Source organism: Lithobates pipiens, unplaced genomic scaffold (assembly GCF_037356315.1).
Source record: "Lithobates pipiens isolate NorthernLeopardFrog02 unplaced genomic scaffold, aLitPip1_a1.2 Scaffold_13, whole genome shotgun sequence".
NCBI classification, from domain to species: domain Eukaryota; kingdom Metazoa; phylum Chordata; class Amphibia; order Anura; family Ranidae; genus Lithobates; species Lithobates pipiens.
The window spans coordinates 435,460,203-435,532,291 of NW_027507718.1; the positions used below are offsets into that span (position 1 = coordinate 435,460,203).

A 72,089-nucleotide genomic window follows, 5' to 3' on the forward strand; every position below is an offset into this window, starting at 1 on the left:
TAAAGGGGGCCTTGAGAGGCAAGGAAGTCCTCCTCTTCCTGCCTCTGTTCTGCCTCAAGTGCCCTGTCCATTATTCCACGCAGCGTATGCTCCAACAGGTGGACAAGAGGTACAGTGTCACTGATGCATGCACTGTCACTGCTCACCATCCTTGTGGCCTCCTCAAACGGTGACAGGACAATGCATGCATCCCTGATCATGCCCCACTGGCGTGGTGAGAAAAAACCGAGCTCCCCTGACCCTGTCCTGGTGCCGTAGTCTCACAGGTACTCATTGATGGCCCTCTGCTGCGTGTGCAGCCGCTGCAGCATGGCCAATGTTGAGTTCCACCTGGTGGGCATGTCACATATAAGGCGGTTCTTGGGCAGGTTCAACTCCTTTTGGAGCTCAGCCAGCCAAGCACAAGCATTAAATGATTGGCGGAAATGCACACAGACTTTTCTGGCTTGCTTCAGGACATCCTGTAAGCCCGGGTACCTACCCAAGAACCGCTGCACCACCAGGTTAAGGACGTGAGCTACACAGGGCACATGGGTCAGTTGTCCCCGTCGGAGGGCGGAGAGGAGGTTGGTGCCATTGTCGCAAACCACCATTCCTGGCTTAAGCTGGCGTGGCGTCAACCACCTCTCGGCCTGCCCCTGCAGAGCTGACAAAACATCCGCCCCAGTGTGGCTCCTGTCCCCCAAACAAACCAGCGCAAGCACGGCATGGCATAGTTTTGCCTGCGTACTTGCGTAGCCCCTGGAACGCCTACGAAGCACCGCTGGTTCTGAGGACAGAGCACTGGAAGAGGCCATGGAGGAAGAAGAAGAGGAGGGGGTGGAGGAGAGAGGTGTGTCACAACCAATAGTAGCATTTTGGAGGCGTGGTGGCGGAACAACCTCCAATACTACTGCACCTTGTCCTGCATCCTTCCCAGCTGCCAGAAGAGTGACCCAATGGGCCGTGAAAGACAGGTAACGTCCCTGTCCATGCCTACTGGACCATGAGTCAGCGGTAATATGCACCTTACCACCGACCTCCCTGTCCAGCAAGGCAAGGACATTGCCTTCCACATGCCGGTAGAGATCCGGAATCGCCTTCCGTGAGAAAAAGTGGCGTTTGGGGACCTGCCACTGAGGAACCGCACATTGTACAAACTCACGGAAGGGGGCCGAGTTTACCAACTGAAAAGGCAGCAGTTGAAGTGCTAGCAATTTAGCCAAGCTAGCATTCAACCGCTGGGCATGTGGATGGCTGGGAGTGAACTTCTTTCGCCGGTCCAGCAGCTGGGGCAGGGACATTTGCCTGCTATAATCGGACGTGGGTGTACTGCTAGCAGAGTGCCCGGAAGCACTTGGCTGTGACACACCTAATTCTACACCTTCATTCCTCTCAGAGCAGGTTTCAGAGAGGACTGAAGGTCTAGTGGGGTTGGAGATGCCAGCTGATGAGGAGCAAGGAGAGGTCCGCTTTGTTATTTGGTGTGGGTCTTTGAGGTACGCTTGCCAACGAGCTGCATGGCAGGTCAACATATGTCTGGTCAAGCATGTGGTGCCCAAGCGGCTGATGTTTTGGCCACGCGAGATACGCTTGAGACATATGTTGCAAATAGCAGCGGTGCGATCTGATGCACTCGTCTCAAAAAAGGCCCACACCAAAGAACTTTTAGAATAACGTGCAGAGGCAGCGCCCTGTACAGGCGGAGCTCTGCGGTGTGATTCAGTCGGTGTGCTGGCCCCCGGAGGGCATCCTGCCTCGTTGGACATGTGCCTCCTCCTCCTCTCTCCTACCAGGCACCCACGTGGAGTCAGTGCCCTCATCATCCCCTCCCTCTTCATTGCTGTAGCAAACCTGGCAATATGCTGCAGCTTGTGGAACATGACTGCCAGATTGCTGTCCTTCTTGAGCATCCCCTCTCTCTGCATTCACGCTACTGCCTTCCTCTAGCTGAGTGTCATCATCAGAGGCTACAAAACACTGGGAATCCTCCTGGAGCATGTACCCAACACTGTGCTCAAAGAGTTCAGGAGACTCCTCAGGAGGACGTGGTGGGTCTAGAGAAGGAGTCACTGATGATGACATTGAGACGAGGGAAGACGATGCGTTGGCAGCTGCTTTGCTAGTACCCTGAGACTGGGTGAGAGAGGATGAGGAGGATGAAGAGGGCTTGGTCATCCACTCTACCAAGTCGTTGGCATGTTGCGGTTCAACATGTCCAGCTGCCGAAAAGAAGGACAAGCGTGTCCCATGGCCACGTGCTGATGACAATGCACCGCGTCCACGACCAGCACTGTTGTCTCTAGACACAGAGCCTGCTTGCCCTCTTTTATCGGCTCGCGCCTGTCTGCCTCTCCTTGCTGGCCTTCCAGACATGGTAATGGCCTGAAGGGAGTTGGGTAAAACAGCAGTTGGGTAGTGTATATTGTGCTGGAGGCACACAACACCCACTAACTCCTGCAGATGCCTTTATTATAGAACACCAGAGATAAAGGGGTATACTGTAATGGAGTCACACAACACCCACTAAGCCCTGCAGATGGCTCTATTAGAGAACAGCAATAACGGGTAGATACAGGTGTATATTGTGCTGGAGGCACAAAACACCCACTAACTCCTGCAGATGCCTTTATTATAGAACACCAGAGATAAAGGGGTATATACAGATGTATACTGTGCTGTGCTGGAGGCACACACAACTTCCAAAAACTCCTGCAGCTGGCAAGTGGGCTCAAATAGAGAAGAGCTATGTAGGTGGATATAGCGGTGTGTACTGGGTACAGAGCACGCAGACAGCACGCACAAGCTTCTAACACTACTGACTGCAAGCTCTATTATAAAAGATAGATCACTAGCTATATAGGTGAGGTGAATATAGCGGTGTATACTGCGGTCAGGGCACGCAGACAACAACCACTACAGAAGAGCAAGATCGAAAATCGGCCGATAACGATCGGTGTATACTGTGTTGAAGGTACACAGAACACCCACTAACTGCTTCAGACGCCAACACACTACACAAGGCCGCCGCGCTGGCGGCCTTATATAGTGTGGGGCATGTACTACACAGCCTGCGCTATGATTGGCCACAGGCATCCTGCCTGTGGCCAATCATGGCTCTCCTCGCTGCTGGCGCTGTGATTGGCCAAGCATGCGGGGTCACAGTGCATGCTTGGCCAATCATGAGCCAGCAATGCACTGCGATGATGCAGTGCATTGTGGGCCGTGAGCGCCACACAAATTTGGCGCGAACGGCCCATAACGTTCGGAATTCGCCGACCGAAGCTCATCCCTAATCATGTGGTTGTCAGCTGGGGGTGTCAGGGTCTCTCACCTCAGCTATGGGCTGAGTCGGCAGCTGCCAGCTCAGGCTTAGAGCTCAGCAGAACAGGTCTTTCTCTGTGCACCATTGCATGGCCTCCTCCTATTCTGGGGGGGTGGGTGATGCTCCTCCCTCTCGGGGTCAACTTCTGGTGCATGCACAGTGTACTGCAGCCACCAGCAGCGTGCCCAGGCCAGCCACTTGTGTGTCCACTGTCCAACTCCAAAAGATCCACCTGCGGCGCCCGGGAGTTGTAGCTAGCCTATCTGACGAGGCGTCCCTAGCCCCTACTTCCTTGAGGCAGTGGCTCCGAGGCTGACAGAAAAGTGAAGTCAGTTGGACAGCCCACCAGGACCCATGGTAGGGCAAGCCCTGTGTGAATTCTGTAAATACACTCATCCCAGTTTATTATGTCCTTATAGGTTACTCTATCAGCTCGCTTAGATCGTGCTAGTTTCAACCACCTATCTCACACAGTATTTCTCTTACATGTTTGTGTAATGAGTATTATTTTGGTATGAGAGATATTGTATGGGGTCTTTGTCCTTTTTTTTCTTTTGTGAATCTTGGACCTTTTTTGTAATATTAGATTGAGTTTTTTTTTTTGTTTTTTTTTGTTTTTTTTTTTTTGAATACATTTTTATTGAAAAAGTGTTAGAACAGTACATAAAATCATCATCAGCAGATACAAGTGTTTTCTTGTTTATATAAGTACAGTGTACAAAGTAGACTATAACACAAGACGAGATTTTCATCATCTTGAAGGCGTGTAAAAGAAAAGAAAGGAAAAACAAAAGACTTAAAAACTTGAACGAGAGCGGACGCTAATCCACTCCCTCATAGGATTAGACAGACATGAGGAGGCTGTAACTGGATGGATCTAACTAGCCCGGAGGCTCTAAAATTAACCTCATGGAACTAACCAAATATGGCAAAAACAGGAGAGGGGATGGGAGAAGGGGGGGGGGGGGGGAAGAGGGGGGAAGGGGGGAAAGTGGGCTTAGGTCCAATACTCCATTGAAGGAAGACATCCAATAGTGGAAGAGTTCACGTTTGATGAGGATCTTTGTACACAAATGAGTGTTTATCAAGGAGCGTACGGTCGTGTGGAGAGAGGTGCATCGAAATAAAAAGGTCCCATCTGTCATGAAAGCGTTTGGAGGCTTTCTGGTGGTCCAGGTTGGCATTAATTTTGTCCCGAAAAAGGAGTTGTAGGAGATCCCTTTCGACCTGTGAAATGGAGGGCGTGGATGCGGAGGTCCAGTTGGCCAGTATGGCCCTTCTGGCTAATAGGAGGCAGATCAAGGACCAGTCCTTTCCCGGTGGGCTGGGGGCGGTTGACCAGGGAAGTAGAGTGTAGTCCCAATGCCCAAAGATGAGGAGGAGCGGATTCTTGGGGAGTTTCAACAGCGTAATCCTGAAGATATAGGCCAAAACTTGATCCCAGAAAGTAGCAATAAAGTTACAAGTCCAGAACCTGGTGTACGAGAGAAGGTTTGGGTTGTTGGCACATTGGGCACAGTGACGGGGAGGAAGAGGCCGAAGAATGGTTGGGAGTGGGAAGAAAAGGAATATGGGCGCGGTGGGCGATTTTCAGCTGGGTTTCCCTCCATAATTCATTAGGGATCAGATTGTACACAGAATTGAGGCCTTGCAGGATTTTGTCTACTATGTCCTCCTCTGGAAAGTCCTTCGCCCAATTCAGCACTGATGACGAGGCTAAGGATGGAGTAATTTTCAAAAGTAGTGGTTTGTATATGTCAGAAATTTTGCAGGTGTCATTCCGGATGAGAGTTTCCATGAACGATGTAGTGAATCTGACGGATTCGGTCCTGCAGGTTTTTTGAAGAAAGCTGACACATTGGCGATAATGGAAGTTTGAGGCATCCGGAAGAGAAAATTTTGCTGCTAGGGAGCTAAATGGCAGCACCCTGCCAGAATCTGGATCACACATGGAGAAAAATGTAGCAAGACCCTTTTGGCGCCATTCATCGTAAGGTTGTCGTTCCAAACCCGGAGTAAAATTTGGGTTCCCTTGAATTGGAAGAAATTTAGAGATGAAAGGAGAGAGACGGAGACTTTTCCTTACCTCCCTCCAGGCAATGGCAGTGTCCCTCAGCAGGAGGTTGTGTTGATGCGGAGTTGCTAGAGATTTCCACTTGCAGTGAAGAAGGGCAGTAAGGGAATAGGGATGGACCATTGCCGTTTCCAAGTGAAAATTTGAACATTGGGACTTTTGGGTAATCCAGTCTAAACTCACCCTCAAGAGACATGCTAAATTATACAGTCTAACGTTCGGAAGACTAATACCGCCTTCGGTCCTGGGAAGATGAAGTTTCGAGAAGGCAATGCGCGGTCTTTTGTTTCGCCAAAGAAATTTTGATATTGCAGAGTTTAAAATTTGAATATCCTTGTGTCTGGTGAGTAAATGTATCGTTTGAAGAGGGTATAGCAGGCGTGCGAAACTGACCATTTTTATCAGGTGACATCTTCCCAGGAGCGAGAGGGGCAGATCCATCCAGTTTTCAAGTTCCAGAGTGAGCTTGTTAAAAAGGGGAGGATAATTCAGATGGTAAAGTGAGGAGGGAAGCTTCCCTATTTTAATACCCAGATAAGTGATGTGTGATTTAGCTATCGAGAAGATGGAATTGTGAGACCAGGCCGGAGGTGGGAGGGAACCGAGGGGCAGTATCTCGCTCTTGGAATAGTTTATGCGTAAACCGGAGCATTTTCGGAATAGATCAAATGTGTTCTTTATCGTGGGCATATCTGCGGAAGGATTTGCGGAGAATATGAGGACGTCATCTGCAAAGAGAGACGTCTTCAGTTGTAGCTCGCCTATCGGAATGCCATGGATTGGGGCTACTGTGGACAAAAACCTAGATAGTGGTTCCAGGGCCAAATTAAAGAGGAGAGGGGATAAGGGGCAGCCTTGTCTCGTACCCTTATGGAGGCGAAATTCATTTGAGAGCAGGCCAGCTGCAACCAATCTGGCGGCCGGAGAGGTATACATAGATTTTACTAGATGTAAGAAAGGGCCGGTGAAACCCATTTTGTTCAGAACCAGAGACAGCCATTCAAAACTAACATTGTCGAAAGCTTTTTCGGCATCAAGAGTAATGATGGCAAAGTCCCCGTTCGGGTTGCATCTAGCGTGCTCTAGTGCCATCATCACCTTTCTGATGTTGATCGTCGCCGTTCTGCCTTTCACAAAGCCTGACTGGGCAGGATGGATCAGAAAAGGGATGATGTTAGCTAGCCTTGTGGCTATGATTTTGGATAAAATCTTGACATCGAGATTTAGGAGCGATATGGGCCTATAAGAGCCTGGTTCTGTAGGTTCCTTCCCCTTTTTTTCTAGAAGTTTTATTATCGCCTGGTTGCCTGTGGGTAGATAGGGGCCCCCTGTCCACATGTGTTGGTACACCCTTTCAAGTGTGGGTGCTAGGAGTGAATTGAGGGATTTATAAAATTCGCCCGTTAGTCCATCTGGGCCAGGGGCTTTGGAAGAGGCTAGAGTCCGAATCGTGTTGGTTATTTCCGCGAGAGATATGGGGGCATTCAGGGAGTCTAGTTGTGAGGGGGATATTTGAGTCAGAGTCACTTTGCCTATAAATTCGTGTGCCGTTTGCTCGTCGATAGGGTCGGCCGCATACAAGGCCGTATAGTAGCGCAGCATGGCAGAGTTTATGCCCTGTTGCGTCGTTGTTATAGAGCCGTCGGGCTCCCGGATAGCAGGTATGATAGTTGGGCGGTAGGTTCCTTTACATAGTCTGGCTAGCAGTTTACCGGCTTTGTTCCCGAATTTGTGGAGAGTGGCATCAAAGTGAGCTCTCTTAATCGATTCTAGTGTGTCGGCCCAAGTTTCAAAGGATTGTTTGGCTATTCGCCAAGCTTCCCGGTTTTCAGGTGTGTCATGGGTATAGAGTGTACGTTGAGCCTGATGGAGTCTGGAACTGGCCGTAGTGTAGTTAAGATGTGCATTCTTTTTGAAGGAGGATGCATAAGAGATAATGCGTCCTCGGAGGAAAGCTTTCCCTGCGTCCCATAACAGGTTAGGGTTGTCCGCATGGTCCGCATTAGTTTGTACGTATAAACGCCATTCTTTGGTGATGTAGGTGTGGAAGTCCGCGTTGTGCTGGAGGAAGGCGGGGAATCGCCAAATTTTGGGATTCGGATGGATATCAGGAGTCTCTAGAGATATAGATATAGGGGCATGGTCAGAGATAGCAATATCATGTATCTCCGCGTCCGGGATGAAGGGGAGTAGGTCATGTGAGCTAAATATGTAGTCAATTCTAGTGAATAAGTTGTGTGGATGGGAGTAGAAGGAGAATTCCCTATCAGTCGGGTGGTGTATGCGCCATAGGTCAAGGAGACGAAGGGATTCCATTGTGTCCGCTAACAATGTAGTGTTGGTCGGTGTCAAGGACGAGTCAAGTCGTCGATGCGAAGATTTATCAGCTAGTGGGTGTATTACGGAATTAAGGTCTCCCCCCACGACTTGAGGTAAGGAGGGGTAGCGCAGGAGCCAGGTTGTCAGTGTGGTGAAGAATTGCTTCGTAGGACTGTTTGGGGCGTATATGTTGGATATCACTATTTCTTTTGTCCCAATGCGGATATGAATAGAGAGCAATCTGCCCTGAGTATCCGTATCCGTTGACAGTATGGTACAAGGGAGATTTTTATGAATAAGGATAAGGACTCCCGCTTTACGGCCGAGAGCTTCTGAGCCCGCCACCGCCCCCACCCAGAATTTCTTCATCCGAACAAAATCGGTTGAAGAAAGATGTGTCTCCTGAAGCAAAGCTATATCTGCTTTGAGCCGTTTGAGATGGCGAAGAACCTTCATTCTCTTAGCAGGGGAACGAAGGCCCTTCACATTCCACGAAATTATTCGCAGCATGATGGGATTAGGATGGGGATATGGTGTGCTAGTAGTGAAATCATTCGGATGTGTGTGGTTAAGTGTAGTGAGCAGTAGTTATCTATACTGGAGCATGAGATCAAAGCCCTAAGAAGGGGGATGATGAGTATGCGTGCACTAATAGAAAACCTATCGGGTAGAGGAAAAGGAGAGGAGGGGGAAGGATAAAACTGTCGCAGTAGCCAAAGATAAGATAAGCAGAAATAAACATAATCGCTAACCAACTTCTCTTTTTTCCGCATGGGGATCACTGCGAAGACCAGTTCCCATAACCAGCCCTGCATCATGTCAGAGGCTTCCGCCCCTTAGAGATGGAGTATAAGGCAGCGGCAGGGCATGCGGGAGAGCAGCACATGGACGCAGGTCTGCACAGAGAACCCAGGGGGAAGAGGGTACGAATGTGTACAAAAATGAAGATATAGATACCACAAATTAGAGTACATAAGTTGCCATGTTAAGCAAAATACCTCTATAGTCATGAACCACTGAGGAAGGGTGAAAATACAACTAAAGTGGAACATAACAAAAAAGTTCGTCAGCAAAGAGTCAGTTCAAGATGTATGCAGACAGAACAACAAGTCCGAACAAGTAGTAACAGATATTACCTGTGAGGTGTGGACTGTCCAGGAGGGAGAGTCCAAAGTTCAGAACACCTTGACCAGGTACGGAGGAAGGCCAAACAGAGCCATAAAGAAAGAAACACTTGCGTGTGGAAACAGCGGGGCCAGTGCGTGCCCCTCAGCGTGTAGTGAGGCCATGATGAGTTGGGCCCGAGGCCCTGAAGCGCTTAGGAGAGTCCTTGCGCGGGCTCCTCTGATCCAGGGCCCGGTTGAGTGGTGGGGCCTTAGGTGTGGGGCTGAGGAGGGATCCTGAGCGCGACGATTTCAAGTAGGCAGATGCTTCCTCCGGGTCTTGAAAGGATAGTTGTTCACCGGAGGGTGTTTTGATCCGTAGGGTAGCCGGGAATGCCAATGTGAATTTGAATTGCCGTTGGTGAAGTTCTGCACAAACATGCTGGAAAGCTTTGCGTCGTTTAGAAACATCTACCGAATAGTCGGCGAAGATCAGGATGCGGACTCCTTCTATCTGTAGGGATCTTGCTTGCCGGTATTGTTGCAGTATGGCGGCTTTGTCCGAGTAGTTGAGATATTTGGCTATGATCGGGCGCGGTAACTTGCGTTCCGAATTGAAAGCCCCCATGCGGTGAGCGCGCTCCACGATACACGGGCCTCCCAGACCCAGAGCTTCAGGGATGCGACGAGCGCATACTTCCATTAGGGCAGATTGATGGAGCGATTCAGGAAAACCTACGAAACGCAGGTTGTTTCTCCTGGACCTGTTCTCGAGGTCATCGAGTTTTTCCAGAATAAATTTGTTCGTTCTGTCCTGTGCATGTTCCAGGGATGGCGTCTGGTAAAGCTCGTCCTCAATGGTGGATATGCGATGCTCTGCTTCATTTAATCTGGATGCATGTTCCCCCAGCTGGGCTTGGACTTTCTGCATACCTGAGCTGACAGCTTTCTCCACTGATGCAGCTATCATAGGAGAGAGGAGAGCAGCCACAGCCTGTGCCAGGAGTTCTGTGTGATGGTCTCGTGGCAGTGGAGGTAAGTGTGGCTGCTGGATGAAGGAAGATGTTTCAGGGCTAGATGGAGGAGGGGGGGCCTGGATCTGTGGTAGTAAAGAGTCACTCATACTGGATGGATGAGCAGGCCGTTCCCCTACCTCCATAGCAGGCGACGTCTCCTCAGGCTGGGCCGCACAGGCCGGATCCGTGTAGGCCGAAGCCGGGGCCTCGATTTGCGGCTGGGCCGGCCGCGCGGCGGCGGCCGCGTACGATCGCGGCCCGGTTTTTTCGACGAACCGGTCCATCCGGTGGCCAGGGACGTGGAGAAGGCTGGTGGGGCTTTTTGGGGCGGAAAACGCCGATTTTCAGGCCGATGTGGAGGGCGGTTTGCGGGAGCTGTGAGAGGCACAGCTACTCCATGCGGCGCCGGAACCGGAAGTTCAGATTGAGTTTTACTATTGACATTATTGAGATTTATCACACAGGTTTATTTTTGTGGTACAATCTTCATCCTCACAATCACAAGTTTTTCGCCTGTCTTTGAAGACATGTTTTTTTCAAGTGAACACCAATAACTAAATAAAATGAACTACTACTAATAATAATTTTAACTAGGGGATTAGGCTTTTGTAGGATCGCTTGTTGCAGTTTCGTTTGTCATGATTCTTCCTTTTCTGTATTTCATACACAAAACTTTTATTTTTATTCTCATTTTTTCACGTATTGTCTTTAGTCTTTTTTTTTTGCACCTGTATATGCCTCTATATTATCTATCAGTTCTCATTATTGCTATATAACACGTGAAGTTACTGACTGTGGTTGCTTGTTAGGGGCTTGGACTCCTATGCTACATGGTGCACTTTTTTACTCACCCGTCTCTTTACATTTTTTGAGTGGTCTACCTACATCAATATTTAGGTGTCTGATGATGGTATTTATTCCCTGCCACCAGCAGACCCTCATCTTCATGAGTAGGTCCTGGGGGCAAGGAGAAACATGTTGGCGTTGTGGTCTAGATGAATCGAGCTGAGGCTGCTTTTACCTGCTAACCACTCGGGCCGGGTGAGGTGTGTGGCAACCGTGCTATCTCTTCCTATTTCTACAAAATAACGTTTGTCTCATATAAATAAAGATAGTTGAACACATTCTTCTCAGGTAGTCCCTTCACTGGGCAGTGAAGCAACCTTTACTAGACCTAAACTACATATACAGTACATGTATATTATCCAAATACTCCCAGGCCTTGCAGATCAAAACAACAGCATTTTTATTGTTTCAATGAAGTTCGGTCCATCTTTGTCAAGACACAAATGTTAATACGTAATATCTAATGTAAAGATAAGGCAATAACCATTTTCAGCACAAACATAAATTTATTGTTATTAGCAATCTACCTTTGGCGTATTCAATAATAATATTTTAAAACTTCTAGTACTAGAATGGCCAGGTTGCACAGAGATTGGATCATTGATTTATGTATCATATTTATTGATTTCCATTTCCTAATAGCACATTTAACTTTCTCTATAGAGGATAGAGAGCCTAAAATGTTTCCGTGATCATAAACAATGAGTTATTAAATAGGTTTCCTCTATTTTGGAGTAAAGAAATATTGACATGATAGGAATCCTGAATATGAAATGCCAAATGTTCTTTTCTAAAGCATTCCTGGAATTTAATCTGCACCAATGTCCTCAAGGCAGTGCCATGCTGCTGGCAGTGAAAGTTAAATTTGTATTTAATATATTTTAGTGGTAGCAATAACACTCCACACTTAAGGCTGTATAGGAACCCTTAAGGACGTAGTTTCTTAGCGGTCTTTCCAGTAGTATAGCTCTGGACTGGGTGACATTTTATTAGAGGTGTTACTTACTTGCCATTGTTTAGGCTGCCCCTGCCGCCACCCACAGAGGTTCCTGAACTCTTCGGTTCCTCCAAGGAGCCCCGGACTGCAATAAGTGGTCAAGGCGGCTTCCCACAGAGGAGATGAAGGAACATCCATTCCCGGAACTCCTCTGTGATGACTGAAGCTGAAAGTGATGATGATTTTGTCACAATCTGTACTTGGTTAGTTGCTTTGGAGAGCAGAGAGTAAAGGGTACCTGTCACCTCTCCAATGCTGTCAAAAAGAGGGCTTTTTAGCCCCCTTGTAATGGAAAAAATATTGAAGTGGTTGAAGGTTTTTCTTTTTTTTTTTAACTTAATGCATTCTCTGCAAACAACTTCTGTTCATAGGATCCCCATAACCCCCCATAAATACTTAACTGAGCCCAATCTCAATGCAGCACTGTGCCTTAGAGCACCCTGTCTCCTCACTGGACATAGAGTCAGCAGGGGGAGCCAAGTAGGGTTGTCAATCACATCCTGTGAGGAGAAAGCAGGAGGCAGGGTGAGCCACACTGTGTGTGTCTAGGAACATACACAGTGCAGCTCGGGATCAAGCTTGCACTAGTGACCCATAGCAAATGAATTGCTATGGGGCACTTGACAGGTGGAAGGGGCCAGAAGCAATGGCAGGGGACCCCAGATAAGGAGAATCAGGGCTGCTCTGTGTAATACACTGCACAGAGCTGGTAAGTAAAACAAACTAAAAAAGGATTTACAATCACTTTAAGGAGGAAAAGTGTAAAAATATAATTGAAATAAAACAAAAATAATGAAGAAAAAAAGGCACCCCCCGCGCCAATGCAGTAATATAAAATATGACTGTTCTGAAATCGAACTAGATTTACACATATGTACAGTATGTGGAACCCATCTGGTGCCAAAGGGGTGTGACTACATGAATACCAAAAAATCAACCTTATCCACACTGCTACATACATTAAATATTTCTAGCAAACTTTGCACAAAGACAGGGATTTTTGGTTCACATGCATTTGTAATGCATGTTTAACCACTTTCAGACCGGACCATTTTGCTGGCTTAAGACCAGACCACTTTTTGTGATTTGGCACTGTGTTGCTTTAACTGACAATTGCGCGATCATGCGACATGGCTCCCAAACAAAATTGACGTCCTTTTTTTCCCACAAATAGAGCTTTCTTTTGGTGGTATTTGATCACCTCTGCGGTTTTTATTTTTTGCGCTATAATCAAAAATAGAGTGACAATTTTGAAAAAAAAACGCATTATTTTTTACTTTTTGTTATAATAAATATCCCCCAAAAATGTATATAAAAAATGTTTTCCCACAGTTTAGGCCGATACGTATTCTTCTACATATTTTTGGTAAAAAAATTGCAATAAGCGATTATTGATTGGTTTGCGCAAAAGTTATAGCGTTTACAAAATAGGGGATAGTTTTATGGCATTTTTATTAATAATTTTTATTGTGACTGCGACATTATGGCTGACACATCGGACATTTTTGACACATTTTTGGGACCATTGTCATTTATACAGCAATCAATGCTATACAAATGCATTGATTCCTGTGTAAATGACACTGGCAGTGAAGGGGTTAACCAGGGGGTGGCAGTGTAGGGGTTAAGTGTTCCTAGAGGCGTGTTACTAACTGTGGAGGGCTGGGCTTTGTGTTAGTGAACACTGATTTCTGCTCCAATTACATGGAGCAGAGATCAGTGTCACTTGTTGCTAGGCAGAACGGGGAGATGCTGTTACAACGGCATCTCTCCGTTCATCCGCCCCGTGAGACGATCGCGAGTATCCCCGCGGCGATGAAGTCCGCGGGACCTGCAACCGGACTCACGGGGGTCCCGACTGACATGCGAGTGTGCCGCCGGCGGCTCTCACGCGATGGCAGGGCAGCATATTAAAATGGACGTACCTGTACGCCAATATGCCTGCCCGTGCCATTCTGGCGACATACATCTGTGTGCGTCTGTCGGGAAGTGGTTAAGCTGACCAACTGCCAAAGTACACTACACTACACTACTCGACAACACTAAACTAATTTATCCTACTCTACACTACACCACAAAATAACACTTGATGCCACCCTACACTCTACACTATGCTGTACTTACCTGCACTACATTCTACACTACATTACACTACACAACACTAAACTAATCTATCCTACTCTACACCACACTACACACTTACACTTGATTCTACACTACACTCTACACTACGCTGTACTTACCTGCACTAGACTATACTGTAGTACTCTGCACTAATCTACTCTTCTCTACACTACACTACTCTACACAACACTACTCTCACTCACTACATTACACTCCTTTACATTACTCTTTGGGGGTTGTTTACTAAAGGCAAATAGACTGTGCACTCTGCAAACACCAGTTGCTCCAGAGCTTAGTAAATGAGGTAAAGCTTCCCTTTACAATGAACACTCAATCGCGTGTATGGAAAATGTAAAAGAAATGCATTCATGCTTAAACATGGCTGGATGATGAAAGTCAGCAGAGCTTCAACTCATTTACTAAGCTCTGGAACAGCTGCATTTGCAAAGTGCACAGTCTATTTGCTTTTAATGAAAATATCATGTGGCATATAAAATTCCAACAGCCACCATGGTATTCTCCAGGGCTTCTGCTTTCATAAAATATGTAATGTTTTGGGGGGCGGGAGGTGGGAGGGGGGCTCTAACTAATTGTCTAGCTAAAAATGCTAATTTATACACGTGTGGGACAAATGTAAAAAATATTGACCCGGACAGCAAGTGGTTAAAAAATAAAAATCTGAAATAATGCTCCTCTTTGCAACTCCATCATCAGTCAAATCATCCAGTGATGTAAATCGATGTCCAGCAATGCAGGGAAGATCGGGGAACCTCTAGGTCTTGTTGCCCAATCTATTCTGGCAATAACAGGGAATAAATGAATAGAAACAGAGAAATACAGTATACAGAATTGTATATATGTTTTTTTTTATTAACTTTTGAAAAGGTGTCAGAAATGCCAGGGATTTAGAAGATCAGGTAAGCTCTAGATGTTTTTTCGGCCAATCTATTCCTGCAATAAAAATAATAAATTATTAGAATCATAGAAAAGAGAGAATCAGTGAAAAGAGTAATATTATCTGAACGGGTAATGCTAAAAACACATCATATGACATGTTTTTTAAAGTGCAAGAAAACCCTGATAGGTTTACTTCATCTTTGTCTCCCTGCAAAGGTAAAGCATAATGGGCTGCTATTCATCGCATAGTAGCCTATTATGTGTCACTTACCTGACACAGGAGCCAGCGATGTCACTGCTGTCCCCTGTAGTATGGAGCGTCCATCTTCTTCCAGCTTTTGCTGCTCCGGCCACTCACAACGCCGGAGCAGCGATGACGTCACTCCAGCGCATGCGCACGGGAGCCGCCACTAACGGCATATCGCCGTTAGCAGTGGCATGCTGCTAACGGCGATAGTGCGCCTGCGCCATAGACACCGGTGCCTGTCTTTTTCTAAATATCTCCTAAACCGTGTAGGTTTAGGAGATATTTCTTGAACCTACAGGTAAGCCTTAATCTAGGCTTACCTGTAGGTCAAAGTGGTTTGTAAGGGTTTACAACCACTTTAAGCATAAGCTTTCACATAATTTTTAAAAGGTCCTGGGACATAGCCCTCGACAGCACAGAATGTCCAACAGTTAAGCTACTTTTACACTGAGGCTGGCGGACGCCGGCGGTAAAGCGTCACTTTAGCGCCACTTTACCATTTTGACGCTATTCAGCCACTAGCAAGGCGGTTTTAACCCCTGCTAGTGGCCGAAAAGGGGTTAAAACCGCCAGGTTTGCGGCGCTGCCCCATTGTTTTCAATGGGAAGGGACGCTTTAGGAGTGGTGAATACACTGCTCCTATAGCGCTGCAAAGATGCGGCTTGCAGGACTTTTTTGACCGTCCTGCAAGCGCACCGCTCCAGTGTGAAAGCCCTCGGGGTTTCACATTGGAGTGAATTGAGCAGCTCTTTCAGGGAGCACTTTGCAGGCACTATTTTTATTTTTAGCGCTATAGCGCCTGCAAAGCACCTCAGTGTAAAAGTAGCCTTATGTTCTCTGTATTATAAAATACATTTTGCTCCTCATAATGGCTCCTCTGTAATTGGTGTCATAGGTATGCAGTCCAGGGAACTCCATTGTAGAGGTCCCCCTCACATCCATAGCTACAGTGCCTTGAAAATGTATTCATACCCCTTGAAATTTTCCACATTTCCTGGGGCAATGTGTGAGAGGTCGTTCTGAGAGGCCATAATATGACGTTCACCCAGAACGACAGCCAAACTGCCCAGATGTCATTTGACGGTAAGCAGGGGGCAAGTGGTTAAATAGAGTTTTTGGTTTGTGGTGCTCAGATGCAGTGTAGTTCAGCTTTAACAAGGGACAATATATAATACAGAGGTTCAAGAGTTGGTACATTGGTGCGAATATCCTCAGATAGTATTAATCAGATACAGTATAGGTAAAAAATTCACATAAATAGCGATGGTATTATCCTGAGGATGTATAGAGAAATAGCCAGCATATTTTCCAATGCTGGAGTGCAATTATAGGGATAGTATAATTGTGACTAAATTGAAGGAATGGTAGAACATGAAAGGTAAGATATAGAATAGAACGTGGTCTAATGGAACAGGTTGTGACCCCTTTGCCAGGTTGTTTCACATATCCCAAGTTAGTGCAATGGGGCATTTAAAATTGGAGCAATGTTATAAGGTGCCAGTGGTGGCATATTTTGTTTAATTTAGGAACAGTGTGGTTAAGCCACTCTGTCAAACATTCAATGTTATAGACATCATTAATATGTTGGTAAAGATGTGCTGATGAAGGTGGTAGACGTTGTTTCCATCTTAAAGCTATCGTTCATCTAGCCACAGTCAAAACATGGTTTATGAGCTTAGTTTAGCTGTATTCGGCATGGGCAACCCAAGAAGGTAGTATACTGGATCCAAAGGGATTGGAGGACTGAATAATGATTCTAAAGCCTAGTACACATTAGTAGTTTTTTTTCATTCAACCCAGCAGGGCTGAACGAAAAAAAACTGACAACTCAGGAGGAGCTGCTGTACAAACAATCCAATGTTAATACAGCAATCTCCCCTGTCTGGTCATCGCTCTCAGGCACTGGATGAGAGCGCTGCTCAAAAGTCTATTGGCAGACCTTAGACTGACTACAGTACACACGGCCGAATGTTGTCCGGTTTCTATTGAATCGGCTGATGCCACCCTACATTCAGCCCTTGTGTACTATGCCTGAAGAGATTTAGTGTGTTCCCAAAAAGGGTTATCTGGTGGCCCTTTTCTCAAAGGGAGATAATTTAGCAAACATATATTGATCAGTAAGTGACTGTGCATTGTGTTCAGTTTGTAGCAGGTGCTTCTAAAAGCATAGTGATGGGTCAAATAAGTTATAACAAAATTGGTCCTAATGGGTGTGTCTGTGGTGCTGTATCATTGAAGGCCATTATTCGCTGCATATTATCTTTCTCGGGTGCTGGCAAAGACATCTGGCATAGATAAAGTAGTATTTTATTTTTTAAGTCATGATGAAGGTTTTCCCAATAATAATCAAATATCTCTACTTCTCAATTGCATTGTAAAGTTTGTGCACTAGTTCATTAACATGATCTAAGCCACTAGCAGCCCAGTAACTTGTACTAAACTTTAACTCCTGCTGTATAGCTTGTTCAGGGCTGTCCAGTGGTTGACTTGTATTCCGCAGCAGTTAGGAGCATTGACGCTTCCTACCCCTGTTCTAAAATAATCCATGTATCACAGTGCCATATGGTTTATTTCAACCAAAACAATACTATGCCATGGGAATTATGCAAATGTCTCATTAAATATTCTACAACCTGCTTCCTTCTGATTGACTACAACATTTAACGTGGTGCCTGCTTGATTCTGATCCGCTCATCATTTGAACAAAAATCATGCATCTGGTAAGTCCTCAGAGATGATTTCAGGGAAAAACGGTTTCTTAAAAAAATACATTTAGCTTTTAATTGAGAACCTTAGGCGCTGGTCCGTTAGGACATATTGTTTTTATTTGATCTGAGGCTCCCCAAATAGTAATTACTATCTCCCAGTCATACACTTGGAACAGATTGCTTCTCTTTGTTTTAATAAGTATTTCACGTCATATTGGTTAAAACATGTAGAAAAAAGACTCTGAACACATGCTCCATTTTTACTTGTTTTGAATCAAGAAAGGTAGATTTGTGAAGTGATTGAATTCAGGTTGTGATAAAAATTATGTAATTTGCTTTCACATATGTAAGTCGGATGGTCCCAAAAAGGAGCAATATGTGAGCTTAATCATCTGCCTCAGTGGTTAGCATGAAGGTCCATGGTATGACTGTTATCATGACCCTATCTGAATGAAGTTGGAATATTCTTGTTCTGCTTCTGTAATCTAAGCACTGAAAGTGTGATCTCTTTAACTGATCTAGTTGTTGTGAGATAGCTTAACTTACAGTCTCAGTAGCTTGGCAGACAATTACTAGATCCAAATGACATCTTGCACAAAATAGAAATCTTTAATCCAAATAATGTGTGCAGATCTTTACAGCTGAACATTAAATACAGTCATGGCTGAAATTGTTGGCATTCCAGAAATTTTTGCAGAAAATCAAGTATTTCTCACAGAAAAGTATTGCAGTAACACATGTTTTGCTATACACATGTTTATTAAAAAAACATTCAAAACAGTGATGAGAGCTCTGATTTCCTTGTCAGACTCAGGTTCAATCAATTAAAAAGTAGAACCAGTGTGATTTGTGGTGGGGTCAACATTCAAGGAGTCAGATAGGGATGACCATGAAATGTCCAGAAATGCAGCGGCTGGTACTATGTGGGTGTCACAATAATCTGAGTTGATGTCTGTAGGCACCTAACTGTTTTGTTTGGTTGTGTATATATCCCAACATTATCTTGATGTCTGTGTAAAAGTGAAAGAGTCTCTTTCAAAGTCTAACACGGCTTCACAAAGTTAAAGCTTTGGAATGGTATGTGCTGGTTTTGGGGTCAGCTTGGACTTACCGAGGACAAAACCCACACTTACTTGGTCTCTTGGATCTTTAACTTTGAGGTAGACTACTGCAGCTATTGTTTCAATGAAAGTATGGGTCTCTATTGTGGTGACATATTTGTTAAGAATGTAGTCATGTAAGAGTACAGTATCAGTACAGTTGTCATCTTTGTTGTTTCTCTCTGGGTAATAGTGTAGCCCATTCTGAGTTTTAAAAGTAAGCTGTCTTAGCCCCTGTACACACGGTCGGAGATTTCCACAACCAAATCCGTCGGATTTTGCCCGTCGGATTTTGTCCGTCGGATCTTGTCCGAAACTGTTGCATGCACACGGTCGGACAAAGTTAGCGAAAAATTCGATCTTTCAGAACGTGATGATGTAATTTCGTTACGATGGGACTACATTCAGGCTAGTAGCCAATAGCTTTGATGTAGGAATTTGATCTGAGCATGCATGGCACTTGGTCCGATCAAAATTCTCTACACATGATCGGAGTATGTCCGATCGGCCCAGTTGGTTGGGAAATATTTCCAACATGTTGGAAAATTGGGTCCGACGGATATTCCGACAGAATCAGTCCGATGCATACCACACACAGTCGGATTATCCAACGACACGGTCCGATAGGACACATTCCGACGGATTCTCCGACCGTGTGTACAAGGGTTTAGAAGTACCTTACCTGGAACAGTAAAGGGTGCTATGAAACCCAAAGGATCATAGATGCTGTTCACAGAAGACAAACCTCCTTGTTTTGGGAAGGACTTGTACCAGGTTGATACAGGAAATGTGAACATGTTGTTTGATGTCCCAAAGCAATTTGAGGGTAGGTTGCAAAATAGGAAGATCCATTCCTAGCTTGAATTCCGTTACACTAATAGTATAGTTATCAGAAGGATAAGCCTTCATTACCTTGTCATTCATAGAAATAATATTGTGAAACCTGAGGTTGGCAGTGGTAAACATATCTTTTGAGAAGATCATTTGCTTCTTCTTCTGTAGGCAGAAATTTGAGCCCATCGTCTACTTACAAATCATTTTCCACAAATATACATGCATCAGATCTGAATTATTTTTAAAGCGGGAGTTCCGCCGTTTTTTTTTTTAAAAGCCAGCAGCTACAAATACCACAGCTGCTGACTTTTAAAATAAGGACACTTACCCGCCCAGTCCGCCCGCGATGTCGGCACCCGAAGCCGATCTCTCAATCGTCTCTCGGGTGCTGCCGCCGCCATCTTGGGTATGGGAATCAAGAAGTGGAGCCTTGCGGCTTAATTTCCCGGTTCCCTACTGCGCATGCGTGAGTCGCGCTGTGCAATAAGGATGGTCCCCACTGTCTCTGGGATCCGTGTGTTTCCCAGCAGACAGTGGGGGACCTGCAGAAAGGGACGTAAATATCCGCAGATTCTGCGGATATCAATGCCGGAAGTGGGTGCAGATACCTGTACTGTACAGGTACCTGCACCCCCCTCCCCCCTGAAAGGTGCCAATTGTGGCGCCGGAGGGGGGGGGGAGGGTTCCAATGAGCAGAAGCTCCACTTTAAGGTGGAACCCCGCTTTAAGCTGTCCTTCACAGCCCATCATTTTCTACAGCAGGAGAATTGATGTTACAGAATACAAGCATCTTCATTCGGTAGTCCATAACTTATTTGCTGACATTGTTGTTGTGCTACCATTGAAAACCTGAAGAAGTCTAGGTAACTGAGGCCAGGTAGGTGGATATCAGCTTTGGCGAGTTGAAGGTCCTAGAGAAGAACACTGAGCTCTTGAAACTTTAGAATGGCTCATATTTTTGGGTAGTTTTGTAACCTTTTAATTAAAGCATGCTAAATGGCTTCTGGGCTGCCAAAGCTACGCTCAAGTATGTTCTAAGCAGCGTTAAAACCTGCGTCAGGGCTGTCAAGTTCAACAGCTTTGAGACGTTTGGTACATTCAGCAGATTGAGGATCTAGCCATCCGATAAGCAGATCTAGTTCTTTTGTAGTTGTGGCATCTAGTTCACTAATGGTGGCCTTGGAGTTTGATTTCCAACATCCGTCATTTTCAGGTTTGCCAAAATGAGTGAGGACTGTTTTGGTGAGCAGGTATTTTTATAGACTATGACATGTGTGTGTTTTCAAACTCTGGATACACAGTTGAATGCGGAAAAAAGTTAATTACATTGACTGGTGTGCTGAGATTGAGCAACTTTGGGAGGTATGGTTGTGCAAAGGCATTTATACCTGACACTGACTCAGAGCTGATTGCCATGTTGAGTTGCAGCTGTAAATCAGTATACTTGATAAGAGGTAATTCACCAGCCCTGGTAAGGTGTATTATCTATTATCTGCATACTGGTACAGTTTGTTATGGTGCAAAAGCCTGGTGTACTGGCGAATAGATAGACAGATTGTCTGGAGAGGTGGTATATACAGTGTGCTGACCTTGGTTCAGTGGTACAGCTGTTGTGGCTGGGAGCTGAAGTTTTGGGAGAAAGTGTGAGAAATATTATGCATACGATGCAACTGCAGCTTGTTATAAAATTGGTAACCTTGCCATGTCTGTGGTGTGATCAAATTGTTTCTCCACAGCTTCCACCTCTGCTCTCTTGCATGCATCTTTTGCTTTCACCTCTGCCTCTATCTGTGCTTTCTGGTATCTGCGCTTCCTTGCGTGCAGGTTCTGCTTCCATCTCTGCTGTCAACTGTGCTTGCTTCCGTGCAAGTTCTGTAATTTCTGCCTCAATCTCTGCTTTTTTTGGGGCAAAGGCTGCCTGAATTTTAGAAGCATCGGCATCAGCATAATAAGTTGTTGGCTGAGAGTGGAATATCTTCCATTTCGATCATACTACCTGTGATTCTCCTGTGATTTTTCAGTGTTGTACCACTTTAAAAGTCTAGTATATTTAAAGCACAGTCTTTAATAACTATCATAGGTAGCAATGAATCGTTTGAAAGTGGTCCAGTACATCATGAGAAGGCTGAGAAAGGTATGCCAGGCAAACAACTGTTTTGTACCATAAGTGATCAACATTACCCAGAAGTTCTTCTTTGTCAGAAACATACTGTAATTCTGTTGAAGCATCCAAGTTGGTTTCAGCTCCCACAGAAAATGTAATGTTTCGCTGTGGCATTGTGCTGACAATGAAAGAGCTAACTGGCAGTCTCTGAGAAATGTATTAGTTATAGTAATGTAAACAGCCTATACTGTATACATGTATAATACACAAGTTACTTGCATAACAGCCCCAAAACACTGGATTATTGTTCTCTTGTATGCTGTAGGTTGCTGTGATTAGTTTGCAGACATGTACATGCTTGTATGACAATGGCTGCACTGTCCTAACCTGCTGTATGTCCAAAATCCACATCACATCTCACAGTATAGTTCAAAGATAGTATTCATTTTTTTGAATGGATCTCAATGATTTGACTGGAGCTAAATATTTTTTTGGATTGTTCTGCTTCAGCAGTCTAGGTACTAAAAGTGTTATCTCTGAAACTGATCCAGTAGTGGTGAGATAGCTTAAAGTGATATTAAAGTTTTTTTTTTATTCAAAATAACAAACATTGTATACTTACCTGCTCTGTTGCAGTTGGTTTTGCACAGAGAAGCCCAGATTCTCCTCTTCTTGGGTTCCTCCAGTGCTCCTGGCCCCTCCCTCCTGTTGAGTGCCCCCACAGTAAGCATCTTGCTAAGGGGGCACTCGAGCCAACCATGTGTCCACTCAGATATGGAGCCACGGCCCAGCCCGCTCCCTCTCTCTCCTCATTGGCTCACTGACTATGATTGACAGCAGTGGGAGCCAATGAGGAGAGTGAGTCCCTGACAGTTGAGTTTCTCGTGCAACATTTTTGGATTGAGAGGGGTTTCAGGTAAGTATTAAGGGGGCTGAGTGGAGCTGCTGTACACAGAAGGTTTTTTATCTTAATGCATAGAATGCATTAAGATAAAAAAAAAACTTCTGTCTTTACAACGACTTTAACTTAAGTCTCATTAGCTTGGCAGACATTGACTAGATCCAAATGACTGTCAGGAACCATAAAACAGACAGAGACAGAAGTACAATCAAATCACACTTGTTTATTAATAAAAATAAAAAGGTAAATAGAAAAAAGCGTAGCCAAGCATAGCCAGAGTCCTGTAGCCAGATCTGGTAGTCAGCCAGTCCAAAGTTCATTAACCAGATCGGGTAATCAGCCAGGCCGGAAGTCAGGGATCCAAGGAGAGCAATCGCAAGCAGGATAAGAAGCCAGGTGGGATGTCAGCAAGCTAGTCTTGAAGCAAACAGCAGGAGATGGTTCCCTGTGATGTGACCAAAGCGAAGGCAAATTAAAAAGTGAGCAGGAAGGCTTTAAATAGGCAGGTCAGACGAGCATCATCGGGAACAGCTGGTAACTGTGGAAAGAGAAGAGAGCTGGCAATTAGCCGACAGCTGAGCGGCCAGCACAGAGGAGGAAGGGCTAAGTCAGCCTTGACAGTACCCCACCCCTCAATGACCCCTCTCCCTCGGAGGGACACCAGGCTTGAGGGGAAACCATCTATGGAACTTGCGGGGGAGAACAGGGGCATGTACGTCAGAGGATGAAACCCAGGAGCGTTCCTCCGGACGGTACCCCTTCCAATGCACCAGGTACTGTATGCGCCCACGGAACCTACAGGAGTCAACAGTGGATTTACCTCATACTCCTCATGGTTCTCAACCAGAATAGGGTGAGAACGTGGCACGAGGTGGTAAATCGGTTACAGACCAACGGTTTAAATAGGGAGAGGAGACATGAAACACATTAGAGATGCGCATACTAGGGGGAAGGTCCAACGCGTAAGATACTGGGTTAATCCTGCAAAGGATACGGAAAGGCCCAATAAACCGAAGTGCAAACTTCAGCAAGGGAACACGAAGCCGGAGGTTGCGAGATGACAGCAAGACCCTGTCCCCAACCTGGTAGGAAGGTGCAGGCAGGTGTCTGTGGTCAGCATGGAGTCTGTACCTATCATTAGCATGACACAAAGCCTCCTGGACTTGTACCCAAGTGAAACGAAGACCACAGAGATGCTCCTCTAATGCAGGAATACTCTGCAGAACAAACGAGTCAGGCAACATGGAAGGTTGGAAACCATAATTCGCCATAAATGGAGACAATCGGGAGGCAGAATTCAAGGCACTGTTGTGAGAAAACTCTGCCCAAGGTAATAGGTCAGACCAGTTGTTATGATGGTCAGAAATATAGCAACATAGGAATTGCTCCAAGGACTGATTGACTCGTTCTGCGGCCCCATTAGACTGCGATACGCAGAAGAGAATGCAAGCTGGATTCCCAACTGTGCACAAAAGGCTTGCCAGAACCGGGAGACAAACTGACTGCCCCTATCCGAGACAATCACCTTGGGTAGCCCATGTAAGCGAAAGATCTCCCGAGCAAAAATGGAAGCCAGTTCCTTAGAGGTGGGCAACTTCTTAAGTGGAATACAATGACACATCTTTGAGAACCGGTCAACCACCATAAGGATAACAGTGTTGCCTTGGGAGTTGGGCAATTCCACAATGAAATCCATAGACAGGTGAGTCCAGGGCCTCTCTCCATTGGGTATGGGTTGTAGGATGCCCACTGGATGGTGTCGTGGAGTCTTACTCTGAGGACACATGGGACAGGCAGCTACGAAGGCAGTAACATCAGCCCGTAGACTAGGCCACCAGAATTGTTGGGAGATGGCCCAAATGAGTTGATTCTTCCCAGGATGGCCAGCTGGGAGAATAGTAAGTATGGAGCACTGCAGTATGTAGACTCTCTGGGACAAAGCAGCGGTCACAAGGTTTATCAGGAGGAGCATGGACCTGAGCAGCAAGAATTTTGCCACCAAAAGGAGAAGTAAGACTGGTGCGAACCATAGCCAAGATACGATCAGGAGGAATCACAGGAACCGGAACCGACTCCAACTTGGAAGTGGAGGAAAATTGTCTTGACAAGGCATCAGCCCTTACATTCTTAGTACCGGGTAAGAATGAGACAATGTAATTAAAGCTCGACAAGAAAAGAGCCCATTGCGCCCTTCTGGGAGAGAGTCGCTTAGCCTCAGACAAGAATGTAAGATTCTTATGGTCAGTAAGAATAAGAACGGGCACAGTGGTACCTTCAAGGAGATGTCTCCATTCTTTCAGGGCTAAAGTGATCGCCAACAGCTCTCTGTCACCAATCTCATAATTCAGCAGGTGACAATTTCTTGGAAAAGAAGCCACACGGATGCATAGCGCTCTCAGAGTTAGGATGCTGAGACAGAAGGGTGCCAACTCCCGTCTCAGAAGCATCAACTTCTAGGATAAAAGGCAACGTAGGATCAGGATGTGTCAACACAGGAGCAGAAACAAAGGCAGCCTTAAGAGTCTCAAAGGCCTTAATGGACTCCGGAGACCAACTCTGTGGGTTGCCGTCCTTTCTGGTCATATCAGTCAGAGGCTTGACCAGAGACGAGAAGTTACAAATAAACTTCCGATAGTAGTTGGCAAAGCCCAGGAAATGCTGCAGAGGGCGTAAACCCACGGGTCGAGGCCACTGTAGGATTGCCGACAGTTTCTCTGGGTCCATCGAAAAACCAGCAGTGGAAATTACATAACCCAGGAATGTAACCTGTTCACTATGGAACTTGCACTTCTCCAGTTTACAATAGAGATTGTTCTCTCTTAGTTTCTGAAGTGCATGACAGACATCTGTGTGGTGGCTCTCCAGGGACTTGGAAAATATGAGGATATCATCGAGATAAACCACCACACACAATTGCAACAAATCTCGGAGGACATCGTTAATAAATTCCTGGAAAACTGCCGGAGTCTTACAAAGGCCAAAAGGCATTACCAGGTATTCACAATGGCCTGTTCTGGTATTAAACGCAGTTTTCCATTCGTCGCCATCCTTAATGCGCACAAGATTGTATGCCCCTCTCAGGTCAAGCTTTGTGAAAACCGTTGCTCCCTTGAGGTGGTCAAATAACTTCGTGATCAATGGAATCGGGTAGGCATTCTTAAACGTGATATGATTGAGACCCCTATAATCTATACAAGGTGTCAGTTCACCGCTCTTCTTTTTCACAAAGAAGAAACCAGCACCAGCAGGAGACGAGGACTTGCGAATGAAACCTCGAGAAAGTGCGTCAGCAACATACTCCTCCATGGCCTTATCTTCCAAGACCGACAAAGGGTAAACCCGGCCACGAGGAGGTATGGCACCAGGTTGAAGGTCAATTGCGCAATAATAAGTGAGGAGGCATACTACCAGCTTGACCTTTATCAAAGACTTCGCCAAAATCACGGTACTACTCCGGCAAGGAGGGGAGTGAAGCGGTGCACAGGACCTTGGATACCTTCAGGAAGCATGTCTCACTGCATTGTGGTGACCAGGGGAGAACCTCAGCACTAGGCCAATCAAAAGAGGGGTTGTGCCTCTGTAACCAAGGATAACCAATAACCAGCGGAAATCTGGGTGAGGAAATAACTTGGAATTGGATTATCTCATGGTGAAGAGCACCTACGGCCATGGACAATAGAACCGTCTCATGAGTCACATGGGCAGGCTGTAAAGGTCTCCCATCAAGAGCCTCAATGGCAAGTGGAATGTCATGCAGCTGCAGTGGAATCGAGTGCTGCGAAACAAATGCAGCCTCAATGAACAGGCCTGCAGCCCCAGAGTCGATTAGAGCCTGTGACTCAGCCCAAGAAAGGGTGACCAAAACCAGGGGCTTATCCTTCTGGATAACTGGGGATGAAACAACGCCACCTAAGGTCTGTCCATGACAGGACCTCAAGGTTCGGGCGTTCCCTGGACGGGTAGGACAAGACTTCAAAAAGTGACCTGCCTGGCCACAATAAAGGCACAATCTCTCACTCCTCCTAAAGGCTCTCTCATCCACAGAGAGACGCGTGAAGCCCAGGTGCATGGGTTCATCTTCACTGACCAACTCGGTATCAGGAGGCATGGGAGGTGAGGGAGGCATGGGTGGGACTACAAAGCTCGGAGGCAAACGTACAGGAGTCTTACGCAAGCGTTCCTTAAGAGAAAGTCTTTCTCTGAGTCTGGAGTCAATGAGGATGGCAAACGAAATCAAGCTCTCCAGCTCAGTGGGTATATCTCGGGCTGCTATCTCATCCTTGATGGAATCCAAGAGACCATGAGAAAAAGCAGCCACGAGGGCCTCATTGTCCCAAGCAACCTCTGCTGCCAGAGTACGGAATTCAATGGCGTAGTTGGCAACAGTTCTCGTACTCTCTCAGTACTCAAGTACCTGACAGTACAAACCAGCCATGTCAGAATCCGACAGAGCTGGCTCACCTCTTGAGGCTCTCTGCCAGCAGGTTGCAGCCCTCACTCAGGCAGTGCAGCGACTCCAGGATGGCTACTTTCAGATTGAAGGCCGTCTACAGCACCTGGCGATCTCTCCCAATCCATCGGATCCTTCACCTTCTACAGCCAGCAGCTCTTCCACTTCGCAGACTCAAGGCGGTGCTACACCTGCAGTAGTCATGACCCTTCCAGAACCAAGGGTCCCTACTCCTGAGCGTTTTTCGGGCAACCGAAAGAAGTTTAGGGCGTTCAAAAACGCATGCCTCCTGTACCTGGCCCTGTAGCCCCGAACTTTCCACTCTGAATCAGTGAAGGTGGGGTTCATCATCTCCCTGCTTTCCGATGAACCACAGTCCTGGGCCCATAACCTCCTGGAGCAGAAGAGCTCCCTTCTCGATTCCGTAGAGACCTTTTTTGTAGCCATGTCACAACTGTATGATGACCCTCAACGCACCGCTACGGCCGAAGCCATCCTGCACTCCCTAACCCAGGGAAAAAGACCAGTAGAGGACTATATTGTAGAGTTTCGCAAATGGTCTGGCGAAACTGGCTGGAACGAGGCTGCCCTTAAATATCAATTTCGCCTGGGCCTCTCTGAGACCCTAAAAGATGAACTGGCCCGGGTAGATACCCCTGCATATTTAGAAGACCTGGTCCAGTTGGCTACCAAGCTTGACCGACGTCTACAGGTGCGTCGCTCTGAGCGCTTTCAGTCATCTAAACCCACGTGGATGCTACCCCGGGTACCCCCCTTGCCTATACCTGCTCCAGTCCCTTCCTCCTCTTCTGACAGTGAACCCATGCAGCTGGGCCTAGTCCGGGCTCCGCTCACCCCTGATGAGAGACTCCATCGGCGTCAAGCCAATCTTTGTCTGTACTGTGGTGAATCAGGTCATTTCCTGCGCAGCTGCCCTGTAAGGCCCAGTAAGTGCCGACCTCATGCTGTGGTGAATTCTCAAATTTCGGGTTTCACCCAATCTCACCTTGTCCTCCCGATTTCATTACAGGTGGCAGAAGAGGAGGTTCGGCTGGGAGCCATCATTGACTCAGGAGCCTGCAGTTGTTTCATGGACTTAACTTTAGCTCGGAAACTGCACATCCCTCTCTGCACTAAGAAACAACATCTTCAAATCCACCTGGCTGACGGCTCCCTACCCTGCTCTGGTCCCGTGACCCAAGAAACTGAACTAATCTTGACATCCACTGATTCTGGCCATCGCGAATTTCTTCGCTTCGACATTATCCATTCTCCGATGTTTCCGATCATCCTCGGGTTTCCTTGGTTACAAGGCCACGACCCACTGATTAAATGGAACAAGAAGGAAGTATGCTTTTCTTCTCCCTACTGTTCACAGCACTGTCTCCTGCCAACCTCCCACAAGTCCACCTCTTGCTTGACAATACAGACTAGTCCTGACAATCTCCCGCATGTCCCTTCAGCTTATCATGACTTTTTGGACATTTTTGACAAGAAGAAAGCTGATACTCTGCCGCCCCATCGGCCCTATGACTGCCCGATTGATCTGCTACCCGGTTCCGAAATACCATTCGGGCGGATCTTCCCATTATCGGAAACCGAATTGGAAGTTCTGCGCTCTTACATTGATGAAAACCTAGAAAAAGGATTTATCTGACCATCCTCTTCTCCAGCTGGCGCAGGCATCTTTTTCGTTGAGAAAAAGGATGGTTCACTCAGGCCCTGTGTGGACTACAGGGAACTTAATAAAATTACTATTAAGAACCGGTATCCGCTTCCCCTCATCCCTGAACTCTTCCAACGCCTAAGAACTGCTAAGGTAATCACTAAACTAGACCTGCGGGGAGCATATAATTTAGTCCGAATCCGCGATGGAGATGAGTGGAAAACGGCTTTCAGGTCTAGATTCGGACACTTTGAATACCTAGTGATGCCCTTCGGGCTCTGCAATGCCCCGGCCACATTCCAAAACCTTGTCAACGATATATTCCGTGAGTATCTAGACAACTTTGTAATTGTGTATCTTGACGATATTTTTATTTTCTCCAACTCACTAGAAACACACCGAACACGTCAGGAAGGTCCTCCTCATCCTCAGAGAGCACGGGCTCTACCTAAAAGGAGAGAAATGTGAGTTTGAAAGAGACACTATCAAATTCCTCGGGTTCATCATCACCACAGGGGGAATCTCAATGGACCCACAATAGGTCAAAGCTATCCAAGAATGGCCAGCACCCACAGACAAGAGATCTGTTCAGCGATTTGTTGGCTTTGCCAACTTTTATCGCAGGTTTATTCAGGGATTCTCCACGATCATTTCCCCTATTACTCAACTAACCCGTCAGCAAGTTAAATTCCAGTGGTCTCAGCAAGCCCAGAAAGCTTTTGATGAACTAAAGAGACTTTTCACATCAGCACCTATCCTCCGGCATCCCGACCCAAGTCTTTCTTATGTATTGGAGGTAGACGCCTCCGAATCCGCAGCAGGGACAATTCTTTCCCAAAGGAGTGGCCCGAAGGCTCTCCTTCATCCAGTCACCTTCGCCTCCTGGAAACTCAGTCCTCCAGAGAGGAATTACGATGTCGGGGACGAGAACTTCTCGCTATAAAATTCGCCCTGGAAGAGTGGAGGTATCTATTGGAGGGTGCGTATCAAGCACGCTGGGCCCTCTTTTTCTCCAGGTTTAATTTCCACATCACCTACCGCCCCGGTTCCAAAAATGGAAAAGCGGACACACTCTCCCGAATGTTTCCAAAAGCAGAAGAACCATCTGAACCTGCAACTATTCTGTCTCCACACAACTTCCTCCAAATCATCCAGCCAGACCTAGAAACAGCCATTAAACAAGCCACTGATCAAATTTCCGAAACTACAGCATCCTCCCTAGAAAAGAAACATGGTTTACTATGGGCACACAGCAAGATATTCATTCCTCCCTCTGTAAGGCTCCGGGTTTTGCAGACCTTTCACGATCATAAGATGGCAGGACATTTTGGGGTCCAGAAGACTGCTGATTTGATCTATCGTTCCTTCTGGTGGCCGGGTTGGAGGAAGGATTGCAGGAACTATGTCCAGTCTTGTATTATCTGCCAACAAAATAAGGGAGCTAACACCAAAGCATGGGGACTTTTGAGATCCTTACTTGTTCCCGAACGCCCCTGGGGAGAGATCTCTATGGATTTTATTGTGGATCTGCCATCTTCAGACAAGTTTACCACGATCCTAGTAGTAGTAGATCACCTCTCGAAGATGGCACACTTCCTACCCATGTGTGACACTCCCTCTGCTGGGGCTACAGCAAGTATTTTCATCAAGGAAGTCGTGAGGCTACATGGTGTCCCCTCCAATATCGTGTCTGATAGGGGAATTTAGTTCACCTCCAAATTTTGGAAGAATCTCTGCAAGGCACTGGAGATCAAGACCTCTCTATCTTCCGCATACCATCCGCAAAGCAACGGGCAAACAGAAAGGACAAATCAAACGTTAGAGCAATACCTCCGTTGCTTTTGCTCCTGCCCCCAAGACAATTGGTCTTCTCTCCTGCCCTGCGCAGAATTTGCCTATAATAACTCTGTACATTCCGCTACCAACCAAACTCCATTCTGGGCGATCTATGGCTACCACCCTTCTTTCTTGACAGATTCCGTCCCTGAAGTCTCCGCTCCTGCAGGCCAAGAACGGGTAAAGTCAATTCAGGACAATTTCCTACAGATTCAGGAGGCCATGAAGAAGGCTCAAAGAGACTATGAGGTGTACTACAATAGAGGAAGAAGGAGTTGCCCAAGTTTCAAGATCGGGGATAAGGTTTGGTTATCTTCTGCCAACCTGAGATTGCCATATCCGTCACGGAAGCTCGATCCCAAGTTCATTGGCCCCTTCGAGATCAAAAGGGTGGTAAACCCAGTAGCTTTTGAACTGGTGCTACCTAGTTCGTACAAAATTCACCCGGTGTTCCATGCTTCCCTATTAAAACCAGTAATTCCAAGTTCTTTCACCGGAAGACAAGTGACACCACCTCCACCCGTCAAAGTCGAAGGTGAGGAAGAATTTGAGGTGGAAGCCATAACGGACTGTCGAAGAAGGGGAAGACAGACCCAATACCTGGTAAAATGGAAAGGGTAACCCCCCTCCTCACCTGATACAGGATTTTTACCGGAGACACCCCAAGCTACCAGCCAGATTGGGCATCCGGAGGCTGCCCCTTGGGGGGGCACTGTCAGAGAATCACCAGACTTCAACGTCGGCACTTCCCTGTGCACCTGCGGGGAAGAGCTGCACAACGACGCACGCATATGCGTGATACGATACAATGTCGTACGCGCATGTGCACACCTATGCACACGGCTATGGGCCTTACCTGATTGGCCTGACAGGCCTATAAAAGGCATCAATGTGATCTGTATCTTTGCTGGTTTGTCTCCTCAGCTCACCTGTGTTCCTGTTTCCTGTTCCTGTTGACCACTTCCTGTTGTGACCCGGATTGCTTGAAGACTACTCTGATTCTCTCCTGATCTGACCCCTGGCTTGTTAAACGGACTTCCTGCTCGTAGCCTTGCTGACTCCCAGACTGATACCTGTGTTTGACCCTCGGCCTGCCTCTGGAATATCCCCTGTTTTCTGCACTTAGCCTTGCTGGCTCACGGACTGTTACCTGTGTTTGACCCTCGGCCTGCCTCTGGAATATCCTTTGTCTCACGGACTGATAGCTGTGTTTGACCATCGGCCTGCCTCTGAAATATCCTCTGTCTCACGGACTGATACCTGTGTTTGACCCTTGGCCTTCACTCCAGGTGTTAGAACCCCTGGCAGGCATTTACTTCTACCAGTTCCAAGATCATCTGCACGGGCATCTCTTCCTTCAGAAGACCTTCTGCATACTAGTCACCTGCTGGCAACCTGTGCCTCTCTGTGCCCTGTACCCACTGTTCCACCCTCAGGGGTACTGTGCACCCAGCTGCAAGGGAAGCCGCTCTCAGCACTTCGGCTTTGGTGAGTACCTGACATGTACTGTCAGGAACCATGAAACAGACAGAGACAGAAGTACAATCAAATCACACTTGTTTATTAATAAAAATAAAAAGGTAAATAGAAAAAAGCGTAGTCAAGCATAGCCAGAGTCCTGTAGCCAGATCGGGTAGTCAGCCAGTCCAAAGTTCATTAACCAGATCGGGTAATCAGCCAGGCCGGAAGTCAGGTATCCAAGGAGAGCAACCGCAAGCAGGATAAGAAGCCAGGTGGGATGTCAGCAAGCCAGTCTTGAAGCAAACAGCAGGAGATGGTTCCCTGTGATGTGACCAAAGCGAAGGCAAATGAAAAAGTGAGCAGGAAGGCTTTAAATAGGCAGGTCAGACGAGCATCATCGGGAACAGCTGGTAACTGTGGAAAGAGAAGAGAGCTGGCAATTAGCCGACAGCTGAGCGGCCAGCCCAGAGGAGGAAGGGCTAAGCCAGCCCTGACAATGACATCTTGCAAATTGTAGAAAGCTTTAGTATAAAAATGTGTGCCAATCATAACAAATGAACATCAGATAGGTAAAAAAAAACATAGTGTGGCTAGCTCCAGCAGAATACAGTAAATGTTGTGAATGGAGGCTAAAGCATGAAGGAGAAGGGTAGGACTAACTACATGGAGAATCCCCTAGCCATGATGCGAAGTGAGGACAAAATTATTAAAGGCAATCAAACAGACAAGGCATGTGTAATACAATAGTTTTACCACATTTAAAGTAAAACTGTGACCAGGCTATGGACATTCAGATAATAACGTATTTATAACAAGCAGTTAAATAAACCTTAGTACAAGCCCTTAGTGATCCATGTATTTGCAGGCATTATAAAGCAGTTCATCCTAAAAGCTCACAAGAGAAGCAGTTAAGTAGTTAAAGCAATGCCCTCTCTCCTCTTCCTGTGCACATGTTTAGCGTTTACATTAGATATTAGAAGGTTGTCAGACTGGCAACATGTTGCTGATAGTGGAGAACACATCATGGAGAGCCAATGAATTACAAAGAAAAAAATGAATTAAAAGTTTTTTGTTGTAGTCCTTGAGGATAAATCATTTCACAGTACCTGCAGCTACAGAGATCCATGACAGCTTTATTTAATTATATACAACTTGTGAGGAATACTTAAATATTGAAATGTTCATAGTCTGTCAACAGTTTTACTTTAAAAAGGTCTACTGGGGGGGCGCATGCGCGCAGCTCGACGTGATGGACGTCTTCCATTAGAGCTCCGCACTCCCCGCAGCGGTTCCGGGACTTTACAGAGCCACCGACAGCGTAGCTAACAGGTATCCCGCCGGTACGGTTCGCCGATACCGCCGTGCACCCCCCGGGACGGTCCTAACGGGACACCGGGGTAAAACGAAGCCGAAGCCGATTAAGGAAGCGCTCGCGCGGGCCTCCTCCAAGATGGCCGCGAAAGCACAAGCTCAGGCTGCCTCACAGCGCCCCAGCTCTCCCGCTGATACAGCTGATCATCACAGCGACGACACGGATGAGGAAGGTGGACCCAGCTTGGAGGACTTCCCTGCACTCCCAACCCCAGGTATGCCACAAGTTGACCTCCTTGCCCACTTTGAAAAAATGCTTCATAAGGCCCTGAAAGCGACCTCAGAGCAAATAACAACTAAACTGACACGTGAGATACGCGAATTAGGACAGCGCACTGCTGACCTTGAAACTAGGGCGGACGACATGGAACTGACCCTTAGAGAGCACGCTCAGGAGCATCTAGCCCTTCGTGAGGAAAACGCAGTGCTTCTTTCTCGGCTTGAAGACGCCGAGAATCGATCCAGAAGGTTGAATTTGCGCCTCCGCGGCATTCCGGAAACGGTGCAAGATCTACAATCTTTTACCACGGCCCTATTCCAAGAGCTTTCCCCATCGATCCCGATCGAGCGCCTGGAATTTGATAGGATCCATAGAGCTCTGACACGCCGTCAACCTGACGGTCCCCCACGAGACATTATTGTGAAACTTCACTTTTTCAGATCTAAGGAGCAACTTCTCGCAGCTGCCCGCAGCAAAGAGGATACCCTCACATTTCAAGGCCACACTTATCAGTTATTTACTGACCTAGCCCCTCTTACAATTGCGAAGCGAAGAGCCATGAAACCGCAGTTACAGGTGCTTATCCATCATCAAATTAAATACATGTGGCGATTCCCCTTTGCTCTCAACTTTACCCTATAATGGTCAACAATACACCTGTGCCTCCCCAGAAGCTCTGCAACGCCTCCTTGAGTCTCTACATCTAACAACTCCAGAGCAACAATCTGAGACTACACTTCCACGCACTCCTGCCCGCCTAACTCCTTATCCTCATACAGCTACCCCCAAACGAGATCCCAGAGACATGCGATCTCCAAGATCCACCCGGAAGGGTACACCAGCAAAAACCTCTGCCTCGAACCTCTATAGTCCTAGAGTGTTTGTGAACTGCTTCTACCACCTCATCGGTGTCTTTCCTGTTTTACCCCATTTTGCGGGTGCTCTGAGCCCTGGCCCATTGGCTCGAATAGCCTGTTACGATTATCAGTCACCTGTGTGTTAGGAGGACCTTTGACTTTGTTTTTGGTTTTTGATCTTTGATCTTTGATTTTTGATTTTAGATTTTTTGCTATTTGATTTTGCTTTTGCTTTCTACAACATGTCTTCTCTCCTTTTCCTCTACCACATCCATGGACCCTCCTGATTGTCATGGTGATCACTTACTCCTCATTAAGGTCCATGGAACATAAACTACCACCAGCCCAGGAGAGTTGACATGTTGTATTTAATGACTTTCTCCTGTGTCACCTTCATCGGTGACTTACCATTTCCTTTCCCCCTCCTTGCCCCTACCCCCCCTTCTTCCTCCTTCACGCAGGATTTGACAATAATGTTGTTAATCATATTACAACCTTTGTTTTTTTGTTACTCTATGTTCTATGAAGTTTATCGTTAGTGTATTCTTTATACACTCAATAGAGTGATTTTAAGCTGTCTTGGCATGTCTTATGTTTACACCAACAATGCTATTTCTTTTCCCGGTATGTTGCGGGGGACAGCCACTGCTTCCCCCCTACCTGGTGCGTTCTCCCTATGGCGGAACAGTCTGCCGTCGGGACCACGCACATTAGAGTCGGGCGATCCGGATTTTCCCGTTTCGTACCAACTTCCTCATGCTTCGCCTTACATACTTACCCTGATGTTTCTCTATCCTTCTCCCTCTATACTTTTTCTCCCCCCTACCCACCCTCTTTTCGTGCCCTTATTCCTACTTATGGTCGGTTGGCCCGGGGGGTCCCGGGTTTCAGTATAGTTTCCACCCATGCTTTGACCTATGGCCCCCTTGAACATATTGTCACTAAATGCAAAAGGTCTTAATTCCCCCAATAAACGGGTCAAGGCATTTCGCACTTTTGTGTCCTTAAGAGCGGGTATAGTAGCACTCCAAGAGACACACTTCTCTACACGTAGTACCCCTAAATTCTTCAACAGCAATTACCCTTTGGTATATACAGCCTCTGCGACTACAAAACAACGAGGGGTCCTCCTGGCTCTCCATCGCTCCCTCCCATTTACCTTCGCCTCAGTTATCCAAGACCCTGAGGGACGGTATATTATCCTGACGGGCTCCCTCCAAGAATCTGATGTTACTCTAGATTCCTATTATGCACCCAACTCCAATCCCATTCCCTTCTTTTCTCACCTTTTTCAGGTAATTAAAACCCATCTTAGGGGCACCTTGATTATGTGTGGGGACTCAAATCTAGTCATACACCCATCTATTGATAAATCTCCCTATGCACCAGACCACCTATCACTATCGGTTCATTTCCGATCTCTACTCCAACAATACTTCTTATTGGATACTTGGAGGGAATGTAATCCTGCAAAGAAAAATTATTCTTTTTACTCCAACCCCCACAATTCATTCTCTAGAATAGACCACATATTTATCCCCATAGCATCTTCCCCAATACTGCTTAAATCCTCTATTCATCCAATCACCTGGTCTGACCATTGTGCAGTGATTACCACTATCTCTTCACTTATACCGCAATCTAAAGAAAGGTTGTGGCGTATGAACGATAAATATCTCAAGAACGAATCTTTTCGGCTTGATATAGAAGTAGCACTACGTGATTATCTCGTGCACAATGCCACCCCAGGCACCCCTCCTGTTCTTTTATGGGAAGCACATAAACCAGTTATACGGGGTAAATGTATTTCTACCGCCTCTTTCCTCAAAAAAGATAGACTTAAACGTATACAGCACCTAGAATCCGAATATCAACACCAGTTCCTGTTGTTTCAGACCACACCTTCGGAAGCGAACAAGTCTAAATTAGACAGTACCCGACTGGAATTGGACTTGCTCTTTTCAGAAGCAGCTGACAAAACCCTGCGCAGGGCCTATCATACTATTTACACAAAATCTAACAAGCCTGACACATTTTTAGCTCTCCGCCTTAGACAACCTGAGCGTACCCACAAACCAATTAGACTTAAACTTCACAATGGGACCCACACTAGTAACCCGGCCAGAATAGTTAACGAATTCTCTAAACGCCTTGCCAAACTGTACGAATCCCCTGCCCCCTTCCCCCATGATAAAGCTGAGGCCTTATTCTGTGATTTACCGATTCCTTCCCTCTCTACCCCGATTCGCAACGCCTTTGAAGAGGAGGTTTCGCCTTCTGAGGTAATTCAGGCTATCAAATTGCTTAAACCTAATAAACAACCTGGCCCTGACGGGTTTACAGGGCTGTACTATAAAAAATTAGTTGATGTCCTGGCCCCTCTCTTGGCGAACTCCTTTAATGCCCTGCTGAAAGGGGTTGCCCTCGGTAGCGAGACGCTTACAGCCTCTGTTTCTATGATACCTAAACCCGACGCTGACCACTCTGTATGGTCCAACTACAGGCCCATATCGCTTTTGAATCTAGATGTAAAACTTTTAGCAAAGATTTTGTCTTCACGTCTGAATCCACATATTGGAGGGCTGATCTATAGAGATCAAGTAGGATTCATTCCCAAACGCCAAGCCAGTGATAACGTGCGCCGGGTCATTCTATTGCAACATTTAGCTAGAGCTTGAGGTATCCCTATGCATCTTCTATCTCTTGACATTCGAAAAGCGTTCGACACCGTCTCTTGGCCCTACCTTACGTATATTTTACATAAATGGGGTTTTGGCCCTCATTTCCTTCGTTGGATTGAGGCCTTATATGCCAATCCCCAAGCATTTGTTCGATACTCCGGCTTTAGTTCTAACAGATTCCCGATCCAACGAGGCACTCGGCAGGGGTGCCCTTTGTCGCCCCTGCTCTTTGCCCTCGCCATTGAGCCCTTAGCAGCTTTGATCAGATCCAACCCCAATATCAGAGGATTAGAGATAGCTTCCACAACTCATAAACTATGTCTCTTTGCAGATGACGCCCTATTATTTATAACTTCACCCCATACTACTTTACCTAACCTGTTTAAACTCCTTGACTCATTTGCACAAATCTCAGGCCTCGAGGTGAATCAGGCTAAGTCTAAAGCCCTTGCAGTGTCCCTCCCTACAGAGACACTTCAAGGTTTACGTATGAATTATTTGTTTCAGTGGTCCACATCCTACATTCCCTATTTAGGTGTTAAATTGACCAGTGACCCAGCCCACCTGTACCAAATTAATTATTTACCCATGCTTCGTAAATTATCATCCCTCCTTAATTCCTGGCAACCTCTATGTGTCTCTTGGCTTGGACGCATTGCGGCTGTTAAAATGTCTCTGTTACCCAAGTTATTATATTTATATAGGGTGCTCCCGGTCATGGTTCCATCATACTTTCATAAAGCTATCCAAAGTCGAACCTTCAAATATATTTGGGGTAATATCAGACCCAGGGTTTCTAAGGCTGTTCTTTTTCGACATAAACTTCATGGGGGCCTGGGAATTCCGCATTTTAAGAACTACTATTATGCAGCTCAGCTATCACAATTGACCCTATACCACGCTGTGTCTGAAATCCCACTGTGGGTCAGTCTGGAAGCAGTGGAGGCTCACCCTGTCTCTGTTTCCAATTTACTTTGGCTCCCCCCACAGGCATGTAGGTCACTTACTAACCCTGTTACGAGTCACTCCCTTAAAATTTGGCACAAGGTACGTACTCCCTTTAAACTACTGTCCCCACATCTCCCCTTGCTCTCGTTTATGGGTCACCCGAATTTCTATCCGGCCTGCGCGGAGCCGGGCACTTTTTCGGCCTGGTCCCGAGCAGGCCTTACCAGAGTTTGTGACTTTTCCTCGAGAGGATCCATTGCAACATTTTCCGACCTACAGACACAGGCCCACCTGCCCCCCGGAGAATGTTTTCACTACCTGCAGATAGTACACTTTTTCCGAGCACATATTAACTTTAACTCTAATCTTAATTCCATGTCCCAATTTGAATCCATATGCTCCTCTGATCCACATGCCCCGGGCATTATCTCATGTCTATATTCTTGCCTCTCCAATATCTCTGAGGATCTCCCGCCTTATGCTACCGCATGGACCACAGATTTATCACTTAACCTTAATGCAGAGTCATGGACCGATATATGGACCAATACCAAAAATTCATCACAAAATGTTGTGGCGTCTGAAGCGAATTATAAGGTCCTGATGCGGTGGTATCTGGTCCCCTCTAGAATCTCCAAATTTGTACCTAACTATCCACCCGATTGTTTCAGAGGTTGTAAAGATCGGGGCACCCATCTACACATTTGGTGGACTTGTCCCATCGTGACAAATTTCTGGTCCTCGGTCTTCCATTTGCTGACTAAACTGTTGCAATATCCCATAACTCCTGACCCAGCAATAGCCTTGCTGAACTGTTTACCCCAAGATCTTAATAAAGCCCAAAATCGACTTTTCCTTCAAGTAACAACTGCAGATAAACAAACGATTGCGAGAGCCTGGAGGACACCACCCCTGAATATAATTGAAACTAAACATAGAATCACACAGGCAATGATACATGCTAAGATAGAAGCAGTTGTGCTAGATAGAATCCCGTTATTTAATAGAACATGGCAACCTTGGGTGGACCATTTTCTACCGAAGGACTTTGATACTCGTCTTATGGCCCCCTAGCCTATACTGAGCGTCAGTTTGGGGTCTGGGGTTCCTCCGGGCCTTCCGACCATACCCCCCCCCCTTTTTTCTTTGCTTCCTTTCCCATTTTGTGTCTCTACTCTTATTTTCCTTCTTCCCTCTCTCCTTGTTTCTTTCTTTCTTCCCCTTTCTTTCTCTCTTCTATATGTGTAAAATTTATCCAGTGGAACTCTATTCTATGCCATTACCCGTGGTAATAGTTGCCACTACAGCAATGTTTGTTAAATGTTTTTCCTCCTCTGGAAATCGTTAGTTTCCTTTTATTTGACCCCCTTCTTGGATGTTTTATGACCGCCAGTCTACTTATGCGAAGGGTCCGTGAGCATGCTTTAGCTTTGTCTGGAATATCTGCTTTTGCAAAATTAAAGTGGAGGGCCACCCTGAAAACACTTTTCACCTTATCCTCTCCCTTTTAATGTCCTAAAAATCATTCTGTAAAAAAAAAAATTTTCACTTACCTGGAACACCCTGTTGCTATGCAGAAGACCTAATCTGCCTTGTTCCTCCTCCGCGGTGGTGTTTTTCTCTTCCTTAGCTGCAGTGCTTCATGGGAAATGAGTGTCATCGTTTCCCATGAGTCTGTGGGCTGGACTGTGCTGAAAACACACGAGATTTGCAGGCAGGAAATGACCCGATTTGAGGCAGACAGCAGCGCCATTTTTAAGAAGGGAACAAAGCCTTTATTGCCAGAACACACGTGGATGTCCTGGGGAGAGCATCTGACCAGATAGGAGAGAAGATCAGTCGGGATTCAAGCAGCTAATTCACCTAGAAGATTTACCCAGAACAGGTAAGTGTTTGTAATAATGAAATGTAGGTCTAAATGTGCTCACTGTGTGTATAGGTTTCATTTGGATTGTTCCTTCTTTATTTGTAATGTCATTTTTTTTTTGTCTTCCATTTCTTTCTGCTGTGTGTTAGCATGTATTTTCTCTTTTCTTTGATTAATAGATGTCCTGTTTTGAATTTTTTTTTCTGCTTGTATATGTAGTATGTCTTTGCAATGCAATTGACTGTTCTAAAAATATATGCAATTATAATGTGTTTATTATTTTTTCTTAATTTTTTTTTTTGTAGTGATATATTTTGTTCTGACCGTCCTGAATATTTTTTCTATAATTGTTATAATTCCATCTTTACTCTCTATACCCTGGTATGTCTACAAAAACTATTGGGGGGAGGTTGTGGTGGTGTGTTTTTTATTTTTTCATCCTCTCCTCTCCACCATTTTGTCCTGTAGTTTCTCCTGTCCTCACTCCTCCGTCCTGCTCTGTCTTCCTCCCTGCTCCTGTTTTACTAAGCCAACAACTACTTACTACTACACCTCCCTCCTCACTCCTCACTCCTCAGTCCTTGTCCTCAGTCCTTATCCTCACTCCTCAGTCCTCACTCCTCAGTTCTTGTCATTCCTCATTCGTCAGTCCTCTGTCCTTGTCGTCACTCCTCTGTCCTTGTCGTCACTCCTCTGTCCTTGTCGTCACTCCTCTGTCCTTGTCGTCATTCCTCTGTCTCTGTCCTTGTCATTCCTCACTCCTCTGTCCTTGTCGTCATTCCTCTGTCCTTGTCAGTCCTCACTCCTTGTCCTCATTCCTCACTCCTCACTCCTTGTCCTCATTCCTTCCTCCTCACTCCTTGTCCTCATTCCTTCCTCCTCAGTCCTTGTCCTCATTCCTCCTAATTCCTCAGTCCTTGTCCTCATTCCTCCTAATTCCTCAGTCCTTGTCCTCATTCCTCACTCCTAATTCCTCAGTCCTTGTCCTCATTCCTCACTCCTAATTCCTCAGTCCTTGTCCTCCCTCCTCCTCCTCATTCCTCAGTCCTTGTCCTCCCTCCCTCCTATTCGTCCTTACTTTATCCACCAACCTCATCTATACTTCTATTCATAACACTTAGACCCCTTTCACACCAGGGCGTTTTGCAGGCGCTATAGCGTTAGAAATAGCGCCTGCAATCCGCCCTAAAGAAGCTGCACCATTGTGTGTAGTGTGAAAGCCCCGAGGGCTTTCACACTACAGCGGTGCGCTGGCAGGACGTCAGAAAAAAGTCCTGCCAGCAGCTTCTTTGGAGCAGTGAAGGAGCGGTGTGTTTACTGCTTCTCCACCGCTGCTCCCCATTCAAATCAATGGGGCAGCGCTGTAATGCCGCCGGCAAAACGCCGCTATTGCCGGCGGTTTTAACCCTTTCGCGGCCGCTAGCGGGGGGGGTAAAAGCGCCCCGCTAGCGGCTGAAATGCGCCGCAAATCTGGCGTTAAAACGCCGCTAAAAATAGCGGCGTTTTACCGCCGACGCTATCAGCGGTGTGGTGTGAAAGGGGTCTTAAGCAACCTCCACTCCTTTCCAAATATATAACGATAACTTTTTTTTTTTTTATTGTTTTTCGTAGATCCAAATTCCATCTGTCCAAAGCGATTGATTGACTTTCATCGACATCTTTTATTGCAGGTATGTTAAACTTTCAGTGCAATTAAATAAACTGTGACATTATCTTAAAATCTGATTAATGCAATTTACAAAAAAGATATGTGTGTGTGTATTAATTTTTTTTTTTGGTTAAATTTATTTATCTAATGTTTTTATTATATTTATTAATGCATTATTTATTTATTTTTATTCCATAGATTTGAAGAGACAAGTGGATTTGATTTATTTCAAAACCATGCCTGAAAAATTCAAGTTTAATACATTGGTTTGATTTATTAATTCTGTATCCTAATTTTTTATTTTTATTTTGGGGGGGGGGGGGGGGGGGGGCGGAGTTGTGTGTCTCTTTTTCTCTCTCGCTCTTCTCTTCTCCTCGCTCGCTCTTCTCGCTCGCTCACTTTTCTCTGTTTCTCGCTCACTCTTCATTCGCTCACTCTTCTCTGTTTCTCGCTGACTCTATGTTCGCTCTTCACTCGCACGCTCTTCTGTCGCTCGCTCTTCTCTGTTACTCGCTGACTCTTCACTCGCTCTTCTCTGTTACTCGCTGACTCTTCACTCGCTGACTCTTCACTCTTCTCTGTTTCTCACTGACTCTTCTCTCGCTCGCTCTTTGCTCGTTCTTCTGTTTCTCACTCGCTCTTCACTGGCTCTCTCTTCTCTGTTTCTCGCTCACTCTTCACTCGCTCACTCTTCTGTTGCTCTCGCGCTCTTTGCTCTTGCGCTCTTTGCTCTCGCGCTCTTTGCTCTCGCGCTCTTTGCTCGCTCTTGCTCTTTGCGCTCTCTCTCGCTCTTTTCTCTCTTTCGCTCTCGCTCTTTACGCTCTCTTTCGCTCTCGCTCTTTTCGCTCTCTCTCGCTCTTTTCTCTCGCTCTCTCTCGCTCTCTCTCTGCTCTCGCTCTTTGCTCTTTTTCTCGCTCTTTGCTCTTTTTCTCGCTCTTTGCTCTTTTTCTCGCTCTCGCTCTTTTTCGCTCTTTTTCTCGCTCTTTTCTCTTTTTCGCTCTTGCTCTCGCTCTTTTTTCTCTTTTTCGCTCTTGCTCTCGCTCTTTTTTTCTCTTTTTCGCTCTTGCTCTCGCTCTTTTTTCTTTTTCGCTCCTTGCTCTCGCTCTTTTTTCTCTTTTTCGCTCTTGCTCTCGCTCTTTTTTCTCTTTTTCGCTCTTGCTCTCGCTCTTTTTTCTCTTTTTCGCTCTTGCTCTCGCTCTTTTCTCTCGCGCTCGCTCGTTTCGCTCTCTCTCTCGCGCTCTCTCTCTCTCTCTCGTTCCTCTCGCTCGCTCTTTTCTCTTCACTATTTCTCTCTTTCTCTCAAATTAGGGTCTAAATAGAATTTTTTTTTTTCTTTTTAGTTTTGAATAGTAGTGTGTGTGTGTGTGTGTGTGTGTGTGTGTGTGTGTGTGTGTGTGTGTATTTATTTTATTTTTTTATTTTTTTTGTAGATTTGTCTTTGAATAAAATGTTTAATAAAATTATTTAAAATTAAATAAAATTCTTCTATTTTAATACTGTTGCTGTCTTTTGTTTTTCTTTGAGTGTGTGTGGGAAAAAAAAAATATAATATAATCAAATTTTTCTCTCTTTGTAGTTAAAAAAAATGTATGCCAATATAAATACCAAGTAAATAAATAAAAAAAAAAAAAAAATATATATATATATATACACACACACACACACACACACACACACACACACACACACACACACACACACACACACACACACACACACACACACACACACACACACACACACACACGGTCAAAACCAGCCAGAGCGGAGAATCATAGAGGAGAGAGCGGCGCTGGAGTTAGAGGAAAGGTAAGTATTAAAGATCTTTTACCTTACAGCAAAAAATATTATAAAGATTAATTAAACTTAAATTATTATTATTTTTAATTTATATATTTTAAGTTTAATTTATCTTTATAATATTTTTTGCTGTAAGGTAAAAGTTCTTTTAATATTTACCTTTCCTCTAACTCCAGCGCCGCTCTCTCCTCTGATTCTCCGCTCTAGCTGATTTTGACCTTGTTTATCTTTGTTGCCATCACAACGGGGCGGGACTTCCTACGACGACGCCCGTTGTGATGAGAACCTGTGGGGTTGATGGCGGCGTTACTGCGCATGCGTGAGATTGGCGCTCGAACGGGGGCGGTGCATGCTGGTCCATCAGCAGCACCGTATCCCGGAAGAGGATGCCTGTGGGCTTCACATGCCCACAGGCAAGATGACAACGGGCAGCATGACTTTTTATAAGTTACATCATGTGTAAAAAACGGACAGACAAAGTATTTTGAAACAGAACAAGTGAGTGATATAATTGACCATGTTAATCGTGATTTTGCAAAAAAAAAAAAAAATGTTGGAGACAGTGGAACCCCACTTTAAGCCCATTTACTGTGACAAAGTACCCCATGATTAGTGGGTCCTACACTATCCATAAGCTGGGAAATCCTGCTTCTCTAAACCATGGGAGCAATACACTCCTCTATATGGGAGAACTAGAGGTCACCCAAAAGGATTTGGTCAGAATCCATACAATAGACAAACAATATATTTGGGGGCACACCCTAAAAGATGCAGTGATCACAACCCGACAGGGGTTCTAATCCCCCTCCATTCCGCTCTTCTCCAGTTGTATCGGTTCCTCTCCTGGACTGAAATGGCTTCCTCTGATCTCACCGCACACTGTGAGCTTCTCACCATGTGCATTAGAAGTTGCAGCAAATCAGAGAGAGTCCGGCTCATTTCCTGGCCGGGGTGGGGGGGGCAGTCAGCGTTATCTTGCCCTTTCCTCCCCAGCCTGACTGTCACTGACCCCGCCCCTTTCATTTATTGAATTCCAGCCAGGGCTGTCTTTAATATTGATTGGATCCTGGGTATATATTTTCTTGGGCCCTTCCGAATCCACCTATTAAAATGGAGCTCCACCCTCTTTTTTTAAGTCCTCTGCATACCCTGCTTCTCTGCCCCCTTAAACACATTTGGTATATATATATATATATATATATAAAAAAAAAATTATTTTTTTTAAACTCACGGTTTTATTGTCAATTGTTTTGTGTGCTTCCTGTTTCCAGCTGCGTTATTGCCCATCCGCTATGCCTCCTGGGACATGATTTTTAGCAATCCCAGAAGGCAATAGGGGCCGCTGGGCTGTAGTATCGCGTTATTTCCAAACCGGAAATGACGCAATACAAGGCGGCGCTGGCTGGCACCATTTTAAGTAAGGGCGATGTGGCTTTTGTTGCCAGTAAACTCGGAAAGCGGCATCATCGGCAGTACAAGCGCCTTTCTAGTGGAAGATCTACAGCAAGCAGCTACTTCTCGGAGGTAAGTACTTTTGTCATCCATGGAGTGTTATGGGTGCAGTGTCGAGTGGGGCAGATGGAGCTGTGCTGGGGCAGATGATGATGATGATGATGATGGTGCCGTGCTGGGGCAGATGATGATGATGGTGCCGTGCTGGGACAAATGATGAAGATGGTGCTGTCTTGGGTCAGATGATGATGATGATGGTGCTGTGCTGGGGCAGATGATAATGATGATGGTGCTGTGCTGGGGCAGATGATGATGGTGCTGTGCTGGGGCAGATGATGATGTGCTGGGGCAGATGATGATGATGATGTGCTGGGGCAGATGATGATGATGATGTGCTGGGGCAGATGATGATGATGATGTGCTGGGGCAGATGATGATGATGATGTGCTGGGGCAGATGATGATGATGATGATGATGTGCTGGGGCAGATGATGATGATGATGATGTGCTGGGGCAGATGATGATGATGTGCTGGGGCAGATGATGATGATGATGTGCTGGGCCAGATGATGATGATGATGATGATGTGCTGGGCCAGATGATGATGATGATGATGTGCTGGGGCAGATGATGATGATGATGTGCTGGGCCAGATGATGATGATGATGATGTGCTGGGCCAGATGATGATGATGATGATGTGCTGGGGCAGATGATGATGATGATGATGTGCTGGGGCAGATGATGATGATGTGCTGGGGCAGATGATGATGATGTGCTGGGGCAGTTGATGATGATGTGCTGGGGCAGATGATGATGATGTGCTGGGGCAGATGATGATGATGATGATGATGATGTGCTGGGGCAGATGATGATGATGATGTGCTGGGGCAGATGATGATGATGATGATGTGCTGGGGCAGATGGTGATGGTGATGTGCTGGGGCAGATGGTGATGGTGATGTGCTGGGGCAGATGGTGATGGTGATGTGCTGGGGCAGATGGTGAAGGGGGTGATGTGCTGGGCTGGGGGTGATGATGATGGTGCTGTGCTCGGGGTGCTGTGGGAGATGGTGATGGTGCTGCAGGAGATGGTGGTGATGTGCTGGGATCCCCCCTCTCTCTCTCCTCCCCCCCCCCTCTCTCTCTCTCTCTCTCCCTCTCTCTCTCTCACCCCTCTCTCCCTTTATTGTAATTATAAAAAGTCTTTTACAAATATTGTTAAATTTATAAAAATATATTTTTGTGTGTCTTTTTTTATTATTTTAAGATATGGTTATAGGTCATTTTGTATCTCTCACGTAACACTAAAGAATATATACATTTATTTCTCTATCACAGGAGATGGCAAACAAAAATCTCTCTCTCTCTCCTATATTTTTTGGTGGAAATTCATTAGTCCTTGTTGTGCACCTGGGCACACTTTTTGACCCTACCATCTGATTGTTAGAACAGAAAATGAGACTCATCAGACCAGTCAACATTTTTTCAATCTTCTATTTACAAAATTTGGTGATCCTGTGACAATTGTAGCCTCAATATCATCATGTACTTAGATGACTGGAGTGGCACCAGTGTGGTCTTCTGCTGCTGTAGCCCATCTGCTTGAAGGTTCAAATTTGTTGAGCATAAAGAGATGGTATTCTGCATACCTTGGTTGTAAATAGTGGTTATTTGAGTAACTGTTGCCTTTCTAAAATCTGTACCATTAAAAACTCCGAACTCACATATGAAGTAGGGATTTTAACACACAAATAACAAATGGTCCATAACGGAGACACACTTACCACACCCCCTATCCATGCCCCTATAGGGAGCACCGTGCTCAAAGCCCACCCACTTGTGTGACATTAGCAAATTTAAAATCATTATTGTGACACTGATTTCCTCCCAGTCAATCATGGGAAAAGGGTCCTGAGACACAACTGGATGGGAGTCCTACCTAAGACCCGATTGGCTGTGATGAGAAGCAAACGCCATGACTCGGTGGAGATGCAGGGGTAAGCCACCATAGCCGTGACATGGATGGGGTAAGTGCGGGACTGGCAGGCAGCCAATGGGCGAGCAAAGTGGCGATCAAAGGATGTTGTGTGGGTGGAGTGAGTTTGCTAGGTGGACCACCCCACCCCCCAACAAAAAAAAATTAAGCAAAAGCAACCAATGCACATAGATGATGCCCTGTGCATATTTACTCATTTTTAACATAATTATATATCTATATAACATAGAGAAAGTTGTTTGTGCAAATAGTTGTCAATTAGCACCATCCCATCTAACACCATAACACATGCCCCATTTCTACATTAATATGCTCAGTTTGAATACATTTAGATGCATAAATGAATTTTGTTGCTGAGATTATTATTTTTTTTTTTTTTTTTTTTTTTTTTTTTATGAAAAGGTGTACAGAAAAAAGTAGCCACTGGGTGAAAAAAAAAAAAAAAAAAATTATATATATATATATTCACACACACACACAACAAGATACATATATAATAAGGGATATATCTACATAGATATATACATACATACACACATAACAAGATACATATATAACAAGATATATATCTCTTGTTATGTAGATATATCTGCACAGAAACAAATGATTTAGTTTACAATTAGTATATATTTAAAACTCCTTCGTTATAAATGCACTATATTTCCTGGTTCCTGGAGGGAGGAGGGGTTTGCATAGCTAAGGAGCAGCAACTTCCTCTGGCACTGCCGTTGCTATGGAAACCTGACCTGAAACTTATTTCACTGCTTGTGCAGCACTGAGCATGTGCGAGATTTGCAAGGCTGAGATCCAGGAAGAAATACAGTCTGGCTTCAGATGCCCACACCTAAGATGGCCACAGTCTGCTGCAAGTTTATAAAGTTACAAAATACTGTAATAACCTAACAAAACGGACCTTTGTTTACAGACTAACTTTACTAGAATGCATTAAGCTTGTGTATGATAAGTTATTTTTATTTAAAAAATCAAATTTGGCCGGACCACCACTTTAAGTAGCAGCTCATTTGTTTATTATCTGTTACTGTTACCAATGTAAACTGTTCTGCTTATCCCTATGTGACTTACTTGACTTTTCAATAAAAATATTTGAAACAAAAAGGTCTACTGGATTCTACTAAACCTTTCTTGAAAGTATGTGTTAGAAATCTTGCTACATAAACATTACACTGTATATTTTTTGGTGACAGAGACTAAGGCCCCATTCATACCTGAGCATTTTGTAGCTTGAAGCCTGAAGCTACAAAATGCTGGAGGGGGAAAAAAATCTATTATTCTCAATAGAGATGGTTCACATCCCCACTCCAAGTCGCCTGAAGCCAAAAGCCTGAAGCTCAAACAAGTTCTGGATCCTTTTTTGTGGCTCGAATGAGGCAGATTTGGGCATTTTTCTTCTTTTTACATTGGTGACCTTTTACCCTGCACAAAATCACGGCAAAACATGGTAAAAAACGCTGCAAAATTTCAGTAAACCATGCCGCAAAAACGCCACAAAATCGTGGTAAAATCACGCAATTTTCTGCCTGAAAATGATATGCTATGGTGTGTATGGGGCCTAATAGTTCAGAGTACTTTGTAAAGTACTGCAGGTTGTGTCTAGGGTTGCCATGTTTTCTTCAAGTCAAACCCGAACACTTTAGCGGCGCACAGCAATTTTTTTTTTTTACAGTATATACTTGTGATGGGAGGACCCATGGAACCAAGAATCCCATGCACCCCATGGATGACTGAGAAAATATATCTTGGATTTCTTAAAATAGGACAGTAATATTTATCCACAATATCTCCCAGGATATATGTAAAGACTATTCTTGATTTGCTTGATTCTGAGCTCAACATGTTAGTTGAGAGAGCTGATCACATTGGCCTCTGTACAATGTAGGAGACAGGCCGACTCCTGCTGGAGCTCCTGCTATTGTAAGAAGGTGTCCTGTGTTTATACTTATGATAATGTATAATCTACTGTGTGAAACTCGGTGACAACAAGTCTGACCTGTAGTGAAATCCTGATTAATCACAACAGCATTTTTTTTTTTTAAGTATATACTATATAGTACATAAAATCGGCCAGCTGACCCCTTTGGGTATTCAGCATCTGGTAGTCTGACCTAGCCGTTGGTTAGTATTGGGCCTTGTGCCTCAAACCCCCTTGACCATTTGTCACGATACCATCATTGTGCAGATACCGATTTGGTTTTTCATACTTTTTTACAGATGTAATACACACGCATCTACCCCTGATGAAGTGAGCATGGTCTTGCGAAACGTGCAGGGTCACTTTCTATGCCTGTGTATATTGCTATGTACATCTATATTGCTATATGTGTAATGATGCCATTTTACACTGTATGTATCAGCTGACCAGCTTGACAATTTTTTTTGTTAATGTATGTATGACAATTTTTAATACATTTTGATACTGTAGTGTATTTATGTGTCATGTGACTAGCTAATCACATTCACCTCATCTAATGGGTGACATTTTGTGTTTTGTTGTATATATTGGGATGGAGGTGTTTTTCAGGTGACATCAGACCATTTTTACCTTTTCTCTTCTCAACATAGAGACTATGAAGGTTACAGCACTACCCCTGTCCATACGCTAGCTTAAGGTGTAATTATCGGTAGATTAATATTCTAATATATATCCTCCTGCTGTTAAAAAATCAATAAAAACTATAATTGAATTGTATATGTGTGTAGCTGTGAACCTCTAATTTTGTTTGTGGGTTTGCTACTGTTACTAAGTTATACACATCAAATATTTGAAAAAAAATACAGACATATCCCACTTTTAAGTACCGTATTTGCCGGTGTATAAGGCGACCCGGCATATAAAACGACCCCCTAATCTTACAGGACAAAAATGCTTTTAAATCTGTACTTACCGTATAAGACGACCCGGCTTTCGAGGCTTCCGAGGCTTCATATTTCTTCCTTCTTCCTGCATTTGCTGGAGCCAATCACGGCGAGCGATGTATTCTATTAATGAATACAAAGCCTGCTTGGAATGGCCGAGGCTGTAACATCATCAGCCCGCGCCTCTCTGACTCTCCAAGCCAATCAGAGCAGGCTACAGAGTAGCCTGCTCGGATTGGCAGAGGTCGTTACTCCAATACGAGCAGGCTTTGTATTCATTTGAATACATCGCTCACCAGGATTGGCTCAGCGGTATATACTGTATGTAGCCAAAGCTACATACAGTATTACCGAACACCCAGCCGGCATCCGAGGAGCTGACCCGGCGTATAAGACGACCCCTGCTTTTTGGCCAATTTTTTTACGTGTAAAAGGTCGTCTTATACGCCGGAAAATATGGTACTCAATGGGGTTTATTTACTAAAGGCAAATCCACTTTGCACTGCAAGTGCACTTGGGCATGCATCTGGAAGTAAAGTCGCTGTAGATCCGAGGGGGACATGCAAGGAAAATGAAAAAAAACAGCATTTTTGCTTGTACATGATTGGATGATAAAATCAGCAGAGCTTTCCCTGATTTCAGATCTTCCCCTCAGATTTACAGCAACTGCACTTCCAAGTGCACTTGCAAGCGCACTTGCAGTACACTTGTAGTGCAAAGTGGATTTGCCTTCGATAAATCAACCCCTGTATCTTTTACTTTTTGCTATAATAAATATCCCAAAAAAAAAAAAAAAATCCTCAGTTTAGGCCTATATGTATTCTTCTACATATAATGGTGGTGATCAGCGATTTTTATCGGAGCTGCGATATTTGCACACTTATATTTGGACACTTTGGCACATTTTTGCGACAAGTGACAATTATACAGCGATCAGTACTATAAAAATGCACTGATTACTGTATAGATGTCACTGGCAGGGAAAGGGTTAACATTAGGGGCAATCAAGGGGTTAATTGTGTTCCCTAGTGTGTGTTCCAACTGTAGGGGGATGGGACTGACTAGGAGGAGACAGAGATCGGTGTTCATACATAGTATGAACACACAATCTGTCGCCTCTCCCCTGAGAGAACTGGGATCTGTATGTTTACACACACAGATCCCAGTTCTCGCTCTGTCTTGAGTGATCACCGATGTCCGGCGGGCACGTCCCCTGTTGACCAAAATGTGAAGGGACGTAAGTTAACAGCGGTTTTGCCCAGGGGAGCTAACCTGCCACAACTGTGGCGGCTGGTCAGGAAGGGGTTCATATCACTTTAAGTTTAGCTGTGTGTAGTAAAGGATATGCAATAGAACAGTTTTATTTTATTAAAATTGAACTGTCTGCTACATACTCACTTGTGGCACAGTCATTAAAGCATATGGCCCTTTAAGCTCCTCCCACTGTTGATGCAATCTGACTACACCTACAGTGTTGGCATGGTGCCGCTATATTGCCACATACCATTTTTCTTGGGGGTTGCAGCCCCATGTGACAGATGTACTAGCTACACCACTGCCCCCCCCCCACATCTGCCTGACTGACCCCCCCCCCCCCCCCCACACCACCACCGCAGCTCCCTCTGACTGAATCCCCCACATCTCCCTCTGACTGAACCCCCCACCACCACCACATCTGCCTCTGAATGAACCCCCCACCACCACATCAGCCTCTGACTGACCCCCCCACCACCACCACATCTGCCTCTGACTGAACCCCCCACCACCACATCTGCCTCTGACTGAACCCTCATTTGCCTCTAACTGAACCCCCCCACATCTGCCTCTGTCTGAGCTCCCCCATCACCACCACATCTGACTCTGACTGAACCCCCACTACCACCCCATCTGACTGAACCCCCCACCTGCCTCTGACTGAACCCCCCACTAACACATCTGCCTCTAACTGAACCCCCCACATCTGCCTCTGACTGAACCCCCATCTGCCTCTGACTGAGCCCCCCACTAACACATCTGCCTCTAACTGAACCCCCTACATCCGCCTCTGACTGAACCCCCCATCTGCCTCTGACTGAACCCCCATCTGCCTCTGACTGAGCCCCCCACTAAAACATCTGCCTCTAACTGAACCCCCTACATCCGCCTCTGACTGAACCCCCTATCTGCCTCTGACTGAACCCCTCCACATCTGCCTCTGACTGACCCCCCCACCACCATAATATCTGCCTCTGACAGAACCCCCCATCTGCCTCTGACTGAAACCACCACATCTGTATCTGACTGAATCCCCCCATCTGGCTCTGACTGAACCCCCCCCCACCACCACATCTGCCTCTGACTGAATCCCCCCATCTGTTTCTGACTGAACTCCCCACTATCACATTTGCCTCTGACTGAACTCCCCCCACCACCACCACATCTGCCTCTGACTGAACCCCCCTCCTTCCATCTGCCTCTGACTGGACCCCCCAAATCTGCCTCTGAATGACTCACCCGACATCTGCCTGACTGAACCCCACTCATCTCCACCACATATGCCTCTGACTGAAGCCCCCCCACATCTTCCTCTGACTAAAACCCCCCATCTGCCTCTGAATGAACCCCCCCACCACAACATCTGCCTCTGACTAAATACCCCACATCGGCCTCTGACTGAACCCCCCCACCACCACTATATATATGCCTTTGACTGAACCCCTCCCCCACATCTGCCTCTGACTGAACTCCCCACTACCACATCTGCCTCTGACTGAACCCCCCTCACCTTTACCCCATCTTCCTCTGACTGACCCCTCCACCACCACCATATCTGCCTCTGTCTGAACCCACCAACACTTCTGCCTCTGACTGAACCCCCTTTCCACCAACACATCTGCCTTTGACTGACCCCCCCACCACCACATCTGCCTCTGACTGAGCCCCCCAAATTTGCCTCTGACTGAGCCCCCCACCACCTCTAACTGAACTCCCTCATCATCAACCCATTTGCCTCTGACTGACACCCCCACATCTGCTTCTGACTGACCCCCCACCACCACATCTGCCTCTGACTGAATTCCCCCATCTGCCTCTGGTTGAACCCCCCATCTTCCGCCGACTGAACCCCCCACCACCACCACATCTGCCTCTGATTGAACCCCCCACATATGCCTCTGACTGAACCCCCTCCCACCAGCACATCTTCCTCTGTCTAACCCCCCACCTCTGCCTCTGACTGAATCCCCCCCCACCACCACATCTGCCTCTGACTGACCCCCCACATCTGCCTTTGACTGATCCCTCCTCCACCACACCTGCCCCTGACTAAACCCCCACATCTGCCTCTGACTGAGCTCCCCCCACCACGCCACATCTGCCTCTGACTGAATCCCCCCCATCTGCCTCTGACTGAACCCCTCCCCCACATATGCCTCTGACTGAACCCCCATCTGCTGCTGACTGAACTCCCCACTGCCACATCTGCCTCTGAATGAACCCCCCTCACCTTCACCTCATCTTCCTCTGACTGACCCCCCACCACCACCACCACATCTGCCTCTGTCTGAACCCACCAACACATCTGCCTCTGACTGAACCCCCTTTTCCACCAACACATCTGCCTTTGACTGCCCCCCCACCACCACATCTGCCTCTGACTGGGCCCCCCAAATTTGCCTCTGACTGAGCCGCACCACCACCCCCTCTAACTAAACTCCCCCATCATCACCCCATTTGCCTCTGACTGACACCCCCCCCACATCTGCTTCTGACTGACCCCCCACCACCACATCTGCCTCTGACTGAATTCCCCCATCTGCCTCTGGTTGAACCCCCCATCTTCCGCTGACTGAACCCCCACCACATCTGCCTCTGACTGAACCCCCCCCCCCCCCCACCAGCACATCTTCCTCTGTCTAACCCCCCACCTCTGCCTCTGACTGAATCCCCCCACCACCACCACATCTGCCTCTGACTGACCCCCCACATCTGCCTTTGACTGATCCCTCCTTCACCACATCTGCCCCTGACTGAACCCCCACATCTGCTTCTGACTGAACTCCCCCCACCACCACCACATCTGCCTCTGACTGAACCCCCCACATCTGCCTCTGACTGAACCCCCCCCACCAGCACATATTCCTCTGTATAACCCCCCACCTCTGCCTCTGACTGAATCCCCCCACCACCACCACATCTGCCTCTGACTGACCCCCCACATCTGCCTTTGACTGATCCCTCCTCCACCACATCTGCCCCTGACTGAACCCCCACATCTGCCTCTGACTGAACTCCCCCCACCACACCACATCTGCCTCTGACTGAATCCCCCCACATCTGCCTCTGACTGAACCCCCCATCTGTCGCTGACTGAATCCGCCCCCATATCTGCTTGACTGAACCCTCCACCACCACCACCACATCTGCCTCTGACTGAACCCCCCATCTGCCTCTGAATGAACCCTCCCCCACCACCACATCTGCCTCTGACTGAACCCCCCCACCATCACCACTGCCTCTGACTGAATAACCCCCCACACCACTGCTGCCTCGGACTATACCCCCCCTCCCCACCACGACCACCACCACTGCCTTGGTGGAACCCCCTCACCACCACCATTGTTGCATTTAAATCTGACTTCCTGATAAATGTAATTTCAGTTTTCATTGTCTTGAATTTTTATATATATACCTGTGTATATATATATATTATTTATATATATATTATAAAATAATGGATGTGGGTACCTTTTGGCAGTGTCATTTTTTTTACGAAGGGGTGGTGGTAGGCAGCATTTCATTCATGGACCCAGGCAGCACAATGCCCTGCAGCCATGGCTCAAAATCTGGTAAATTCAGCAGCAATCATCAGAAATTACGGACAGCTTAAAATTGTCTTTTAACTGGCCTCTTAGTAGGAAAGCAGAGATTTACAAAAGCTGCTGACATACCAATGTGCCTTTTCACATCCCTAGCACAATGGGGAAAACAGTAACATGTTCCAGCAGTGACACACTACTAATTTACAAGGCGTAATTGTTAACCATTTATATTGCTATGATTATATATTGTTACATTGTGTGTTTACTGAGACACTGAGGGGTCTATAATCAATAGTCATTTTGGAATCTCCCAGTTTTGGGGAAGTGGAATGTTGCTAATCAAAGTTCATATTTTAGATTTATACTGAATTGTGTTTTTAAGATGTTATCAAGCATGATTTTTAACAAAAATAAAATAAAAAATAGGGTAAGAAAACCTTTTTTTTTATTTTAACCACTTGACCACTGGGCACTTAAACACCCTTAATAACCAGACCAATTTTCAGCTTTTGGTGCTCTCACATTTTGAATGACAATTACTCAGTCATGCAACACTGTACCCATATGAAATTTTTGTCCTTTTTTTCACACCAATAGAGCTTTCTTTTGGTGGTATTTAATCACCTCTCAGTTTTTTATTTTTTGTGCTATAAAAGAAAAAACACTGAAAATTCTGTGAAAAAAAGAATTTTTCTTCGTTTCTGTTATAATATTTAGCAGATTAGTAATTTTTTCTTCATAAATTTTGGCCAAAATTTATACTACTACATATCTTTGGTAAAAATAAGTACAAATTGGTGGATATTATTTGGTCTTTGTGAAAGTTATAGAGCCCACAAGCTATGGTGCCAATATCTGAAAATTGATCACACCTGAAGTACTGATGGCCTATTTCAATTCTTGAGACCCTAACATGCCAGAAAAGTACAAATACCCCCCAAATGACCCCTTTTTGGAAATAAGACATTCCAATGTATTTAGTAAGAGGCATGATGAGTTTTTTGAAGTTGTCATTTTTTTCCCACAATTCTTTGCAAAATCAAGATTTTTTTTCCTTTTTTTTTTCCACAAAATTGTCATATTATCAGGTTATTTCTCACACACAGCATATGCATACCACAAATTACACCCCAAAACACATTCTGCTATTACTCCCGAGTACGGCGATATCACATGTGTGAGTCTTTTACACAGCGTGGCCACATACAGAGGCCCAACATGCAGGGGGCGCCATCAGGCGTTCTGGAGCACCCAGGACAATTCTGACTTTTCTCTCCTACATGTAAAAATCATCATTTATTTGCTAGAAAATTACATAGAACCCCAAAACATTATATATATTTTTTTTTTAGCAAAGACCCTGGAGAATACAATGGTGGTCGTTGCAAATTTTTATCTTACACGGTATTTGCGCAGCAATTTTTCGAACGCGTTTTTTTGGGGGAAAAACAGTTTTGTGCTTAAAAAAAAACAGTAAAGTTAGCCCAATTTTTGCATAAAGTGAAAGATGAAGTTATGCTGAGTAAATAGATATCGAACATGTCACTCTTCAAAATTGCACATGCCCGTGGAATGGCGCCAAACGTCGCTACTTAAAAATCCCCATAGGCGCCGCTTTAAATTTTTTTTTACTGGTTACATGTTTTGAGTTACAGAGGAGGTCTAGGGCTAGAATTATTGCTCTCGCTCTAACGTTCACGGCGATACCTCACATGTGTGGTTTGAACACCGTTTTCATATGTGGGTGGGGCTTACGTATGCGTTCACTTCTGCATGCGAGCACATGGGGACAGGGGCGCTTTAAAAAAAAAAAAAAAAATTATTGTTCATTTTACTTTATTTATTTTAGTTTGACATTTTTTTCCCCAAAAATAAATTTTTGATCACTTTTATTCCTATTACAAGGAATGTAAACATCCCTTGTAATAGGAATATGGGATGACAGGTCCTCTTTACATTGAAACCTGGTGGTCAATATGACCCCACATCTCACCTCTAGGCTGGGAAGCCTGAAATAAAAAATAAAAAAAGATTCTGGCTTTGATCGTATTGGCGAGTTGGTAGAAGCACCGGAGGGCGGTGAGGGGTGGGGGGGCGTCTATGGCTGGGTATTGCAGGGTATCACCGAGTATGGCTGGATATCTCTGAGTATGGCTGGGTATTGCAGGGTATCTCCAAGTATGGCTGGGTATGGCAATTTATGTCAGGGTATTGCAGAGTATTGGCGGGGTATTGGCAGGTATCGGTGGGTATTGGGGGGTATTGCGGGGTATTGGGGGGTATTGTGGGGTACTGGGGGGGTATTGCAGAGTATTGGTGGGTACTGCAGAGTAATGGCAGGGTACTGCAGAGTATTGGGGGGTACTGCAGAGTAATGGCAGGGTACTGCAGATTAATGGCAGGGTATTGCAGAGTAATGGCAGGGTATTGCAGAGTAATGGCAGGGTACTGCAGAGTAATGGCAGGGTACTGCAGAGTAATGGGGGGTACTGCAGAGTAATGGCAGGGTACTGCAGAGTAATGACAGGGTACTGAAGAGTAATGGCAGGGTATTGCAGAGTAATGGGGGGTACTGCAGAGTAATGGCAGGGTACTGCAGAGTATTGCAGGGTATTGCAGAGTATTGGCAGGGAATTGAGGGGTTAAATTCGGTGAGCAGCGATGTGGGCACTGCAGATGCAGCCCACAGCGCTGCTAACACTGATCTCTTTCCCCTCCTCTGTACCGATTGGTACAGAGAGGGGGAGGGAGGAACCGGCGTCATAACATGAACATGAACAATAAAAAATAAAAATAAATTTAAAGCGCCCCTGTCCCCATGTGCTCGCATGCAGAAGCGAACGCATACCTAAGCCCCGTCCACATATGAAAACGGTTCAAACCACACATGTGAGGTATCGCCGTGAACGTTAGAGCGAGAGCAATAATTCTAGCCCTAGACCTCCTCTGTAACTCAAAACATGTAACAAGTAAAAAAAAAATTAAAGCGTCGCCTATGGGGATTTTTAAGTAGCGACGTTTGGCGCCATTCCACGGGCATGTGCAATTTTGAAGAGTGACATGTTAGGTATCTATTTACTCAGCATAACTTCATCCTTCACTTTATGCAAAAATTGGGCTAACTTTACTGTTTTTTTTTTTTAAGCCCATAACTGTTTTTTCCCCCAAAAAAACGCGTTAGAAAATTGCTGCGCAAATACCGTGTGAGATAAAAATTTGCAACGACCACCATTGTATTCTCTAGGGTCTTTGCTAAAAAAATATATATAATGTTTTGGGGTTCTATGTAATTTTCTAGCAAATAAATGATGATTTTTAGAAGAGAAATGTCAGAATTGTCCTGGGTGCTCCAGAACGCCTGATGGCGCTCCCTGCATTTTGGGCCTCTGTATGTGGCCACACTGTGTAAAAATCTCACACATGTGGTATCGCCGTACTTGGGAGTAATAGCAGAATGTGTTTTGGGGTGTAATTTGTGGTATGCATATGCTGTGTGTGAGAAATAAACTGAAAAAAAAAGGAAAAAAAATCTTGCTTTTGCAAAGAATTGTGGGAAAAAATTACAACTTCAAAAAACTCATCATGCCTCTTACTAAATACCTTGGAATGTCTTCTTTCCAAAAAGGGGTCATTTGGGGGATATTTGTACTTTTCTGGCATGTTAGGGTCTCAAGAATTGAAGTACTTCAGAAACGTCAGTACTTCAGGTGTGATCAATTTTCAGATATTGGCACCATAGCTTGTGGACTCTATAACTTTCACAAAGACCAAATAATATCCACCAATTTGTACTTATTTTTTACCAAAGATATGTAGTGGTATACATTTTGGCCAAAATTTATGAAGAAAAAATTACTAATCTGCTAAATTTTATAACAGAAACGAAGAAAATTCACTTTTTTACAGAATTTTCGGTCTTTTTTCTTTTATAACACAAAAAAAAAAACCGAGAGGTGATTACCATCAAAAGAAAGCTCTATTTGTGTGGAAAAAAAGGACAAAAATGTCATATGGGTACAGTGTTGCATGACTGAGTAATTGTCATTCAAAATGTGAGAGCACCAAAAGCTGAAAATTGGTCTGGTTATTAAAGGTGTTTAAGTGCCCAGTGGTCAAGTGGTTAAAGGAACCTATTTAGAAAATATAAAAACAAAGCTTTACAACCCCTTTAACACCTGTAATAAAAATGCTCACAATGCTGCAACACACTTAACAAAGTTAATGGACCTTTTTAACCAAAATAAGGTCTGACAGCACATGGTTTATGTATCACATTTCAGTAGGGGGATTCCTCCACAATACCACTGCTCTCCACAGCAACACTGCATGCTGGTCTAGGCCGACAAAGCCCAGTCCTAGGGCATCACTTTGCAAGGGGGCAGCGCAGAAAGAGTTCCCGCCACCTTGCACTACAATGTTAGTGTAGCACCAGTCCTATGGGGTGGATTGGGATGAGAGGCAAATTAGTCTAGCATCCCCATAAAGCGGCCGCACTGCTTCCAGGATGTGGGTGGCTGGCATTCTGCAACTGTTGGGGAGGGATGCCACTTCTAATTTTGACTGTCCATTCATCCTGGACCACAAACCTTCCTCACTGTGCTATATCCTTTCTTCTGCACCATTGGCATGGTTATATCTTCTTAAGCCCCATACACACTATCAGATTGTCTGCTGAGTTTTTCCTTCAGATTTACCAAAACCATGTAGTAGAAGGGCCTGCCTGATTGCATACACATTGAAACTCCTAAGGTTTGACCTCATATTATATGGTTTTGGTAAATCTGAAGGAAAAACTCAGCAGACAATCTGATAGTGTGTACGGGGCTTTAGTCCTTTCCATAAAATTATCAGAAATTTGTGCTTAAAGTAGAACTATAGGCAACACTTTTTTTACATTTTGGATAGAATAAGGGAGGGTTATAACCCCTGTCAGATTATTTTTTTTTTACCATCCCTGTCCCATTGCAGAGATTTCCCTTCACTTCCTGCCCCATAGCCAACAGGAAGTGAGAGGAAACCTATGCAATTAAGGGAATCCATTGCTCACCCCCCCTTCCCCAGGCCCTCAGAACTAGTGTCCCCACTCAAAAATTTCAGGGTGGGCCTTAAACAGCAAGGGGTGTGGCCTTGACAGGGAGGGGTGGGTCATATTTAAATTAGGGGGACCTTCAGCCAGAACTATAGAAGCTGTATTGGCAAATGTGGCTGGGTTACTCTATGGCTGTGGTCCTAGTTCCCTGCTCAATCTCCTCCCACTCGCAGCACAGCGGTTTTTGCTGGCCAGACATGACCCCAGTGGTGGTGACTGAATTACACAGGGACAGGACAGATATTTTGCAGGAAGTCAGCACTAACAAAAGGTGTGAAACACTAACAGAGCACAGGGATGATTAGGGTGTGCCTGGGCAGATCCGGCACACCCCGTGGGCACACCTATGCCTACAATATATTTCTAGATTTAAACGATAATGCATTGGCCTCTTTTTTTTTTTTTTAATTGAGGATACCATCTTTGGTTTACACCTGGGGGAACCTGAAAATCCCCAGAGCCCAGAGATGGTTCAGCTGCTGTTGTGAACCAAACTTAACTGTGTGGTCACACAATTGGAGGTGAGCGCAGTCACACGGGGGGAGCACGTCTGTGAAGTCACAGTTAATATTATTTTGATCATCATCACAGAATCACTTTATGGGACATTGTATTCTATATATTTTTTTGACTGTGGACTTGCTGAAATTAGGAATTTTTGATATTTTTTGATATTTTGATGTTTACTTTAATATTTTTATATTTATTTTACTGAGCACTTGCTTGCTTACATATATATATATATATATATATATATATATATATATATATATATATATATATATATATATATATATATATATATATATATATATCAAATATTATATATAATATATATATATATATATATATATATATATATATATATATATATATAAACAAAGGGACACATTCTCCAATGCAATTTTTTTTTATTGTACAAATAGGTTACAAATAGCCTTGAGAGCAACTGATACAATATAGGATTTTTGCATTGGAGAATGTGTCCCTTTGTTTTTACCTATTGAATATTGGTGGAAGTTTGGGAGGACACCCTTACATTGATCTCCACATGTATCATCATAGAAACAGTAGAAGTAACCCATCTGAAGTTTTATTTTATATATATATATATATATATATATATATATATATATATATATATATATATATATATATATATATATATATATATATATTATTTTTTGGGTTTTTTCTCACTGTGGACTTGTTGAAATTAAGAATTTTTTAAATTTTGATGTTTACTTTATATTTCTTTCACTGTGCACTTGCTTGACAACAAGTATTTGATTTATATATTTTTTCACCATTTATATTATTTGTTTGGGGATTCAAACTGTTCCAATATTCACTCGCGCATTGACCACGGCAATTATATATATTTTTTCAGGCAATTATATATATTTTTTCAGCGATACATCACATAGCGCTTCATTTTGTTTATTTTAAATATTTTATACACATTATGGGAGTGTGAATATTCTTAGGTTCTCTTACGTTTAAAACATTCTTTGGACACTCTTCATTGGTAGCTTCCAAGACATCTATCTATATCACATTGTTTAGAGTATAACAACCATGCTATGCTGCACATACAGACTGATTTTACTGTTATGGGTTTAGTAACACTTTAAATTTGTGCACTCCGGCAACAAACTTTGGTACCAAAATTACCCATAGGAGATGCATTAAGAGCGCCTTTAGGTTAGCAGTTTAGAATTAACCCTGAATAAGGATCTTTGAATTAATCATCACACTTTAGCGTGGGCAGCACCTTATACTTTATATGTTGTGCAATCAGTATTTCCGTACATAGTCACACCTTACATGTGTTTATGTATGTATGTACATTGGGGTGTGGGGCTTTACATTTTTTTCTTTAACCTCCCTGGCGGTACGATTATTTCGGATTTTAGGTGCTAAAAGCGGTACAATTATTTTGCATGAAAATTTGGCGTTTTATATTGTAGTCCTGTAATTCTTAGGAATAACTCTCTTAAATCTGTCCAAACCAGAGTTTAGCAGACATCCCGGGTATAATAAAGTTTGAAAAATTAAATCATAAATTATAATATAATAAATAACTATAAATAATTGTACCAAATAATAATATAACAATAATAAAAAAGTATTCAATGTAATCAAATCAAAAACACTGAAATTTGCTCAGTTGCAGAATTGTCACTGTCATTACTTTTCAGTATTTGATGACGGATCTCCCCACAAATCGCTGTCGCTCAATTCTGCCAGTGATTCTTTCTTTCAAAATATTTTATTTTGTTCGAAAATGTACAAGAACAGAGAAATTGAAACATCAAGAAGAGCAAATCAAGCTCAAGTAATAACAACAATAGTACGAGAAAACATACAACGGTACAGTCAATAAAAGAAACAAAAAAGGAAGGGTTATTTTGAAACACCAGTTAAGGAGGTTTAGTGACGTAACTACAGGGAAGGGAGAACAAAACTCAGTATGTCACTATATCTCCTAATGGTAGAGGGGGTGTCGGAGAGATCTACCGGAAGTAACAGGTAGGGCATCTTTAGATGAGGGTGGAGTTACATTATAGCCCAAAAAAACAAAACAAAAAAAAAACCTGGAACAGGTATCAGAGGGGAACCAGATCCCGTGCCCCAAATGGGATCACACTGCACGAGATCTCGGAACCTCTCAGCTAGGCTAAGAAGAGGGAGCCCCCTCCGTGTTAAAACTGTATCCAATTATAGAAAATTGTTGTTATGGTTGATCAAAATCCCTGAGAGAAAAGGAGGAGAGCCCTCCGCAGAGACAGAGAAAGAGAAGGAAAGGTGGAAATGGAAAGTAGAGAGAGAAGCAAGGAGATACAATATTCCCAGTGATCACTCTAACTTAGTGTTTGTGCATCGGGGATCCCAGGAATTAAAGAGATCCCAACATATTGAGCCCAGGGTTCCCATGTTAGTTCAAAACTTTGTTTCTTATCTAAGAGAGAACTAGCTAATTTTTCTTGGGACATAATCCATGAGATTTTTCTAATGGCGAGTTTAATGGAGACCTTGGGTTGTTTCCAAGACTTAGCTATGGTTATTTTAGCCCCTAAAAGAATAAAATGGATTAGCTTCCGCTTATATTTGGAGATAAGAGGAAGATGTGCATTAAGTAGAGCAGTTTCGGGGAGCTTGGAAATCTCGAGACCTGTAACTTTTTTTATGATAATGAATATCTTTTTCCAAAACTGTCTAATTCTAGGGCACTCCCACCATACATGAGATAGTGTGCCTTGCAGATGGCAACCTCTAAAACATAAAGGGTCAGCTGAAGGAAACATCTTGGCCAACCTCGTAGGAGTGAGGTACCATCTTGAGATTATTTTTACGCTAGCTTCCGTCAGAGAAGTATTTAGTATTCCTTTAAAGGCCATAGAAAAGGCCGAATGCCAGGTTTCCAAGCTCCAGTGGAACTGAAGATCTTTCTCCCAAGACAACATATAAGAGGACTTCCCCGTAGGGAGTAGCAGCGATGTGTAGATAATGGAAATCCCCCCCCTTTGTTCCCCCGACTGACCACACCAGAGCTCATACTCTGAAAAACAAGGGGGGTTAGGTTTTTCTAGCCACAAACTGTGTAGGAAATGGCTAATTTGACTAAATCTGAACCTCTCCGATCTTGGAAGGTCTAGTTTGCTGATGCATTGCGCTAGTGAGATTGGTCCGGTGTGAGAAAAGAAGTGACCTATTCGGTACAGCCCCTTATCAAGCCACCATTGAAAAGCTTGAGTTTCTAAACCGGGAGGGAAGATGGGATTCCGGAAAATATGTGACAATGGGGTCGTGCTAGATATAATATGAGGGTTCCGCTTTAATTTATCCCAAAGTGTTAAGGAGTGGGAGAGTGTGGGAGCCATGATTGGAGGTCTGTTTTTGGGCGAGGACCATAGAAGAAAGTCTAAAGTATTTAGTGGGGCTGCTAAACTTTCTATTTGTAGCCAGTCAGGCTTCTCCCCGTTGAAGTATAACACTGAGATTTGCGCTAGTCTGGCTGCTTGATAGTATTTATATAAATCTGGGAGGCCCAAGCCCCCTTTTTTACGTGTTAAGTAGAGTGTTTGTTGGGGTAGTCTATACCCTGCTCCCCCCCAAACAAATTTCAGAACCTTGCTTTGGAAAGCACGGAGGTGATCCAGCCGTATTGGGATCGGAAGGGCTCTAAAGAGATATAGAAGTCTTGGCATTAGGGTCATCTTGATGGCATTAATTCTACCCAACCAGGAAATATTGTGTGAAGACCACACCTTTAAATCTTGTTCGAGTTTGCGGTACATGGGAGGGTAGTTCTTATCATATAACGTTTCGAACCTGGGAGATAGATTTATGCCTAGATATTTGATGGTCTGATCACTCCAGTCAAACTGAAAGTTCAGTTTAAGTGAAGCCACCAAAGGAGGGGGGAGAGAGACATTAAGGGCCTGTGATTTAGAGAAATTTACTTCCAGTCCCGAGATTTTCGCGAAAGATGATAAAATATTGCATAGATTTGGGAGAGAGATAAGGGGGGAGGTGATAAAGAGTATCAAGTCGTCAGCGAATAATCCACATTTATGTTCCTGATGACCACATACCACCCCTTTGATATCGGGGTTTACCCTAATTGCTATTGCAAGAGTCTCGATCGCAATTGCGAAGAGTAGTGGGGATAAAGGGCACCCCTGTCTAGTGCCTCTAGCAATTTTAAAAGGGGCGGACAAATATCCCTGCGATTTAATAATTGCTGAGGGAGTAGAATAAAGTGCTTTTATCAAACCCATAAAGCGAACTCCAAACCCCCAACGTTCCAGAAGCCCAAAGAGGTATTGCCAAGACACTGAGTCGAAGGCCTTTTGTATATCTAGTGAGAGAATCATCCCCTGTTGTTTACGACCGCCAGGCCAATTTGATTGGAGAATAGAGATTACATCTATGGTTCGTCTAGTCTGGTCAGGGCCCTGTCTGCCTGGAATAAATCCAACCTGGTCTTTATGCACATATGCTCGGATAAAGGAATTTAATCTATTCGCTAGTATTTTAGTGAGGATTTTGAGATCATTATTGATCAATGATATTGGTCTGTAATTACTTACTACCTCCGGGTTCTTGTCTGGTTTTGGGATCACTGTCAAGAAAGCAGAGTTCAAGTCCGGGTGCAAGGGGGATCCTGAGACTTTTTCGTTAAAGAAATTTGTCAGGTAAGGGGCCAGAGTCTCTGCAAAAGACTTATAATAGGGGACCGATAAGCCATCTGGGCCAGGGGCAGAGCCTTTCTTCAAGTTCCGTATAACCGCTAATGTTTCCTCTACAGTAATTCTCTCCTCCATTATTGCTTTATGCTCGTCCGAAAGGGATGGGATAGGTAAAGAATCCAAAAAATTGGTGGAGGGACTAGGTAGACCCTGACCTTCATCTTTATATAATTTGGCATAGAATTCCCGGAAGGCCGAGATAATTTTTACGGGATCAGAAGTGGTTATATTATCATGAGTCCTGATTTTAGGGATAGTCCTACATCTCAGTTTCGGAGTGAGTTTATTAGCTAGCATTCGTCCCAGTTTGTCCGTGTGAGAGTAAAATTTGGCCCCTGACCATCTCAACTGTTTCTCAGCCCTCGCCGTTAATGCTAAGTTAAGTTCTAGTTTAGTGGAGTCCAAAAGAGAGGTAGGGAACCTGAGGGGATCCCTTTTGTGTTTAGCCCTGAGGTCAGCATATGTGGTTTCGAGCTTACGAATGTCTGCTTCCCTTTCCCGTTTGATCTGTGAAGCCATTTGTATGATCCTCCCCCTAACGGATACCTTGTGGGCAGCCCATAGGGTCTCCGCTGAGACACCATCTGTCTTGTTGAGCTCAAAATAGTCCAAGAGCGCTTTGTTAATGTCAACCACTCTAGAGGGCTCAGTTAATATCGACTCATTGAGTCTCCAGAGAGAAGGCTTGGCCCTATAGGTAGGTTTCTGTAAAATGATAGTGACTATAGAATGGTCCGAGAGAACAGTGTCTATAATTTTGGAGTTGATGAGATTGGGCAGGAGTCGTGTAGGAAGTAGGACGTGGTCTATCCTAGAGTAAGACTGATGAGGGACAGAGAAATGGGTAAAGTCTCTATTTGTCGGATTGGCTTCACGCCAGGCGTCCACCAAGCCATGAGTATGGATTAATTTAGCGAATCTAAGACTGTTGTTGGAGGGGCGAGTGAGTCTACTTTTAGAAGGGTTTGATTTATCCAATCCTTGGTCTAAAGCGATATTGGAGTCTCCTCCCATTACCACCGAGCCCTCCATCAGGGGGGCAAGAGCGACCATCATGGATTGGAAAAATTTGTGTTGACCTTTGTTAGGAGCATAATAAGAGATGAAGGAATAGAGCTGACCGTCTATTGTCCCCTTAACAAGAATATATCTCCCGTTTGGATCCTTCCGATCCATCTGCCAGATAAAATTACTAGATTTGGCAAATAATATAGCTACTCCTTTTGTTTTGTTAACCGATTTAGCTAGGAAGAATTGAGGGAACTGTTGGTGCAGGAAATTAGGGCTGTACCGATCAGGAAAATGGGTTTCTTGGATTAGGATTACATCCAGTTTTAGAGATTTATAACTGTCAAATATCTTTTTCCTCTTGATAGGGGAGTTTAAGCCCTGAACATTGTGAGAGGCTATTTTGAGTCTAGAGTCTAGGTGGTCAGCCATGAAAACAAAGAGAATGGATGCTTACCAGTCCATCTACACAAGTCTGCGGGAGGTCCCATGGGTCGTACGTCCCGAATTGAAAACCATTGAGTTCGATCATAGCAATATAAGAGGCAATTATGCGAGCCTGTAGGGCGAAAAAAAAACGAGTGACCACTGAGAATATTGCGGAATGAGCCAAAAGAGGAGAAAAAGAAGCAGGAAAAGAGGAAGGAAGAAAGTAAAGGACAGAAGAAGAAGAAAAATCCAGAGGATACTCCCTCTGGTGAGTTAAGGTCTGCCCCTGGGGACTCATGCATCCCCCAGAGGAGACCCCAACCGATAACGCCTGCATATCTATAGGCAGGCACCCTAGCCCACAAATCGCAAGGGTTCCGTGGGATAGGGGAGGGCACAAAGGACGAATCCAGCGCCAAACACCTCGAAGTGAATAGAATAATTATAAACAAAGCACCGATGTCAAAAAAAACTTCGTTGAAATGTATTAAAGAATCTAACAATATATGTTGGAATGATAACAAAATTCTTAGACTTCAAGTATAGCTATAAAATAATCATAAGTGAAAGGAAGAACTATAAACGGGGTAGGGCCCCGCTGCGGACCCTAGTGTAGCACCTGAATCAAATCAATAACAACATGGTAAGGTTTAAGAAAGGTTTCCTGCTCTAGGAAAACATGAGGAAGAGAAGAGAGATGGGGAAGAGGGGGAGGAGTGAGGGGATGGAGAAGTGGGGTGGAGGGAAGGAAGGAAGGGAAAGGTGGGAGAGGATATTGGGGAAAGGGAGAAAGGGTGAGAAGTGGGAGCAGGAGGCCTAAGGCGCAGGAAAGAACCAATAACAGTTACAGTAGGAGATGCAAATGACTCTCTAGAGAAGGTTCCAGCGTAGAGGAGTCTGCTGTATCTTCCGCTGGGAACAAAACTCTGTGTGAGACGCTGGCCTAGTAAAGACCAATCAGTATTCCTGGCCAATCGTGTGATGAGGCTGTTCAGAGAGCCAGTCAATTAAAGATGGGGAAGTGCAGGGGGCCCGCAGTAACTGAAGGATCAGTCACCAGAAGATCCATGAGCCGCAGCTCTCAAGTGGTGGGGGGAGGAAACCTCGCAGTGCTCCGCCGTGGAGCGAGGTTAAGGTTGGGAAAAAGAGAGAAATATAGGTGAAGACCAGCCTCAGGTCTGAGAATGTTCCTTAGATCTTTTCGACTGCTGCTTATTCCACAGGGGGGTGATTGGGCTAACAGGGGGCGGGCGTTTGGCCGGATTGTAATACTGGTTTGAGGTATCCATATCTGCTTCCGTTGAGATGAACTTCAGGGATAATAGAATCTTTTCTCCTTCTTGAAAAGTGGTGAAAAGATGGGTCTTGCCCATATGTTGGAATTTGACAGCGAAGGGAAATGTCCACCAATATTTGATTTCTTTTTGATTGAGCACAAGTAGAAGAGGTTTCAAGGCTCTTCTTCTCTGGATTGTAGAAGGGGATAGATCAGCGAATATTTGGATTGGGTGACCTTGGTAGGACAGATTTTTAGATGTTCTGGACTGTTTCATAATTTCTTCCTTCACCTGGTAGAAGTGTGGCTTGGCGATAATGTCCCGGGGGGACCCATCCTTACGAGGAGGACCGAGGGTTCTGTGGACCCTGTCCAGCTCCAGGCGATGTTGCGGTATGTCCGAGATCAGAGATTGGATGATTTCCTGGGTAGCTTGCGCCACATCAGTTATGGATTCAGGGATTCCCCTGATTCGGAAGTTGTATCTTCTGGATCTGTTTTCCAGTTCGTCAATTCTAAGTATGGCGGTGTCCAGTCTGTCCTGTAAGGTCTGGATATGTTCCGAGTTCTGATTGGTTACTGACACTGTCATGTCCAACTTTTGTTCTATCGCTTCCATCCTGGATCCCAGGTTTTGAAAGTCTGTCTTAATGTCTCCTGTTATTTTCGCAGCCATGGATGATAAGCCTTTCTCCAGAAGAGCTGACATTTTGTGCAGCAGGTCGTCTGTGTGTGGGCCGGAGTCAGGCTGAGGGAATGGAGACGATCCCCGTGGAGGCAGATCTAGGATAGGGCCCGCTGGGGAGTACGGTGAGTCCCCAAAATTTCTGCCAAGCAGTGATTCTGTGGAGGCTGGAGAAGGGGTGGGTGGATGTAATGCTCCACTTTGGTGAGATGGGGTATAGTTAAGGGAGGCCGGAGCAATCACTTGCCTTGCTTCTGGAGGCGCTTCTTTCCCTGCGGCGTGCTTCAAGGCCGCGGCGGCCATCTTGGTACACCCAGTCGGCGGAGAACCGCCGAATTGTGGGACCAGGTCTCTACGGACCTGTTTTTTGGGCATACGGAGAGCTTCCCTAGGGTGAGGGGATGACGGATCGCTCGCTATCTTCCTCGGGCTTGCCGCTTGCGGTGCGCTTTCGGTGTCGGTGGGGCTGGACTCGGCGGAGCTCCGGCTCAAGCGTCCATATCGGAGACTCCGCGCATGCCCTGCCAGTGATTCTAATCTATTATCGCTGTTTTCTAGCTGGTCTAAAATCATTTTTGATGTAAAGGGACAGTTTTGGTTGCTATGGACAATCTCCAGTTTCCAGGCAGAAAGAACAGTTTTTATAATATAAAACTGCATGCAGGACACTGGGCAGACCACTAGGGACAAAGGGGATGTGAAATATTTACATACAGCAATGTAATCTTACAGATTACATTATACTGTATGTGTACTGTGTGTTTCACTTTTTGAATTTGGCGCCGATCTCCATCCCCGTGCGTCGCAACGCTCGCAGGGAACGGAGCTCGGCTCCGTGATAGATCGAGCGAGACACGCCTCGCTCGTACAGCGGGGAGACAACGCTGGATCCGAGGGAGAAGGTAAGTAAACCTCCTCCTGGATCCAGCGATGCAGTCCCGAGTCTGGCACGGGGTTACCGCTAATGGTACAAAAATTCCACCCTGAGCCAGACTCGGGAAGACCGTCAGGGGGGTTAAGTCACTTTTATTTTTAAACATTTTTTTTCAAATTTTTTGCTATCCCAAAGGGGACTAATACCTCTCTATATGAAAGCATATAACTTGTGTCAGGTTCTCTTTAATGAGCTGTCAGGGGTCTATTAAACCCCTGATGTCTCTCATGGATTAGTCTGAAATGAATGGAGCACAGCCTAGGCAGGGGGAGCCTAGTATACATAGTGGAGGAGTAATGTGTGTGGGTGATGTGTTCCAGTACCTGCGCGAGCAATCAGAAACTTTTATAGCCCCCTAATTACTTCTAGCTGAAAGGTGGCAGTCCTGGCTCATGCAGGCCCTCGATGTGTGTGTGTAAAAGCCTCAGCTGCCACCAATGTAAGCCTTATACCAGTGCCAGCTAAAGGGTTATATGTCATGAAGAATTCTCTATGACAAACATGTCCTCTTTAAAATGTATCTAAACCCAAAAGCAAATATTTACACTTCTCAAAGGTGGCGATTGCATTTTTCTCTTTGTTTTTATTGTTTTTTAGTAAGTTTTATTTTTCAAGTTCCTTTAACAGACCAAGCTGTTCAGAAAAAATGACAGTTAGGGTATTGAGACAAACAATTTAAACCGTTTAACCACTTCAGCCCCGGAAGGATTTACCCCCTTCCTGACCAGAGCACTTTTTGCGATTCGGCACTGCGTCAGTTTAACTGACAATTGCGCGGTCGTGTGACATGGCTCCCAAACAAAACTTACATTCTTTTTTTCCCATAAATAGAGCCTATAAACAAAAAAAGAGACAATTTAAAAAAAAAGCATTATTTTTTACTTTTTGCTATAATAAATACCCCCTAAAAATATATAAGAAAAAAAAAACATTTTATTCCTCGGTTTAGGCCTTTACGTATTCTTCTACATATTTTTGGTAAAAATCGTTTATTGATTGGTTTGCGCAAAAGTTAAAGCGTCTACAAAATAGGGGATTGTTTTATGGCATTTTTATTAATACGTTTTTTTTTTTTACTAGTAATGGCGGTGATCAGTGATTTTTATTGTGACTGTGACAGTATTGCGGACATATCGGACGTTTATTGATTGGTTTGCGCAAAAGTTATAGCGTCTACAAAATAGGGGATAGTTTTATGGCATTTTTATTAATAGATTTTTTTTTTTTACTAGTAATGGTGGCGATCAGCGATGTTTATCATGACTGTGACATTATTGCGGACATATCGAACAATTTTGACACATTTTTGGGAACATTGGCATTAATACAGCGATCAATGCTATAAAATTTAATTGATTACTGTAAAAATATCACTGGCAGTGAAGGTGTTAACCACTAGTGGGTGGTTAAGTGTGTCCTGGGGGAGTGATTCTAACTGTTTGGGGGATGGGCTAGCCGTGACATGACACTGATTGCTGCTCCCAATGACAGGGAGCAAACAATCAGTGTCCTGTCACTAGGCTGTTTACATCTGCAACTCCCCGTTCTTCAGCTCTGTGATCACGGAGCTTGCGGCAGGTGCGCGCATGCACAGCGGGAAATTCAAAGTAACGTACAGGTACGTTACTTTGCCCAGCCGTGCCATTCTGCCGACCTATATTTGCTAACAGCGGTCGGTAAGTGGTAAAGTGGAAGTAAAGGCTAACTATGAGCCTTGTTAAAATGTTCCCTACTGCCTTCTTCTACTTATGCTGCATAGCCTTTATAAATGAGAGCAGTGGAAATAGCTTTTCTTGTATCTGCTGCAGGGACACTGCATGATTGAGAATCTCAGACCCCCTTGTGTCAAGGAGTGCTTGAAAATAAATGTCCCAGAGCCTCGACCTCTCCTGTTGGCTCCCATTGATCCCCTTCCATTGCTGGTGCTCCCTCCTCTCCCCTGCAGCCACTGCTCTCTGAAACAGGGGCATAGGAGCTACTTTCATGTTACAGCAGCTGCTGTCAGAGATCTGAGGAGATAGCACCAACCATGGGGGTGGGGGGCAATGGGAGCCAGCGAGTGATGTCATGGCTTTGGAAATTGAGAGCCCTTGTCGAGCAGTGGTCATTAGTGCTTTCAATCAGTTCCCATCAGGGCTACCACTCAGTGCCCATCAGTGCTGCCAATCACTTCCTCCTCATCAGTGTCACCTTCAGCGCTGCCTATCAGTGCCACCTATCAGAGCCCATCAGCACTGCCTATCAGTGCAGCCTCATCTGTGCCTCCTGGTCAGTGCCCACCAGTGCAGTCTATCAGTGCAGTCTGATCAGTGCATATCAGTGAAGTAGAAAAATTATCTGTTTGCAAAATTGTATAACAAACTATGAAGAAAAAAAATTTTTTTTTTCAAAATTTCTGGTAATGTTTGGTTTATTTAGCAAAAAAATAAAGGCCCCAGTGCTGAGTAAATTTCACCAAAAGAAAGCTCTATTTGTGTGAAAATAATTTCATATGGGTACAGTGTGCAATAGTCATTCAAAGTGTGACATCGCCTTGGCAGGAAGGGGGTAAAAGTGCAAGTAAAAATAGGCAAGTAGTTAACATTGACAGGAGTGCTTCCAATGGTCAACTTTTATTCATTTACGCAGAACGTTTATCTCAAAGGTAAAAGAAAAGCTGTTGCTGTAACTGCTTAAAAAGTGCTAGATGGAATGTGGCTTTAATTTATTAGCCAAGTCCATCTAAATCTGCTAGTGCATCTAACACCATCCTCCCGCAGATTGACAATGCTGCTGTCCAAGGGTGACTTCTCCACAGCGTGGAATAACCCCAAGACAGAAAGGGGGTTATTTACTAAAGGAGAATCCACTTTGCACTGCAAGTGCACTTGGAAGTAAAGTTGCTGTAAATCCAAGGGGGACATGCAAGGAA

General features: G+C 45.0%; 1 long non-coding RNA gene across 2 annotated transcripts; it reads left to right on the plus strand.

The window, feature by feature from the left end:
• The first annotated feature begins 39,527 nt into the window (after positions 1–39,527).
• LOC143976172 (uncharacterized) lies at positions 39,528–41,888 on the plus strand. 2 transcript variants are annotated; one of them, XR_013272540.1, is made up of 4 exons: positions 39,528–39,949; positions 40,237–40,312; positions 41,543–41,601; positions 41,778–41,888. It is a non-coding gene; the product is annotated as an uncharacterized LOC143976172 (long non-coding RNA). The 2 variants fall into 2 exon arrangements; XR_013272539.1 differs by lacking the exon at positions 40,237–40,312.
• The last annotated feature ends 30,201 nt before the right edge of the window (positions 41,889–72,089 follow it).